This window comes from Lathyrus oleraceus, chromosome 6 (genome assembly GCF_024323335.1).
Source record: "Lathyrus oleraceus cultivar Zhongwan6 chromosome 6, CAAS_Psat_ZW6_1.0, whole genome shotgun sequence".
Taxonomy (NCBI): Eukaryota; Viridiplantae; Streptophyta; class Magnoliopsida; order Fabales; family Fabaceae; genus Lathyrus; species Lathyrus oleraceus.
In genome coordinates this window covers 275,618,100-275,690,188 of record NC_066584.1, presented here as the reverse complement: position 1 = coordinate 275,690,188, position 72,089 = coordinate 275,618,100, and the positions used below count along the sequence as shown (strand labels likewise).

Here is a 72,089-nt window from a genome sequence, read left to right as displayed (position 1 = left end):
CAAACCCTAGATACAGGCTTGATAGAGCATAGGTGAGCATGTACACTACCTACAAAAACAATAAACTATACATTGACATATTTTTGGTATTTTGGTTAGTAAAATAAAGAAAAATGAAGTATGATACAATCAAAAGTGCTTGGTGATCTCTCCCAATACTAACCCAATGAATGAGGGGTAAGGAGGGTGCCAAGTTGTGATCCCAATGCTAATGCATATGATGGGAATAGCATGAGGAATCTTAGGGTTAAAATTGGGGTCTTACAGCTGCCCCTATTTAAGGACGTTCTAGCTGAGGAGATGGAGGTTAAAATCTTCGTATCGACTCAGAAGAATGGGCTTAAATAACAACATATAGAAACAAATTTTGGTCCCTAAGAGACCTCATGATGCATATGATATGAATGCTAAAATAATCTCTGTGGGGAAAATGTTGCCACAAAGGAAAAGAGTCCAGAGAGACTGAAAGTCTGCAAGAGTACAATTTATTCCGTAAGGAAAACTCACCGGGGAGACAGAGACTCTGGGGAAAAACGTTGTGCACAGGCTCTTCCTATATTGAGAGAAATGTAAAGTGGAAGATCATGGTGTACCAGCTGTAAATGCACGAAATGGAAAATTGAAACCACCGTTGGCTTGCCTCAAGTGTGAGGACTTCGGAAAACCACACAAACAAGAGAAAACTACATTGAATTGCAAGTTCTAGATCCAAAAAGTTTGAAGGTATACCTCTGAATTGGAGCACTCCAGGCCATGATTTCTTCAGGATCTTGACTCCTCTTTGCTCTAGGGATGAAGTGGAGATGAAAGATTAAGGAATTAAGCTTTGAAGATCAACTAATGATGTTGAATTTCAAGCTCGAAAGTGAGAAAAAAATTCTAAAAAATTCCTTTGGTATGGCTATGGTTTCAATGCTGCAGCAATTCAGATCTCCAAAAGGTTGATGAATGAATGAGAAGGAGTGTTTATTTATAGCTGAAATTGGTTGTGCATCATGCTTCCCTCGTGTGCATGGCATTTGAAATTGGATATGCATGGGCCTGTACAGGCGTATGGAAGGCCCAATGATGGGTGCAAAACCATGTTGAGTTCATTTGGAAGGGATTTGGACGTGTACATGAAGTGGAATTAGCTTGCATACCAAGTTATAACATGAAATGCCAAAATGCACAAATAAATGAAGAGTTCTTCGAAACTCCCAAATGGTAAGTTCAAAAAAGTAATTTGAGTAATGGTTGTAAAGCCCTTGAAATAAGGAACAAAAGTCATGTTGGGAAAAAATTCATTTGGCAGTTGGAAATGAATGAAAACTGGCTGTGAAAATCCAAGTACAAAACATGTTTAAGTCACCTTTGAAAATTTGCACCAAAAGCAAGCCTATTTAAACCCCTCTATTTTCATGATGAAAGATTAAAATGGAAACACCTCCAACATCAAAGTTGTATATATTTTCACGATGATCAATTTAGACTCAAAGTTTGAATCATTTGGATTTTCTATGACAATGTTATGGGCATTTGAAGTTGGGTACTTTTTCAAATTCAATGAATTAGGTCCAAAATGACCTAAAATGTTTTGTATTATCACATGTATTTATTTTAGGATTATGAAATTTTTCCCAACATATAATTTTAAATAGACATCTCAAGATTTCCAATTCATTTGGTCTCACCTCAAAATCATAAAAATTAAGGAAGTTATGTCCTTGGTAAGTTGACCCAAAATTAGGGTTTTAGTCAAAATGACCTATAATTTTTTGAAATGAATAATGACCTTAAATGTTTCAAATGGATTTTTTATTAACATGAAAGTTGTTCATATGGTTCTTAAGGACATGTTTTCTCTTGGGGTCATCTTCATTTGACAAACAAATCAAAAGTTATATCTCAATGGTGCTCAGCTTAGTTAGATGACTTGACTGGTCAACTTTTCAAGGCCAAACTTCCAATCTTGATGAATAAATGATTGAGGATCTTAAAATAGACTCATATATGCATAAAATGATTAATGAAATAAATTCCCTTGATTAAATTTGATCATAGGTTGATATTGCTTCATGGGCAAGGCACAGTCAAAGCACAGTGGAATTAGGGTTTCCTTGGGAAACAATCCTCAAGCCCTTTGGGTTATCTTGATCAAATTGGAAAATTGAGATACTTGGGATACATATAGGATGATTAGGATATTTTTGGACCATTGTCATGCTTTTTCTCATCTTCATCTAGCCATTTCATTGGGTTTATGAGCCTCCTTGGAGCATTGGAGCACATGATCACTTGAGCTTCAAAACAAAAAGAGTTAGTGACATATTTTTGTGCTTTTGGTTAGTAATCAAAATAATAAAAGCAATAACATACAATACAAGCATGATTGGTGGTCTCAAACCACTCACATAAGTCCCAACCCTAGGGTTAAGGAGCCAAACACGCTATGATCCTTGAGGCAATGCACTTGTGCAATAACATGATGCCATGAGGGATCTTAGGGTCAAAATTAGGGTCTTACACATGACAATTGAGAAAGTTATGGTATTGGGAAGTTGACTTTCAAATTAGGGTTTAGACAAAATGACCTATAATCATTCACCATAAAAAATGACTTTCCAAGGAAAACTAGCTCTAGAATTCAACCTGAAAGTTGTTTGGAATGTCATTTAGAGTAACCTTTCACTTAGAATAAGTATCATCTGACAAAAATTGTAGGAGATAGGGTCTAGGGAACCCCGGTTTTGATAAGTTGATTTCCTCTGGTCAACCACCATGAACCAACTTGCTAGCTTGATATTCTCTTGACTTTTGGGACTCATGAAGGATCATATATGCATAATATGATGAAATTTGAAGTATCCATTGAAATATTTGATCAATTGTTAAAGAAACTTGTTGAAGAAGTTACACAAGATACCCAGATGAATTAGGGTTTCCAAGGCAATCCAACTCCAAACTCTTGATGCTTTCTTGATCAAAATGACATGTGAAGATCATGGGGATCCATATATGATACTTAGAGTCAATGTAGACCAAATATTGATTGAGCTCCTTGCAATGAGGGTCTCAAACCCTAGATACAGGCTTGATAGAGCATAGGTGAGCATGTACACTACCTACAAAAACAATAAACTATACATTGACATATTTTTGGTATTTTGGTTAGTAAAATAAAGAAAAATGAAGTATGATACAATCAAAAGTGCTTGGTGATCTCTCGCAATACTAACCCAATGAATGAGGGGTAAGGAGGATGCCAAGTTGTGATCCCAATGCTAATGCATATGATGGGAATAGCATGAGGAATCTTAGGGTTAAAATTGGGGTCTTACAACTGCCCCTATTTAAGGACGTTCTAGCTGAGGAGATGGAGGTTAAAATCTTCGTATCGACTCAGAAGAATGGGCTTAAATAACAACATATAGAAACAAATTTTGGTCCCTAAGAGACCTCATGATGCATATGATATGATTGCTAAAATAATCTCTGTGGGGAAAATGTTGCCACAAAGGAAAAGAGTCCAGAGAGACTGAAAGTCTGCAAGAGTACAATTTATTCCGTAAGGAAAACTCACCGGGGAAACAGAGACTCTGGGGAAAAACGTTGTGCACAGGCTCTTCCTATATTGAGAGAAATGTAAAGTGGAAGATCATGGTGTACCAGCTGTAAATGCACGAAATGGAAAATTGAAACCACTGTTGGCTTGCCTCAAGTGTGAGGACTTCGGAAAACCACACAAACAAGAGAAAACTACATTGAATTGCAAGTTCTAGATCCAAAAAGTTTGAAGGTATACCTCTGAATTGGAGCACTCCAGGCCATGATTTCTTCAGGATCTTGACTCCTCTTTGCTCTAGGGATGAAGTGGAGATGAAAGATTAAGGAATTAAGCTTTGAAGATCAACTAATGATGTTGAATTTCAAGCTCGAAAGTGAGAAAAAAATTCTAAAAAATTCCTTTGGTATGGCTATGGTTTCAATGCTGCAGCAATTCAGATCTCCAAAAGGTTGATGAATGAATGAGAAGGAGTGTTTATTTATAGCTGAAATTGGTTGTGCATCATGCTTCCCTCGTGTGCATGGCATTTGAAATTGGATATGCATGGGCCTGTACAGGCGTATGGAAGGCCCAATGATGGGTGCAAAACCATGTTGAGTTCATTTGAAAGGGATTTGGACGTGTACATGAAGTGGAATTAGCTTGCATACCAAGTTATAACATGAAATGCCAAAATGCACAAATAAATGAAGAGTTCTTCGAAACTCCCAAATGGTAAGTTCAAAAAAGTAATTTGAGTAATGGTTGTAAAGCCCTTGAAATAAGGAACAAAAGTCATGTTGGGAAAAAATTCATTTGGCAGTTGGAAATGAATGAAAACTGGCTGTGAAAATCCAAGTACAAAACATGTTTAAGTCACCTTTGAAAATTTGCACCAAAAGCAAGCCTATTTAAACCCCTCTATTTTCATGATGAAAGATTAAAATGGAAACACCTCCAACATCAAAGTTGTATATATTTTCACGATGATCAATTTAGACTCAAAGTTTGAATCATTTGGATTTTCTATGACAATGTTATGGGCATTTGAAGTTGGGTACTTTTTCAAATTCAATGAATTAGGTCCAAGATGACCTAAAATGTTTTGTATTATCACATGTATTTATTTTAGGATTATGAAATTTTTCCCAACATATAATTTTAAATAGACATCTCAAGATTTCCAATTCATTTGGTCTCACCTCAAAATCATAAAAATTAAGGAAGTTATGTCCTTGGTAAGTTGACCCAAAATTAGGGTTTTAGTCAAAATGACCTATAATTTTTTGAAATGAATAATGACCTTAAATGTTTCAAATGGATTTTTTATTAACATGAAAGTTGTTCATATGGTTCTTAAGGACATGTTTTCTCTTGGGGTCATCTTCATTTGACAAACAAATCAAAAGTTATATCTCAATGGTGCTCAGCTTAGTTAGTTGACTTGACTGGTCAACTTTTCAAGGCCAAACTTCCGATCTTGATGAATAAATGATTGAGGATCTTAAAATAGACTCATATATGCATAAAATGATTAATGAAAGAAATTCCCTTGATTAAATTTGATCATAGGTTGATATTGCTTCATGGGCAAGGCACAGTCAAAGCACAGTGGAATTAGGGTTTCCTTGGGAAACAATCCTCAAGCCCTTTGGGTTATCTTGATCAAATTGGAAAATTGAGATACTTGGGATACATATAGGATGATTAGGATATTTTTGGACCATTGTCATGCTTTTTCTCATCTTCATCTAGCCATTTCATTGGGCTTAGGAGCCTCCTAGGAGCATTGGAGCACATGATCACTTGAGCTTCAAAACAAAAAGAGTTAGTGACATATTTTTGTGCTTTTGGTTAGTAATCAAAATAATAAAAGCAATAACATACAATACAAGCATGATTGGTGGTCTCAAACCACTCACATAAGTCCCAACCCTAGGGTTAAGGAGCCAAACACGCTATGATCCTTGAGGCAATGCACTTGTGCAATAACATGATGCCATGAGGGATCTTAGGGTCAAAATTAGGGTCTTACACATGACAATTGAGAAATTTATGGTATTGGGAAGTTGACTTTCAAATTAGGGTTTAGACAAAATGACCTATAATCATTCACCATAAAAAATGACTTTCCAAGGAAAACTAGCTCTAGAATTCAACCTGAAAGTTGTTTGGAATGTCATTTAGAGTAACCTTTCACTTAGAATAAGTATCATCTGACAAAAATTGTAGGAGATAGGGTCTAGGGAACCCCGGTTTTGATAAGTTGATTTCCTCTGGTCAACCACCATGAACCAACTTGCTAGCTTGATATTCTCTTGACTTTTGGGACTCATGAAGGATCATATATGCATAATACGATGAAATTTGAAGTATCCATTGAAATATTTGATCAATTGTTAAAGAAACTTGTTGAAGAAGTTACACAAGATACCCAGATGAATTAGGGTTTCCAAGGCAATCCAACTCCAAACTCTTGATGCTTTCTTGATCAAAATGACATGTGAAGATCATGGGGATCCATATATGATACTTAGAGTCAATGTAGACCAAATCTTGATTGAGCTCCTTGCAATGAGGGTCTCAAACCCTAGATACAAGCTTGATAGAGCATAGGTGAGCATGTACACTACCTACAAAAACAATAAACTATACATTGACATATTTTTGGTATTTTGGTTAGTAAAATAAAGAAAAATGAAGTATGATACAATCAAAAGTGCTTGGTGATCTCTCCCAATACTAACCCAATGAATGAGGGGTAAGGAGGATGCCAAGTTGTGATCCCAATGCTAATGCATATGATGCGAATAGCATGAGAAATCTTAGGGTTAAAATTGGGGTCTTACAGCTGCCCCTATTTAAGGACGTTCTAGCTGAGGAGATGGAGGTTAAAATCTTCGTATCGACTCAGAAGAATGGGCTTAAATAACAACATATAGAAACAAATTTTGGTCCCTAAGAGACCTCATGATGCATATGATATGAATGCTAAAATAATCTCTGTGGGGAAAATGTTGCCACAAAGGAAAAGAGTCCAGAGAGACTGAAAGTCCGCAAGAGTACAATTTATTCCGTAAGGAAAACTCACCGGGGAGACAGAGACTCTGGGGAAAAACGTTGTGCACAGGCCAGGCTACGAATTTTTAAAACTGTTGGGGGACTCGAGGGACTCCATGAAAATAAATCGATGGAAAGACTCAATCGAGGAATAAAAGGAACATCTGCAGGGGAAACGGGTAGATCAGAACAAAGCTGAAGTACTCGACCCAAGCAGGAAACGGCGATTTCATCGAGGAAATACGCACTCAAACTCAACTGGGGAAGAAATGATCTTTAACACAGGAATAACAGAAATAGATTATTCGCTACCGGTGACTGGGTAAGGATATAACAAAATCTGACAGGGAGGACATCTATTACCGGTTAGGGTAAACATATCGAGGATGACTCGCTGAGGATAAATAGGAGTCGTATTTATTACCAGTTACTGGGTAAGAATAGCCTGCTGTGGAAAAGCCAAAAATAGGATTTACAACTACCGGTTACTGGGCAGAAGACCAAAGAAAGAGAATACTTGTCACTGGTTAAAGTGAACATATCAAGGATAGATTCAAAGGGAAGAATATCCTTCATTGGTTAAGATGAACATATCAAGGATAGACTTGTCGGGGGGAATTAGGGAGGATATCCATCACCGGTTAAGATGAACATATCAAGGATAAACATCCTGAAAAATTAGGGATTACATCTATCGAATACTAGATAGAATACCAAGAAGAGAATATCTATCACCGGTTATGATGTACATATCAAGGATAGACTCGGAGGGGAGAAATAGGAATTACATCTATCAGTTACTGGATAGAAGACCAAAAAGAGAATATCCGTCACGGGTTAGGGTGAACATATCAAGGATACACTCCGAGGGGGAGTAGGGTTTACAACTACCAGTTACTGGGCAGAAGACCGCGAAGAGAAGGAAACCCGTCACCGATTAAGATGAACATATTAAGGATTAAATCTTTGGGGAAAGAAAATAGGGATTACAACTACCTTTTGTAGCACCTCAAATTTGCACCCTCCATTCATTCATTCATTTCATTTTTAGGTCATTGACATTACATTAACATTGCATATTGCATTGCATCTTATCAGTCAAGGCTGGCATCAAGAGGATTCATCTGTGCAAGAGACCAAGTTTTTCCTTGAGATAAAGCCACATGATTATTCTAGAGAGCTTACAATGAACCAAGGATCATTTTGAAGCAACTTGACCAAGTGTTAGAGGCTCAAGGTCATCAGTACATGTCCAAGTCATCAGAGGCCCATAAAAGTCAACTACAAGTCAACTGAGGGCTAGGAGGTGGAGAAATGGTTTGAGACACTTCATTCATGTCCAAAAGAGGTTTATTCATCATGTCAAGTGTCTACACTGATGATTTTGAAGCCAGATCAAAAGTTTCCAAAAATGGAAAGTGACTTGTAATTTCAAGTTTCCAAAAATGGCAAGTTTTTGGACCAACTTCAACTCAACTTTCTAACATCAAAAAAGCTTCAAATGAAATTTTGTCCAACATAAAAGTTGAATATCTTTCTCTCCCATTTCCAAAAAGTCTAGGATCATGAATTTATGATGAATGGTTAAGGAGTTATGATCAAATCATTGTCAAGTGTGTATGAAACTTCAAATTGCCATATCTTTTGAACCAAAACTCCAAATGGAGTGCCTCTTTTTGCATTATTCTCCTTATGACTTATATTTTCCAAATACATCATGACATTGCATGAAATTATTTCACACAACCATTTGCTCATGCATGCTAATTTTGAAAGGAAAATGCAAAATTCAAAATTGGTTGATCACATGAATATAATTTCAATTCCAATGTGTGCATGGGCTGATTTTGAGTGAATTTGGGCCCTCTTTTGTTACTGTTCACGTAGGATTGCCATGCATGAGGTGAAATGGTAATTTGTGCATACACCTTATATCTTCCTAATCTCCATTAACCTTGGCCTAATGATAATTTTAGAATGATTAGGAGAGCATATAAAAGCTTAATGGTAACTGTATTGCTCATTACACAAAGTTTCAGATCTAGAAATCCCTCTTCACTCTCAATTTTCTCTTGATTGATTTTCCAAAATTTTGCACACAACACCCTAATTTTCTTGCATAATCATGAACATGGAGTGTTAATGAGCATGATTCAACGTGTACTTGGTGGAATTCCTCTCAAATTCGTGCATACCACAAGCTTGAGTGCATCAATGGAAACTCCAAATTGAGCTGGATTCAAGTCATTTCACGAGCCATTTCTTGCATCAAACTTCCTTGGAGCTCAAAGCAAGTGGAACTGGACATTGCCAAGCCTTGGATACACTGTTTTCGCCAACTGCTCTTCAAACAAGGTGAGTTTCGACTTTCATTTTTCTCCATTTTATGGCCATAGCATTGTAGATCTTGACTCCCTGATCACGTTGATATGAACATTATTAAATTTGGTGAGGTATTGAGAGAGTTATGTTGATTTAAAGTTTGACATGTCAAAATGTTTTGCATCGATTCTCTTAATCCATGGCTTGTTTTGATGAAATGGTGCTCGATCCGTAACCTACATAGCAAGAGCTTTCGATTGATACCATTTTTAGCGAGTTCTGGAAAATTTTCATGTTGAGCGTTGTTGTTGCTCCGTCGTCTTCGCGAGGAAGACGGTTGTTTCCTCCTTGCCGCCGCCGTCTGGTTCTGGATAAGGTGGTTAGGGTTCTTGCCATGTGTGCATGCTTCGTGGCGTTTTGATTGGCCTAGTTTCTTTTGACTAGCGCCACATCTGCTTGACTTGGTGACTGGATGCCAACGTAGGATAAGTGAAACTGTAGCGTTTTGATACGCTCACGGTTCGATTCCCAGCGGTATTTGTTTTGGACATTATTTGTTTCCAGCGCTTACTCACTTCGATTCCTTCCTATGCCATGTTTTTTCAAATTAATTTCTCCTTTTGCCTTTCCCTCCAAATATCATATGCCATGCCACATTAATTCAAATATTTTTTTCCAAACTTTGAAAAATCATATAAAATTGAAATTTGATCCAATTAAATCCATTCTTTTTGCTAAATGATCAGGTGGATGTCTAGTATTTTTGTGGAGTGATTTCATCTTTTTATCTCTTCTGGATATTTGATTGTGTGAAATTATTTGAACATGTACACAATTATGCCATGCCTCATTCAAATTGGTGTGAAATGCTCAATACTTGTCCAAATGCCATGAAATTTTACTTGATAATTCACAACATGATGCATGATTTGTGAGATTTTATTTGGCATTTTTTGCAACTTCCTTCCATGTTTTAGACACATAGACTTTAAGTGTGACAATGTGTGTCACACAATTTGATGTTGATCTTATCCATTTTCATTTCCTTGCCAATTAAGCTCTTTTGGTTCTAATTTTTTGCACCATGCTTGTCTTCAATATGTTAAGCTTGTGTATAAAATTTCATGATCATTGGATGTGTTTCTGATTTAATGTGCATTTTCTCACTTGTATGCCCAATTGATGATCATGTTGTGTGCCTTTGCCATATCTTATTCACCACATGACTTTGCTAGATGATTTTGGTTTGGTCCTTTTTAGGACTTGTTCTTACTTGATTAAATGTGATTCATGTTGAGTTTTAGCTTCTGTTTTGACTTTTTACCCCACCTTTGACCCTAGCCTTTGAGCTAGTGGTTTGTTCTCATCTTTTGGACTTTGTATTTCAGGTTTCAAGCAATTAGCCACATTGGTTGATATGATCTCATCACTTGAGATACAAGTTATTTTGGTTGACTAACCTTGCTGTTTTGTAGGTCTTGTGGATGATGAATCAATTTAGTTTGCTTGCATCTTATGCCTTGCATTGATGTTGTCTGATGATTGGTTGTCTCACTGTTGAACTTTCTGTTTGTTTTGTCTGAATACTATACTGATTATTTGGTTGTTTACACAGGTACATTAGATGCTTTAAGTTCATTATTTGAACTTTGCTTTGCTTGTGGTTGGCATACCACCCAGGTAATGACCTCTGACTTCATGTAGTCTGGAAGACCTGCTATTTTTGGCAGGCACCTGTCTGAAGCCCTCCTTAAGAGGCAATGTTTGTGCTTGTTTATCTTTGTGCCTTGCATTTCAAGTCCTCCTAAGTGAAGAGGCAATTGGCAGATAGAAGGGATGTGCACTCCATCCCCTACTATTCAGTTGAGTCATTCATCTTGCTCGCACTACGTGCTGATGCATTTTGAATAAACACCCAAGATCATTGTCCATAGTCAGTCATGTGGAGTAGGGTCCCTCATTCTGGATCCCCACACTTTCATTGAGTCAAGCTCACCCAGGCCCAGGTTAAGAGCCATGAGGTCTTATCCTCATTACCCTTTCCTCTGCTCACCCTGACGGTCAATGTCAGTGGTTAAGAGCCTCAGATACCTTTCCAGTTGGCTTGTTTGTTGAGGTTGATATGACCCCTTGACTAAAGCCCGACCTTGATGTTTGAGCCCCTTGTTGGTGTGTTTACTTCATGTTGTATGTGTTTGTATGGTGTGATTGTATCCCCTAGGTTTACTAGACTTCGCGTAGTCTCGTTTGCATGTCAATTAAGGTAGCACGGTTCCTTCGTCTAGGACTTCCTTTCTTGCGTGAGCTTTCCTAAAACACAAACCAACTTTATCCCCTCTTAAGAACACATTAATTCCTTCTACTACAGGTGAGTAAGTCTCCAAAGGTCGAGCATCCGGTAGATTGTGTAGTGACGTTGTTCACTTAAAAAACACAAAACAAACAAAATAATTTAGCCGAACTACGGCAACTCTGATTCTCATGTTCAGATGAGATACGTAGGCACGAGATGCGATGTCTTGTCGAGTTTGACTAACAACTAATTTTAATCCTTTTCTCTCGCCCTCGTTGCGATTGAGACCTTCCCTTTCTCTTGCCCTGGTTGCAATCGAGACCCTCCTTCTTCTTGTGTGTTTGTTTGTTCGGAGTCTGATGTATGTCCAGCGATTGGCAGTCGGTTTCCCGTGTGTGTTTGTTTGTTCGGAGTCTGATGTAAGTCCAGCGATTGGCATTCGGATTACTGTTTGCGTTTCCTTTGTGGAGTCGGATGTAAGCCCAGCGATTGGCATTCCGTTTCCAGTTTGTGTTCGGGTGTTTGCTCTGACGTCTCAGCGTCTCCGTTTAGCGTTTTGTTTGGCGTGCGTTAGCCGAGCTACGAGTGCTCTGATTCTTACTCTAGTTAGAGAAGATACGTATGCATAGGATGCGACATCCTAGCGAGCACGTTCCCCATTTCCCCGAACTACGTCGACTCTGATGTTTGTGTCTGACAAACTACGTAGGCCCAGGATGCGATATTCTGCCAAGTATGCCTTCTTCCGTTTTTCATTGGTGTTTCCTTCCAGTGTGTGCAGTGTATTGAGCAGTCTTTTTAGCAACCTTTCTTCTATTCTTTCTGAGCGTGGATCCCGTCGAGTCCGACGGATGCGTAGGGGTGCTAATACCTTCCCTTTGCATAACCGACTCCCGATCCTATCAATCTCTAGTCGTAAGACCATTTCCTTTCCAAGTTTACTTGGAGCATTTCCTTTCCCTCCTTTGGGATAAATAACGCACGGTGGCGGCTCAGTGTCTTTTCCCGCCGGTTTTTCGCGTAATGCGACACCTTTTTACTGGGTAGAATACCAAAAAGAGAATATATGTCACCGGTTAAGATGAACATATCAAGGATAAACTCAAAGAAAGGGAAGAAAATATCTGTCATCGGTTAGGATGAACATGTCAAGGATAAACTTCTTGGGGAAACGTAAAAACGAATCTGCTAGGGGAGAAAAGGGTTACTTTTACCGGGTATTGGGCAAAAAGTGAAATACTCACAAATTGAGAAGAATATTACCGGTTACTGGGTAATAGACTCTCAAGGGACCACAAACATCTATCTAGGTAAGATCTAGAAAGAGACAGTCAATCAAAGACTCAACCCAATGAGGACATAACTCAAGGGGAGTGGTTCCATCCAGATAATCAACTAGGGAGGAAGCTGAAATAATAATCATTCACGAGGAAATAGGACAGACATACCAAATTTGCATGGGGAAAGGGTACCACCATAATAGGAAGTACAATAATGTAATAATGAAATTTATGAATGTATATGTATATATATATATATATATATATATATATATATATATTATATATATATATATAATATATATATATATATATATATATATATATATATATATATATATATATATATATATATATATATATATATATATATATATATATATATATATATATATATATATGATTATGCTAACAAAAGATCACGAAGGATACAAATGTCACTGGTCTGGATCATCGATACAATTCTCGATTAATCCACAAAGGAGGGAAACAACTGCTGGAGAGAATCAGCCATCTCAAAGGCTCAACCCTGGATGGGGAAGAAAGGAGAGGATCTGCTGAGGAAACTGCGATATCAACTCAGCGGGGGATTTTAGGTCAACACCATATCAAATGGGAGACAACCTTGCAGGGAACAAACCACAAAACTGCTCAGAATCAGGGCTAACAGAGGTTAGGGACAATTCTGATGGTGACTTGTGGGAACGTAAAATACTGCTGGAATAACGCGCCAACAACTCGAGGGAGGCCAAACACAAAGTCGGTTGGGGAAACCAACAAAACTCAGTTGTTGAAAAGCTGTTGGAGATCAAATAGGGATCACGCCAACTGCTTGGGGAGAATAATCAATGTTTCGCATTTTAGGGCTTACCATTTTTCAAACCGCTGTTGATATTCCTCTAAATGAAATTAATTGCTTTTTGAAATAATTGCTTTTATATATTTAAGAAAACATGATTTTGATTTAAAGTTTAATTTCAAAGATGACCATCATAAAATTTGAATTTATTTAGCTGAATAAATAAGAGTAGAAACAATTGGATAAAAAGCTCAACTTTATTTAATAGAATGGTAGTCTGTAAATGACAAAACTCCATAGATCTTTACAAAAGTTGAAAATGGTAATTTACATGGAAAGGGATACATTGAATACAATGATCACTAATCCTTCTACCATCTTTAAGATCCACTGTGCTCTTGGTATCGGCTTGGAATGATGGATCAGAATTGACTGACTTGCTCAAGAATGTCTTCACAATTGAAGATCAGCAGAATGCAGTTACTTGCCATAATCCCTAATTTTTGCATAAATTGCCCCAAGGTGGTACATAATTTATCGGGATAACTTTTCTGTTTTATGTCTCTAATTTTTGCCTGGATCTCCCTTTCGGGTTTTCAATCCACCGAGACGCTCATTTTTGCCTAAGCCACCCTTTCGGGTTTTCAACTTAGCGAGTTGTTCTTTTCTCTTTTAAGCGAAGTATTTCTTGACTGCATCTGCGTTCACAGGACGGGTGAACTCTTCACCATGCATAGTTGTAAGAATCAAAGCACCGCCTCAAAAGGCTCTCTTAACAACATATGGGCATTCATAATTAGGAGTCCATTTGCCCCTAGAATCTGGTTTGAAAGATAGAATTTTCTTGAGCACAAGGGCACCTTCTTTAAATACACGAGGTCTGACCTTCTTATCAAATTATTTCTTCATTCTCTGTTGATATAACTGACCATGACACATGGCAGTTAACCTCTTCTCTTCAATCAAATTCAACTGATCATACCTGGTTTGACACCATTCAACCTCAGTCAACTTGGTTTCCATCGCAACACAAAATGATGGGATCTCAACTTCTACCGGGAGCACAACTTCCATGCCATAAACAAGTGAGAAAGGGGTTGCCCCTGTTGAAGTGTGGATGGATGTACGATACACGTGCAAAGCAAATGGGAGCATCTCGTGTCAATCCTTGTATGTCACAACCATATTCTGAATGATATTCTTAATATTCTTGTTTGCAGCTTCAACAGCCCCATTCATCTTAGGTCTGTAGGAAGAAGAATTATGGTGTGCAATCTTGAAATCTTTGCAAAGAGCTTCCACCATATTATTATTCAAGTTCGATCCATTATCAGTAATGATCTTACTCGGCACACCATACTGGCATATAATCTGATTCTTAATAAACTGCACAACGACTTGCTTGGTTGCATTTGCATACGATGCCGCTTTAACCCACTTTGTGAAGTAGTCAATAGCCACTAAAATGAAATGATATCCATTCGAAGCTTTTGGCTCAATCATATCAATTCCCCACATGGATAAGGGTCATGGGGAGGAAATGACATTCAACAGTGTCGGAGGAACATGAATCTTATCTGCATAAATTTGACACTTGTGGCATTTCTTCACAAACTTGCAACAGTCAGATTCCATTATCAGCCAATAGTAACCTACTCTCAGCATCTTCTTAGCCATATCATGTCCATTAGAATGAGTACCAAAGGAACCTTCATGGACTTCAGTCATCAACAAGTCTACTTCGTGTCTATCCACGCATCTAAGCAGAGCCATATCGAAGTTTCTTTTGTACAGCACATCACCATTCAGGTAGAAGTTGCCAGCTAATCTCCTCAAAGTCTTCTTATCTTTTAAAGATGCCTCAGACGGGTAAATCTGACTTTGAAGGAAACACTTGATATCAAAATACCACGGCTTCTCATCTTTGATCTCTTCCACAAAAAATACATGGGTTTTCCTATCAAGATGCATCATAGTCAAATTGGTAACTTCATTCCAAAACTTCACCACAATCATTGAATCCAAAGTTGCAAGAGTATCTGCCATCCGGTTTTCATTTCGAGGGATATGATGAAACTTAACTTTTGTAAAGAAAGTTGAAATCCTCCTCGCATAATCTCTGTATGGTATCAAACCGGGTTGATTCGTCTTCCATTCACCTTTGATCTGATTCACAACTAAAGTTGAATCACCATAGACGTCGAGATACTTGATTCTGAGATCAATGGCCTCTTTAAGCCCCGTAATGCAAGCTTCATACTCATCCATATTATTTGTACACTTGAAAGTCAATCTAGTTGTAAAAGGAAAATGAGTTCCTTGAGGAGTAATAATCATTTCCCCAATGCCATTATCATATTGATTAACAACTCCATCAAGTACCATGCCCCAACAGGAACTAGGTTCTGGACCTTCTTCAAGCAATGGTTCATCATAATCTTTCATCTTTAAGTACAAGATCTCTTCATCAGGAAAATCATACTGCATTGTCGGTAATCTTCAATCGGTTGGTGAGCCAAATGGTCAGCCAAGACACTACCTTTAATTGCTTTCTGAGATCGGTATTCAATATCATACTCTGATAACAACATCTGTCAACAGGAAGTCCTCCCAATTAAAACAGGCTTCTCAAAAATATACTTGATTGGATCCATTTTGGATATCAACCAAGTGGTATGATTCAACATATACTGACGCAGATGCTTAGCAACCCAAGTCAATGCGCAACAAGTCTTCTCAAGCATAGAATATCGAGTCTCACAATCGGTGAATTTCTTACTGATGTAGTAAATAGAATATTCTTTCTTTCCAGTTTCATCTTGCTGACCAAGGATACAACCCATACTCTCTTCGAGCACAGTCAAATACATGATCAATAGTCTTCCTTCAACAGGCGGAGATAGAATTGGACGCTCAAGCAAATACTCTTTGACACTGTCAAAAGCTTTCTGGAAATCCTTGGTCCAATCACAAGACTGATCTTTCTGAAGAAGCTTGAATATAGGTGCACATGTGGAAGTCATGTGTAAAATGAATCTTGAGATATAATTCAAGCAGCTGAAAAAACCTCTGACTTGCTTCTCAGTTCTGGACACATGCATTGCTTTAACCTTGGCATGATCAACTTCAATACCTTTCTCGCTGACAATAAAGCCCAACAACTTACCAGAACGAACACCAAATGTACACTTATTAGGATTCAAGCGGAATTTATACTTCCTCAAACGCTGGAATAGCTTCAACAGATGCTCAACATGTCCTTCTTCATCAGTAGATTTATCAACCATATCATCAACATAGACTTCGATCTCTTTATGCATCATATCATGAAAAAGAGTAGTCATTGCTCTCTGGTAAGTTGCACCAGCATTCTTTAAACCAAAAGGTATCACTCTATAACAGAATGTTCCCTAAGGTGTAATGAATATGGTCTTCTCCATATCTTCAGGTGCCATCTTGATCTGATTATATTCGGAAAATCCGTCCATAAAGGAAAAGACTTTAAATTTATTTGTATTGTCTCCCAACATATCAATGTGTGGCAAAGGGAAATCATCTTTCGGATTGGCTTTGTTCAAATCTCTATAATCAACGCACATACTGACTTTTCCATCCTTCTTCGGAACAGGCACAATATTGGCCACCCACTGTGGATACTCAGCAGTCACAAGGAAACCGGCATCAATCTGTTTTTGCAGTTCTTCTTTGATTTTCACTTCCATATCAGGATGAGTCCTCCTCAATTTCTGCTTGCCTGACGGGCATTCTGGCTTCAACGACAATCTATGCTCCACAATCTCAGAATCCAAACCAGGCATGTCTTGATAGGACCAAGCAAACACATTTGAATACTCTTGAAGAAGATCAATCAACCCTTTCTTAACTTTAAGACACAGTCGAGATCCGGTCTTGACTTCCTTCACATCATCCTCGGAACCCAAGTTGACTAGCTCAATCTGCTCTTCGAATGGCTGAGTGGCTTTTTCCTCGTGCTCAAGTAGACAGGACAATTCATCAGACACTTCTTCATTACTTTCTTCCTCAACCTCAAACACGGGGAATTCAAATTTTGGAAAAGGAGTAGGATCATTGTATTCAATGGGTTTAGAAACTAACCTGCATAATGATTTGATATTTTGATTTTAGAGAAGTGAATTGTGACCAAATATTATGCAGATGGACAATTATTATTTATGTATTTATGTTTCTTGTGATTACCATTTTCAAAAAAGCGAAAAATAAAAATAAAACATCATAGATGTGGATGAATAGAATTACATTTTATTAATGATCAAATTTGAAATATGCCAAACAATGTTCACTTCTCTCTTAGGCATAGGAGAAGGATTTTCAAAAAATAATAAAAGCAATTACTTAGAACGTTGAACAATAATAGGAACATCGACAGCGGTCCAATTGTTGCAAGCTTTTCCATGTGTCACAAAATTGGTGTAGTCTTCATCTTCATCCCCCTCGATCACTGTAGCTGAGTGTTGTTCATTACCATGAATGAACCCTCCGCTACGGAAATTGAGTTTCACATCTTCATCTCTAACCACATACGACCCTTGTTGGAATCCCAAACCGGCTCTGCTCTTGTTCTTGGAGACCTCTACCATCCGGCCCCACTGGTCAAAATTATCGTCTTCAACAATATTTTGCGCATCTTTAAAGGACGACATAGGTGCCCCGGCTCTCTTTTCCTCAGCAATAGATAGAGCTTGGAATAGTGCTCCAATCTCATCCTCAGCTTCAACATACGAGAAAGACGACAGGTGGCTCACCAACAGAGTCTTCTCTCCGCCGAGGATAACAAGCTTTCCAATCTTCACAAATTTCAACTTCTGATGCAGAGTTGAAGTAATAGCTCCCGCCTCGTCTATCCATGGCCTTCCTAACAAGCAGCTATAGGCCGGGTGGATATCCATTACTTGGAAAGTAATTTGGAAATCACTCGGACCTATCTTCACAGGAAGGTCCACCTCTCCTATAACAGTTTTGTGAGAACCATCAAAAGCTTTGACGATCACGCCACTGTATCTCATCGGAGTTCCTTGATACGACAATCTGGAAAGAGTTGATTTGGGAAGTACATTCAAAGAAGAGCCGGTATCAACCAACACATTTGAAAAAGAATCCTCCTTGAAGTTCATTGATATATGTAATGCTAAGTTGTGATTTCTGCCTTCCTCGGGAAGTTCTTCATCACAAAAGCTCAAATTGTTGCAGGAAGTAATGTTAGCCACAATGTGATCAAACTGATCCACCGTTACATCATGTTCCACATAAGCTTGCTCCAACACTTTTTGTAATGCTTCTCGATATGCTTCAGAATTCATAAGCAGAGACAACACTGAAATCTTGGAAGGGGTTTGGAATAACTGCTCCACCACATTAAATTCACTCTTCTTGATTAAATGGAGTACCTCATCATCATCATCATCATTAGGCTTCAAACTGCTGGATTCACCAGACTGACACTTTGGAGAACTAACCGGATTCACTATAGGCACTTCAACCTTCTTATTGACATCCTCTACATCCTTCGAGAAAACAGGCCCAAAAACACGACCACTACGGGTCACCTTCGTAACATCAGCAATATTCACAATAGAACTGGTTGTAGATAATGGAACCTCTTGACCATTCTCTAACATAGTCGCATTATACTGATACGGAACAACTCTATCGGATGTGTACGGGACTGGACCCGTTAACCGTATTACCAATGGCAATACCGATCTATTGACATTGTTACTACTGCTGCTATCAAACTGAATTACCACTCTCTCCGGAGTCTTGAATACAGGAACTATTACATTCACATCGTCACCTAAGTGACGGGACTGGAAATATGGAGCATACCTTCATCCATCAACCTTTGGATGTCTCTCTTCACAATCACACAACCTCGGGGGTTAACATTACAAATTGCACAACCATTATGGTCATACTCACAATCACTCACCATACAGATATCCTTGTGCATTGTCATCAAGGACCTTCTAATGAAATAGACGTCATATATCTTGAACTCCCCGGGACAATCGTCCACCATATTGACAGAAGGATTACCATGAGCAGGTAATGGGTTTCCTTTAACATTAGGCGCACGGTCCTCAAAGGACACCATCCCACTATTTACCAGCTTTTTGACTTCATATTTCAGCGGGTAACAGTTCTCAATATCATGACTGGGAGCTCCTTGGTGAAAGGCACATTGGAGTTCCAGCTTATACCACCATGGAAGTGGTTCTGGAATCTGCGGAGGATTTCTTGGTTGAAGCAAGTTCTTGAGAACCAAGGATGGGTACAATTAAGTATAAGTCATAGGAATCGAGTCGAAAGAGACTTTCTTCCTCTCAAAATTTTGTTGTTATTGATTATTATTGGTGTTGTTGGTGTTGTAGTTGTTTGTTCTATGTTGTGGCTATTGTTGACATTATTGTTGAATTGGTACTGATTGATTATTGGAAAATATTGTAATAACAGATGATATTTGATGATGGTATTGACAGGGTTGTGGACTTCTTCTGACATGAGGCCTCCTATGCCTCCCAACTGATACTGCATTAGTCTCGCCTTCTTTCTTCCTAGCGAATCCACTACCATATTTCTTGCTCGAAGACACCTCTTCTTTAGACAACCGTCCCTCTCGGACACCTTCTTCTAATCTCATCCCCATATTTACCATTTCGGTAAAGTAACTGGGGGCACTAGCAATCATCCAATCATAGTAAAATGAGCTCAGGGTCTTGAGAAAAATCTTGGTCATCTCCTTTTCTTCCAAAGGAGGGTTGATCTGAGCAGCTAACTCTCTCCATCTTTGGGCGTATTATTTAAATGTCTCCTTGTCCTTCTGAGACATCGACCTCAGTTGGTCCCTATCTAGCGCCATATCCACATTGTACTTGTACTGTTTCACAAAAGCCTCACCCAAATCGTTAAACGTACGGACACTCGCACTATCCAAGCCCACGTACCACCTCAGAGCGGCACCAGTCAGACTATCTTGAAAGTAATGAATTAGTAACTGATCGTTATCAGTTTACGTCGACATCTTTCTAGCATACATGACAAGATGGCTGAGCGGACAGGTGTTTTCCTTATACTTTTCAAAGTCAGGGACTTTAAATTTCATCGGGATTTTGACATTGGGAACCAAGCAAAGTTCCACAGCACTCTTACCGAACAAATATTTTCCCCTCAGGGTTTTCAACTCCTTTTGCAGCTCAAGGAATTGGTCTTTCATTTCGTCCATCTTCTCATAAACATCTGGACCCTCATACGGCTCGGAATGGTAGATGGTATCCTCAACACGAGGCAGCGTATAAACAACTGGCAGAGGAATAGACATGACCGGGCTAGATGCCGGCATGGAAGCAAAGGTAGGCGGAAAACCCTTGGGCACAAAGTTGGGTGGCATTCCCCACGGAAATCCGGAAGGCATGGCAGGAGCAAACTGAGTGGCAAGCAGCGTTGAAGTAGCAACCTATGAAATGACAGTCCTCTAAGGAGGAGGAGTTGCAGGTGTTGGAGAATATTAACTTAGAGCAACTAACACTGACTCCATCATGGCAGTCAGGCGGGAAATTTCGTCCTTCATTTCCAAGTGCTCCATGATTCTCGGATGATTGGCGCAGGTATTGTATCAATGAGTCAGCTTGGCTGAAGCACAGAAGAATAACCAATAAGACATCTGGCGGAAGAGAAAACCTGCTATGCAAATGATGCATGAAATGCAATTCTTTGATTGTTTTTATTATTTTCAAGGAACATACTATTTTATTTGCAAATATATAACAATAACAATTGCAAAATTTGATTGACCATAATATCTCTTTTATTTATGCAATTGGAAGGATTACACTGAGTACAACTTTAGAAACCAAAATACAAATACAAGAGAAAAGGAAACTAATCATCCTAAGGATCCCCTAACAACAGTGTCAGATGATCGGGCCGCAGGCGCGTACTTCCTTCGAATGCGTGGGATCTCGGATGCAAAAGAAGTCTTCATCTGAGCCTTCTCGAGGACAAGCTAATCAACAATCTTCTTCCAAGAACCGAAAGGCTGAGGCATACTAGAGGAAGATGAAACCTCTGGCTCTCTCTGTCTCTTCACTACTCGGTCTTCAAGAATCTCAATAAGTGCATCTTTGTCCTTAGACTCAAGCTGCAACTCCTCATGCTTTCTGTTCAAAGCATGGAACCGCTCTTCCCACATATCTTTCTCTTGCTTTATCTTGGCAAGTGTGTCTTCCAACTCCTCTATATCTTGGTTAGGGAGAGTTAATGGCTCAACCACAACCATAAACATAGGTCTCTCATAAGCATACCACATATTCAACTCCAAAGCTCTCTTCTTCACCCAAGTAGTGTAAGCCTCCAAATCTACATAGTTGCATGGACCAAGCTCGGATCTTCCTTTCCTATGAACATTATACCAAGCATGAATCATCTTCTGCTTCAAACATTGGGGATATTTACCCTCTTGATAGAAAATACATTCTAACTGAATGTTATTAGGTTTGTCTCTCAAGGGGAACCCAAGTTGACGATGAGCCAGGGTTGTAGTTAATTCCTCCTTGTGTACCAATGAGAGGCACATTAGAGAATTCACCATAACTATCAATAATCTCCAAGCTACCCAATGAATAATCATACCAAACTATATCATCATTAGTGAAAGACATAAGTCTCTGAGACCACCGTAGACATTGTTTGTTCTCCACAAAAGCAGGCGTCTGAGGCAAGTGTGAAATAAATCACTTGTACAAAAGAGGAACACAATGAACAATAGTTCCACCACCTTTAGAATTCCTCATATGCAAAGAGAGATACATATCACCCAACAAAGTAGGCACAGGATTTCCAATCAAGAAGATTCTAATGGCGTTAACATCAACAAAACCGTCAATGTTAGGGAACAAAGACAACCCATAGATAAGCAACACAAAGATAGCTTCAAAAGCATCCATACTACGGGCTTGAGAAAAGGCAGTAGATTCCTTGATGAGGAACTCAGAAGTCAACCCAAATATTCCTCCTTTCTTCACCCAATGAGCCTCAATCTCAGACTTCTTCAGATGAAGAGCTTCAGCTATAAGATGAGATCTAGGAATCTCTTCCAATCCACTAAAAGGCAACTTGTCAGAAATAGGTATTCCTAAAGGATGGGCATACTCCTCCAACGTATGCGCAAGCTGATAATCAGGAAAAGTGAAGCAACGGTAGAGAGGGTCATAGAAATGAACTAACACACTCAAGAGTCCTTCGACCACATCAGCAGACAAAATAGATAGAAGCTTACCATGACATTGCTTGAAATCCAAGGGATCTAATACAAAAGATGATAGCTTCCTTAGGTCTTTCAAATCAGGACATCTGAAACTGTACTTCTTAGTGTTCCTTCGTCCATAATCCATGGTCTGAAAATATTTGCAAATAAAACCTCAGTTCCTTGGAGTTATTTTTTGTGTGATGAATGTCATGATGCGCATGAATGCATAAATGCAACAGTCACAAATAAGGGATCACACACAAGGAAAAAAAACAAAGGTTAAGGGATGAATCAAGTTATTGTCAAGATCAATCATCCATTTTGGTGGATTAAGGTTTTCACCTTATCAACACCCAAGTTCCATTGATATTGACCATACTTGATTGGATCAACCAAGAATAAAGGGTTTATTGTAGTCACGAGCATGGAGTCATGTTAAGAACCATCCCAAAGGAGTGTACTAAGGATAAAACCTGTAGATCATGTTCTAAAAAGTTCCCAGAGTCTTAATTCCATCTATCGGATATTACAGGTTAGGATGACTGACTCATCAACCCATAATATTCTCAAGAGAAACTCGTCTGAGTGTAGTATTGCATAACAACTGTTATCAAGTCTACACTTGAACAGTCTCTTCACTACGTCCTAAATAGGCCAAGTTGGGTTAAATGTTCTACGGTCCTCAGCTGCTCGAACCCCAAATCAGGGAAAAGAAATGCCTAACCACAAATAACTTGTGTGACATTAATAACTCCAAAAGGGTCTCCACTGAGTAGATGGGTCTCAATCCAACTTGTTAAGGACTACTCCACACAAGTCGAACATGACTATACCATCCTCCTATCTTAATTGCACTCAAGTTTGGGTTAGAACTGATCTCACCACTCAGAGATCACCAAGCACAACAAGCAGATTATACCATACAAACACATATACATACATAAAATATACAATTATATACACACAAAAAGTAGGCTAAACCCACTAGAGACTACTCCCCAACAGAGTCGCCACTTAACTTCTGTAGTGGTAAATTCATGACCATTAAGCTATTGATGAACTTAATGTCAATAAAACCAGAGTCACCACCGCACTTTTATTGTTTCTAAAGGAAAAGGGAAAAGTACGAACAAAACCCAAAGATAAGAAGTTTTCAAAACAAAACTGATAAAATGTCAGAGATTACAGGTAAGGGGGTTGGTTACACAGAGGGAAGGTGTTAGCACCCAAAGTGTCTTAGGTACTCCAAGGGAGCCCTTTTTTGTGTGCACATGTTGTAGCACCTCAAATTTGCACCTCCCATTTTGTATATACATTTTCGTTTTAGGTCATTAACATTGCATTGTTCATTGCATAGTCCATCAAGTCATCAGGCAAGACTGGTCAGCAGATTCCACTGTGCAAGGTAACAAGTGCATTTTCTATGAGATCAAAGCCCTAGGGTTAGTACAATGTGTTCATGTGACCCAAGGATCATTTTGAAATGATTTGGCCAAGTATTGAAGGTTCAGAGATCATCAGTCCATGTGCAAATCATCTGAAACCCTAAAAAGTTAACAGAAGACAACTGTCAATTCAATTGTGGATTTGGAGGTGGGAGATGGTTAGAAATGCCTCAATCATGTGTGAACAAGTCTCATTTGACATCTCAAACATCAACATTGAAGGATTTGAGGTCAGATCAAGACTTTCCAAAAATAGCAAGTGACCTGTAATTTGAACTTTCCAAAAATGGAAAGGTTTTGGACCAACTTCAACTCAAGATTACATCATCAAGAAAGCTTCAAATGAAATTTTGTCCAACATGAAAGTTGAAGATATTTCTCTCCCATTTCCAAAAAGTCCAAGATCATGAATTTCTCATGTGTGGTTAAGGAGATATGATCAAAACATGGCAAAGTGTGGTTTAGACTTCAAATGTGCATAACTTTCAAACCAAAACTCCAAATTGGATGGCTTTTTTTGCATTGTTCTTATTTTGACCTCTAGTTTCCAAATCATGCATTGCATTACACCAATTATCATCACATAAGCATTTGGTAATTCACTTGATTTTTGGAGGGAAATTATGGAATTTGAATTTGGGGCATTATTTGAATATTGTATCATTGCCATTAGCTCCAAAACAGATTTTTAAGTGAAAATGAATCAAAATGCATGCACTATTCACCATGCATTTCATGCATAGGGTGAAAAATCACATTTGCACTCACACCTCATTTTGCTAATTACAATTACCATTGACCAAAGCATGATTAAAAGAGGGATTAGCATTGCATATATAAGCCAAAACCTAACTGATTCAGCATTAACAACAACCATTTTTTCAGATCTAGAAAATTTCTCAAAAATTCTCTCTCAAAATTTCTTGCATTTTCTTCACATTCAAGCCCTTGCCATTGTTGGATTCTTGTTCCTGAAGTGTTATCAAGGAGATTTGCACGTGGAATTAGTAGAAACAGAGCTGCATTGAGGCATACATCAAGCTTGAGCAACAATGGTGAATCAAGATTCTGGCAAATTCGTGTGCAATTAAGTCTCAATTTCTCTTCCAATCACTTGCACAAGTATTATAGAGGAGTATTGAAGCTATTACAAAGCCTGAATCCCTCCAATTCCAGATCTGGTCTTCAAGAGGTCATGAATCGCATCTCATAATTTTGATTTTTCTTGCTATAATGTTGTAGATCTAAGTACACTGATGATGATGAGCTTCGAATCATAAAAATCCATGCACTATTGAGTGAACTAGGTTGATTTAAAGTTTTGTGTGTGAATGTTCATGTGCTCGATTCTCTCTTAATATGTGGAATTAGGTTTAGTTGTTTATGGATTTGTGATGTATGTTGAAGGATCTTCACATTGATATATTCAATTTCAAATTCTGGAACAAAAGTTCTTGATATTCTTGAGATGCTACTGTTCATGCATGAATGCGATGAAGAAGATGATGATTTGGCTTTAGACAACGGTTTTGATTCTTTAGGCAACGCTTCTCTGTGTTTGCATGTGTTTTCTTAGGGCTAGCTTCTGATTGGTCAGTGCCTTGCCATGCTTGCGTTTTGATTGGACCAGATCGTTTGACCGCGCTTTGACTTGCCACATAGATTTAATAAAACGCTGAGTTTCATTCAGCGCACCAGTCACATTTGAATTTGCCTTGTGTTCGATTCCGACCGGTGCACAATATTTCAAATGCTTCTTTGATTTTTCCTTTTCCCTCCTATTCCATGCCATGGCTTCACATGCATTTTTTAATTTTTTTCTTCAACTTCAAAAATTCATATATAATTGAAAAATCATCCAAAAATTATGAGATTTTTTGCATTGTGTTGCATTTTCTGTCTATTATTTTTTGATCATTTTTCCATAAATTGTGCATGGCTGATTAATTTTTGGTGCTAGGATAGTTGAACATGTATGCATTCTTGACCTTGCTTTGCCATATCATTTGTGAAATGCTGGTCTTTGATCCAATGCTCATGAAATTTTGCATGCTATGACTAGACACATTGTTTGACATTTTGGTGTTGATTTGGTATTTTTACCATGTGCCATTGCTGTTTTATGAATGTGCTAAGTTAGGTGTGACAATTTGTGTCACACCTTGTGATGTTCAACTTGAATGATGTGTTTGACATGCCAAATGATATCCAATTGCCTTGATTTTTTGTATGATGCATGCTATAGATGTTGTGATTGCTCATGACTTTTGTTGGAATTTTTGGGATCATTTCTGATTTAATTGAGATTTTTCATTCTGGTTGGTCACATTTGAGCTTTAAAATTGCCTTGAATTTCATTTGATCATGAACTGCTTGTTCCTTATCCAATGAATGTGAAATTTTGCACACTATTTCTAGACATGTTAAGTGTTGTCTTGGCTTTGGTTTGAGGTTTTTACCATGATCCATTTCTGTTTTATGCCTATGCTAAGTTGGTGGGACAATTTGTGTCACACATGTGCTTGTTGTGTTGTCTTGACTTATGCTATGTAATTGCCATGCCAAAAGATGTTCAATGCCTCTAATTTTTTGTGTGATGATCATGTTGTATGTCCTGTTTACTCATGAATTTTGCCAAGATTATTTGAATCATTTTTGATTTAATGTGCATTTGTTCATTCTGATGTCACAATTTGCATACCTTGCCATGTTTGGTTCATGAAATGCTTTTGGTTAATGATATTGATATGGGACCTTTTGGAATGTGTTCTTGATTGAGTGAATTTGATTCATGTTAAATTTCAGGTTCTGTTTTGAATGTTTGACCCTCTTTTGACCCTAGGCTTTGACCTAGTGGTTTGGACTCACTATTTGGGTTGTGGATTTCAGGTTAAGAAGCACATTGCCATGATTGGAGTTGCTCACTCATTTGAGTTGATTAGTTGATTGATGTTGGATAATGTTGAGTTGTTTTGTAGGTTTTGAGAACAAGTTCTATTGAGCTTGTGCCTTGCACATTGTTGCCTAATGCCTTATCTGTCTGATTATGTGATTGACTGTTGTCTGTCTGTTTGTTGGAATTGTGTACTGATTGGGTTAGATTTTTTTCAGGTACCTAAGTTGCTTTGAGTTCTTTTGAACTTGCTTTGCTAGCTTGTGGGTTGCTTAACCTAGGTATAACTCTCTGACTTCATGTAGTCTGGAAGACCTGTCCTGTTATGTGGGCAGGCACCTGTCTGAAGCCCTCCTTAAGAGGCAATGCTTGTGTTTGTTTATTTTTGTGCCAAGCAGGAAAAGTCCTCTTATGAGGCAATTGGCAGATAAAAGAGATGTGCAATCCATCTCCTGTTATTCAGTGTGTCATTCCCTTTGCTCACACACCTTGTGTTGATGCATTGTGGATATTAACCCAAGATCTTTGTTGTGTCAGTCATATGTGGAGAAGAGTTCCTACTTTCTGAACTCCCACACTTTCATTTGTCTGAAGCTCTCCCAGGCCAGGGATAAGAGTTGTGAGGTCTCACCCTCACTTCCCATTTCATCTGCTTCACCCTAACTCTCAATGTTAGGGTTAAGAGCTAACTACACCCGATTCCAGTTGGCTTGTGTTTCACAGCCTAACCTTGTATGAGCCCAATTGTGTGCATATAGTGTGTGTGCTTGCTTTGTATGCTTGTATGTATTTGCTTGTGCTATTTAGGATAGCTTGCTCCCTGTGCAAGTTAGATAGAAACCTTAACCTAGGACCATGGTGAATTTACATGATAACTATTAGGCTCGAGTCAGTCTCCCTTCTAGTTTGTCATTTCCCAGTCTCTGGTTAGGTTAGAAGTTCTTTCCCTGCGTAGGGGAACTACGTCGTCCTGATCCTCATACCAGATGAGGTACGTAGGCAGGAGATGAGCTGATCTCTCCGGGCGCCCTTTTCTTTTTCAACCTCTTTGTGTGTGTTAGGAGTCTGACATAAGTCCAGCGATTGGCAGTTGGTTTCCTGTGTCTTGTCTGCTTGTTGGAGTCTGACGTAAGTCCAGCGATTGGCAGTTGGTTTCCTGTGTGTGTTTGTTGGTTCGGAGTCTGATGTAAGTCCAGCGATTGGCATTCGGTTTCCAGGTTTGCCTGTTTGTGTGGAGTCTGACATAAGTCCAGCGATTGGCAGTCGGTTTCCTGTGTGGTTTTGTTTGGTGTGCGTTAGCCGAGCTACGAGTGCTCTGATTCTTCTCCAGTCAGAGAAGATACGTATGCATAGGATGCGGTATCCTAGCGAGCACGTTACCCCCGGTCCCGAACTACGTCGACTCTGATGTCTGTGTCTGACAGACTACGTAGGCCCAGGATGCGATATCCTGCCGAGTTAGTTTCTTTTGTCTTTCTGTGTCTCCTTTCAGCCTGTGTGTGCAGTTTGTTTGAGTAGTGTTTAGCAACCTTATCCTTTCTTTTGTGCGTGGATCCCGTCGAGTACGACGGATGCGTAGGGGTGCTAATACCTTCCCTTTGCATAACCGACTCCCGATCCCATCTCTCTTTGGTCGCGAGACCATGTCTTTCCAGGTTTACTTCGAGCGTTTCCTTTCCCTCTTTTGGGATAAATAACGCACGGTGGCGGCTCTGTTGTTTCGTTTTCCCGCCGGTTTTTCGCGTAATGCGACACATGTGTTTTGGTATAAAATGATGTTTGCAATAAATAGAGTGTGGGGATGATAAAAGAACTCATTAATTATATTTTTGTGTTTGACAGGCCTTCGAACTTGTGCCTATGTACCAACATAAAATGAGGGATCAAAACCTCGTAGTTCGTGGTATCAATTTCAAAGTGAGTGAATTGCTTTTAACAAAAGTTTAAGTTTTAAAAAGAGGCACAAAAGGCCTAAAAATATTTGAATGAGTGTTAATTCTTTTTTTCTTTTGAAATTTTAAGTCAATATGGTTAAGCTCATTTACAAGTTTGATTTAGAAAAAGAGTTTAAAAATGCAATGGCATAAGGCCAAAGTTTCTAATTTGCAAAAGAGTCTAAGTTTAGAAATCACAAGCAAAGAAAATTTTAAAAGGAGGGAGAGATTTGAAATTAAAGAAGTGGGAGGAGATGAAGAGACTAATCCTAAGCAAAAATTTAAAAGTTGAGAGTTGAAAAAAATCTGACCAATGGGATGCAATCCAATAGACAAGAATGTCATATAGAAACCCAAATTTCCCTTGGACTTTAGAATCAAGCAATATCAACACACAAATAGCAAGATGAAGAGCAAGGCATCAAATAAAGATAGCCACATCCAAGCTAGCAACTTCATGATCTTCTTCGTAATCTCCCATGTATTAGATGACATAATCCTTGAATAGCTCAGAGATAGGCATTAGGTACAGGTTCAAAGTACCATTTCCATCAAGACCATGTAGTAGATGAACTCAAATGGGATCTCAATATTTGCATCAGATGAAAGTTCACTTCACAAGCACTTGGTTTCAGAAAAGTTGGCATTGGCCAAGTCCTTTTACATAGGGAGTGTTGCCTTATTCTAAGTACAATGTCTTAGATCAAATCCAACACTCCACACAAATCTTTTTTAGGGTTTTTGTTATTATTATGTGCATTAAGGTCAAAAGACCACAAACAAAATACACAAACAAGTATATACAACCATCATATAATCACAAAGTATGGTTCAAGTGAGCAAAGTGAAAATGGCATTAAAGTAAACAAGTTAAATGGTATGAATGATGGCAAATGAATAAAGACTTGAATGTAAAATGCATAAAAGTAAATGGCTTGAAATTAAATGTTAGTTAAATGTTAGTTGATTAGAAGTTAGTATTGCTTTTTATTTTTTGTTGTTTGAGTCATTCTTTGGAGAACACTCAACCCTCTATTCACACGCATGGATTCTTGAACCAAGACATCTTCCAAAGGAAGGAAAAATGGCCAAGTTTCCACACAATACCATGAAAAGGGGGAGACTTACAATCTCACTTACTAGAATGTTGTGTCTTTTTGTGTCAAAATTTTAGCGCTATATTAAGCAATCCTAATTGGACTTATGTAGAAGTCACAACTATTTGAGATCGGGCAATAAAAAATTTCTTGTTAATGCATGTTTGAGATATGGTATAATGAACCATACTCCTAAAGCATGCCACACCCAAAAAAGAAAAGGGCACAAGGGTTGACCTAATCTCATCCATACTTATGATGATTTTACAATCAAATAGCCTTAGGATATAGAGATATCATAGGTCAATGAAATGGGTGGGGATAGAATGTGATTGAGATGAAGAGGGAGGGGGGGAATGAATCAAACACAAATTGGTCAAAGGAAGACTTTTATCAAATTAAAAGCATTCATTCATTATGGGAGATGAAATGTACATTTCGTCAATCCCCTAAATCCAATGATTTTAATCTAACAAAGTCAAATTGACCTTGACCAAGCCCTAACAACAAAAGGTCAAACTCAACAAGTCAACAAAAATAGCGCAACACAATTTATTTTCAATTAAACAATTAAAAATACATTAAAAAATACATTAAATTAAATTATGGTTGGTCAAAAACCTAAAACCTCTTCAAAACACCAAATAAATGGCCAAGAGATTTATCATAGGTCAAACAAGGTCAAAGGACCTTGGAGAAAAAATTTCATAATTTTTGGAAACTTAAAAGTATTTTTAAACAATTAAAAATATGCACAAAAACAATTAAATCATGAAAAATATTAATATTGATCCAAAAAATAATTTTAATTCAGAAAATAAAATAGAAAATTATTTGGAAATTTTTGGTGAAAATCCCATATTTTTTGGATCAATATTGAAATTAATATGAATTAAAACTCAGAAAATGCTAAAAAAACGTGGACCACTTGATCTCCCTCATTAATTGAGGTGGTAGATCAAGTGGATCAGAGTGCGGATTCCATGGTGACGCTCAAGATTAAAACAAAATAGAAGGATCGTGTGGTTTGGAGACACGCCAACGCATTGCCGAAGCCAGAGCTCCGGTCTTCTTCTCCAGTGGACCTCACCGGACTGGTCCACCCTCAACCGTCACCAAAATGAAAAGAAGGACGTGAATTTAAAGTAAAAATGCTCAGGAGCTCGAATTTGGCCTCAATTTTGTCTAACTTCAAGTATATAGAAAGATACAGGGAGTTGAAATTTGAGGATCATGATCTGAGTTGCTTCGATTTGACCTCAAAGCAACTCAATCTTGTTGCCTGTATTGGTAGGACTTCAGACAACCAAAAATCAACAAGAATTATGGAGAATTTAGTGAAAATCAAAGAGATGAAAAATTCAGAAATTCGCCTTCACTGCAAGTTCAGATGGACACGATCTTGCTCTCAATTATGCGTGGCCTTGCTTCTGATGCTTGATATGGTAGATATGGATCAAATAAGAAGAAGTACTCTTGGAGTTTGAATCTCAAAACAGTGGGAGATTTCAAACTCGATTTTCAATGAAAATCCTCGAGGTTATCCTTTGAATGTGGAGGTTTAGGGTTGCTGATTCAAAGCTGGCGCGCAAGGGTCCTTAATTCTGAGTGAGGGGGTTTCTATTTATAGGCCAAGGCAATGATACTTGCACACATCTTTCAAATTTTCAAAAATAGCAAAATGCCTTTGCATGGATGCATTGGCATGTTATAGGCCCATGTAATGATGCATTCAGGTCCAAAATCATGTGTAAGCAATGTTGAATTCATGTGGAAAGGCCATGCAATCGTGTATGAGAAATGGAACTTCAAATCTTCCAAATGGTCATTCAACTTTAATCCATGCGCAAGTCATTCATATTTTGTCCAAATGGGATGAATTTGGACTTTTTGGAAAGGTTAGATCAATAGGAACAACTTTCATGTTGAACACTCTTTCATTTGAAGCTTGGATCATGATTAATTTTGAGGTGGAAGTTTGAAAAATCAAATATATCAAAAAAAAATCTAAGTACCAAGCCATATGTTCACTTCTTCCACCTTGAGTAACTTTTTCTATGGGCTTCAAATGATAAAATTTCCTTCATCAAAGTTGTATCTCTCTTAAAGTAATTCAAATTAGTCACAAATGTGACCTTATTTTGATTTATTATGGAGGAGTTATGCATTTTAGAAGTTGAGGAAAATCACTTGTTCAATGGTATTGGCCCAAAATGACCTATAATGTCTCCTCATATCACATGCATTTAAAATTTGAATTTTCACTTACTAAAAACATGAAAGTTGAAGTAAACATCTTGAATTTGATCATGCAACTTGAATGGATTTCATCTCATAACAATTTAGAGGTCTTGGGAAGTTGACTTTCAAATTAGGGTTTAGACAAAATGACCTATAATTGTTCACCATAAAAAATGACTTTCCAAGCAAAACTATCTCTAGACTTCAACCTGAAAGTTGTTTGGAATGTCATTTAGAGTAACTTTTCTCTTGGAATAATTTTCATATAACAAAAATTGTAGGAGATAGGGTCTAGGGAACCCCGGTTTTGATAAGTTGATTTCCTCTGGTCAACCACCATGAACCAACATGCTAGATTGATATTCTATTGACTTTTGGGACTCATGAAGGATCATATATGCATAAGATGATGAAATGTGAATTATCCCTTGAAATATTTGATCAATTGTTGAAGAAACTTGTTGAAGAAGTTACACAAGATACCTAGATGAATTAGGGTTTCCAAGGTAAACCAACTCCAAACTCTTGATGCTTTCTTGATCAAAATGACATGTGAAGATCATGGGGATCCATATATAATACTTAGAGCCAATGTAGACCAAATCTTGATTGAGCTCCTTTGCAATGAGGGTCTCAAACCCTAGATATGAGCTTGATAGAGCATAGGTGAGCATGTACACTACCTAAAAAAACAATAAACTATACATTGACATATTTTTGGTATTTTGGTTAGTAAAAGAAATAAAAATGAAGTATGATACACTCAAAAGTGCTTGGTGATCTCTCCCAATACAAACCCAATGAATGAGGGGTAAGGAGGATGTCAAGTTGTGATCCCAATGCTAATGCATATGATGGGAATAGCATGAGGGGTCTTAGGGTCAAAATTGGGGTCTTACACATGGTACCTTACCATATTTCGTATTCTACTTAAATGCACCATACCTTACGATGTTCTACAATTCACTTAAGTGCATTGTACCTTACAGTGTTCCTTATTTACTCTATCTCCATCAAGCTGTCCTTTTGTGAGTGTCCCTGTAGGTTTTTGCTGCATAGGCAATTATATTAAATCATGTATTTAACATAATAAATAGTGAGCGGTATCTAGAAACACATCGCTGCTACCCAAGACACGAAAATGTCATGTGATCTAACAAATCCTTTTGTGATAATACTTGTGTTTACAATCACCCTTTTTCCCTTATGTCTATATTGAACACAAGGCATAGACTGTATCATCCTTGTCCAGTTCAATATTGGGCCCTTAGACATTTATCCTGTTACGTAGGATGGGCAAATTCCATCTAGGTCACTCATGTCCCTCAGCATGCTTCGTGGAGTATCCATCAACTGTCTTTATGGTCATCCAGTTACGGGCAACGTTTGATCAACAATAAAGCACTCGACTCTACATCTAAGGCCCATAGTGGTTTCAGGTCGAAGGGTGGTATACACCACTCTCACCATGAGAATAACTTATGACACTTTGCATAACATTCTATATAGTATTCTCATAGCTGGTCAATCCAGTATAAATATTACTCCTAATATTCATACCTATGTTTAAGACTTGATAACTCCTTATCCATGATCCATGAGATGCGATCATCAGTCTATATACATAGTAGTCTTAATGCTTTAATGTTATCCCACTTCATAACAAAGCTCGACTACGGATACTTTAAGAATATTGTCCTTATGTTTAATGGGATCTCATGATTAAGTCATACTTGATACATTAAACGGACTAGTAATTCTAGGGACTTTATTAAACAAACATAATAAAGAAAAAAACCCTTTTATTATTAATAAATAATTCGATACAAGTACCAAAAGTATTGGCCTATAGGGCTTACACCAACACTTACCTCCATGATTGAACCTACGTTTTTTGATGAAGCCTTATCTGATGATGTTTGGATTATGGAAATATAAGAAGAGTCGATCTTGTTCAAAGGAATGATGTTTGGGATCTGGTACCCGAACCTCATCAGAAGAACATCATTGGAATAAAATGGGTATTCAGAAACAAGCTTAATGAGAAAGGATAAATGGTAAGAAATAAAGCTAAACTTGTAGCTCAAGGCTACAATCAGCAAGAAGGTATATATTTCTCTAAAACCTTTGCACTTGTTGCAAGGTTAGAGGCAACCAAATTACTCATTTCTTATGCTATTAATCATAGTATAATTTTATATCAAACGGATGTTAAGAGTGTATTTTTAAATGGTGTCATTTCAGGAGAAGTGTATGTCAAACAACCACCTAGGTTTGAGGATTCAGTCCACCCAGATCATGTGTTCAAACTTAAGAAATCACTTTATGCTCTCAAGCAAGATCCCAGAGCTTGGTATGAGAGAATAAGTAATCTTATTTTATAAAATAGTTTTCAAAAAGGGCAAGTTGACACTACACTATTAAAAAAGACTTTGAAAAATGATAGCTTAGTTGTTCAAGTGTATGTTGATGATATTATTTCTGTTTCTATTAATGCTGCTTTTTGCAAAGAGTTTTCTGAGTCAATGAAGGCTGAGTTTGAGACGAGTATGGTGGGAGAGTTGAAGTTTTTCGTTGTAATTCAAATTAACCAATACAAGGATGGAGTCCATGTTCATCAGTCAAAGTACACAAAGGAGCTTCTAAAGAAATTCAACCTAGAAGACTGCAAGATCATGACTACTCCAATGCATCCAACATGAAATTTGAGCAAGAAAGAAAGTAGCACCAAAGTGTGTCAGAAGTTATACAGAGGTATGATTGGCTCTTTACTTTACCTAACAGCTTCTAGGCCAGATATTTTATCTAGTGTGTATGTGTGTGCAGTATTCCAATCAGATCCTAGAGAAACTCACTTAATTGTTGTTAAGAGAATTTTTATCTAAAGGGAACTACTAATTTAGAACTACTTTGTACAAAATACCTAGATTACAAGCTAGTTGGATTCTGTGATGCTGACTATATTGGGGGTAGAGTTGAGAGAAAATACACTAGTGGAAACTGCCAATTCATAAGTGAAAACCTAAACTCCTAGGCTAGTAAAAGACAAGCAATTATTGCTCTATCTACAACATATTCAAAAATGATATTCTTGTTGTCCAAATTTATGTGGATGATATTATATTTGGTTCTGATAATGCTACCTTGTGCAAGGAGTTTGCTAAGTCAATGGAGGTAGAATTTCAGATGACTTTGATGGGAGAACTTAAGTTCCATCTAGGTATCCAGATTAACCAAATTTAATAAGGAACATATATCCATTATAGCAAATATACCAAAGAACTTATAAAGAAGTTTGACATGTTAGATTACAAGCCATCTATAACTCCGATGCATCCTACTTGTATTCTAGAAGGACGAGGTAAGCAATAAGGTAGAACAAAAGATATATAGAGGTATGATATGTTTTGTCTTATACTTAACTGCTTCTAGACCTGACATTTTATTCAATGTTTGTTTATGTGTTCACTTCCAATCATATCCTAGAGGGTCCCACTTAGCAGTTGTTAAGAGGATTTTCAGGTATTTGAAAGGTACTACTAACCTTGGCATGTGTTATATAAAATCAAAAGAGTATAAGTTAGTAGGTCATTGTGATGTTGATTATGTTGGAGATACACTAGAAAGAAAAAGCACTTCTAGAAGTTGTTAGGTTCTGGAATACAATTTGATCTCATGGTCCAACAAGAGACAACGCATAATTACGCTATCAACATTTGAAGCTGAGTATATTACAGCATCTAGATGCAACACTCAGATCCTTTGGATGAAAATCCAGCTAGAAGATTTTCAAATATATGAGAGTAACGTTCCTATTCTTTGTGATAATACCTTAGCTATATGTTTATCTAAGAATCCATTTTACATTCTATAGCTAAGCATATTGAGATTAAACATCATTTTATATGAGACTATGTTCAGAAGGAAATTTTAAATTTTAAATTTATTGATACAGACCATTAATGGATTGATATCTTCCCAAAAAACCCTGCTAAGGATAGATTTGTTTCCGTTCTAAATAATTTGAAAATTGACTTAGGTCTAGAATGAAAAAGATGAATATCTCAGAATGTTTGATTCTCAGAATGATACAGTGAGACTTGAATAGTGAGTCTTCTGAAGTGAGAAGGCTTAGTCATAACCTTTCTGAAAAGTTCTGCCTTCTAGATTCTGAAGAATTTGGTATATTAACCAGTTGTCAACCAAATGTAAGGTTGTGGTTCACATTAAAGGCAGGTCTCCTATACTGAAACACTCTAATGGTTGAGTGACACATTGGGAGAAGATATTTCTTAGAAATAGGTTAAATCTCTCTACTCATTCCCTTAGTCAGATCCTTTGCACTATTCAAGATTTTATCATCATTGCAATATCTATTTACCAACCCACTTCACTCACTATTCACACACTACGCTATAATTTCTATCCCATACTTTCTCTCCTTCAATCCAAATTTCTCTGCAACCCTAAACCCTTTTTAGCCATGGCTGACAAATATCAACAAGATCAAGAACAATAACCTCAACAACAACAAGAACAACAATCTTCTTAGCAACAAGAACAACAATCTCAGAAAAAAGGTATTCAAGACATCACTTTATCTACTCTGGTCAATGAGTTAGAAGTTTTGTGTGATATGATAGTTGATTTTGATAATCTCAAAGCTAACAGTTATGACCTCACTAGAGATGTTAAAACTCAGGGATCATAAGAGTTTTTCAACCGTCTAGAAGGGACAGTTTATCCTGAACTGGTTAAGCAATTTTTTATTCATGCTACTGCATTAAAACTTCAAATTTCTTAGATTGTTTTGGGGTAAAAGTTCTGCATTTATGAGAAATCAATTTCCAAGTTTCTCAATCATTATGGGACTAGAAAGAGATGCTTTGATATGCCTTCCAAAAAGTAAAAGTTTGAGGAAATTGCAGTTGTAATTTTTCAAGATGGGAAACATTCGTCTAATGCGAAGAATCTGCATAAAAGACTTAGAGTGTGGATGAGGATTCTTCTGGGTTGTGTACATCATAGACCTTCAAGCAATTATTCGGACTACATCAACACTGATCAAAAGTATGTGTTGTATTACATCTCTTCTGGGATCAGGACGAATCTGCCTTCCATCATTTTCAAGTATATGAGGGAATTAGTAAAGGAGACCAGAAATGGTGGTACTAAAGCTAGAAAGTGGATTCCCATGGGAAGACTAATTTCGGATGTGCTTGTTGAAACTCCACAAGAGCTGAATTTGGTTAGAGAGATAGTCACAGATGTTGGAAAGATCTTTAATGGAAGAAATATGAAGAATGTGTCCTTAATTTCTAATTTATTGATCCTTAAAAGTTTCTGGATAGGGATACACTAACTTCTAGAAGGATACCTATTGATGATTATCCCATTTTTACCAAAGTTGATCCTCCTGAAATTATGGAGGCTTACATTATTGACTGCTTAGCTTCAGGTATTACTCATATAGCTTAATCATATGATGAACTTTCATATTCTCCTCCTGAACTTCCTCTCATAAAGAAAAGGAAAGAATTTAAGAATGTTGGTGATGGACCTTCTGGAACTGTTAAGCCTCCAACAAAGGTGGCTAAGACTGCGACAACTGTGTTAAGGCCTCTAGGAACTGTACTGGAAGCTAAAATTGAAGGTTCTGAAAATGCTGAGAAAGTTGAAGAAACTCCTACTCATAATCAACCTTCTAGTAAGTCTTTTATAGCTGAGACTTATTTTCCTTTTGGTCAAGTTGTTAACACTTCATCATCATTCACTCCCATTCAACTTACTATGTTACAATATTCTCTTAATAAACCTTTTGGAACCATTTATAACCCTAAACAAAAAAAAAACTTATGTTTTTAAACAATCTGAACCGGAACCATCTATTCCACAACCATCTAAAACCATTCTCATTGAACATATACAACCAAAAATTCCTAAAAATACTCATTGCACAACTTCAACAACCACATCCTGTGAATTCCCCCTATGAACCTCTCCATCCCATTCATACTTCCTTTCACATTGATATCCCTGAAATTTGTGCCTTTCTGGATTTAACACCTTCACCACCAACTCAACCAAGTATCATAGATACACCTATCATTGACACATTCATGGAGCATATTCGTAACAATTCCTCTTCTACTATTGATTCCTCAGATAAGACTGTTTCATTCTCACCTGACTCTAAGGATGAAATTGCACTTAATCCAAACTTCCTCAAAACCCAACTGACCCTTAACACCTCACCTACACCAAGTATTGATGAACTAGTGTTACAATTTGAGGCTGAAGCAAATGATTGTCTATGCTCTCTTACGCAAGCTTGCATAAATCATGTCAACCATGCTGAGAGTGATACTATTTGGAATGAATTTAGAAGATGGGTTAAGTCTCGTTTCGGGTATCTTAGGGAAATTTGTTTTGGAACAGCTTAGAAAAGTTTCCATGAAAATCTTTATGGTTTCATAGAGCCTCTTCTGCGATTGTTCAAACCAAAATTTCTAATTGCACCAGAAGCTGATCTAACATTGGTTGTTTCTAAAAAGGATATTCATATTGAACAAGAGATTCAACTTGAAGTTACTCCTCCTTTTGAACAGCAAGTCATTTCTCAATTTGAGATTAGAACTACTTTTAGAATTGAGAAGCCTTCTGAATCTGACTCTATGCCTCTGGTTGTGCTAGAAACTCTGAAGAAACTCAACCATGAAAATTAAGTTGATAGATCTCGTCTGGACAAGAAAGATGAAGTGTTCAAGGAAGAAACTCAGACCAACACCAAGATTCAAGGATTACTTCAAGTGATTCTGCCAGACTTCCACCCCTAACCTAAATTTTTTTAGTGCTTTTATGTTTAAGTTTTTTTTAAGAAAATCTAGTTTTTTGTGATTTTGTATCTTTATCCTTTTTAATCAATGAAGTCTTGTTTTATTTTTTGTATTATTTTTTTTTATCGATGACAAAATGGGAGAAACATATATATGATTTTGATATACTTATATTCCTCTCTAATCTCAAACATTTGACTCTGACATTTTTGAAAGGGGGAGAAAATGTAGATATATGACTCTGACTTTTTAAATGATCAAGGAACTTTGAAAAAGTTCACTAAATATTATGAACCAGGCTATCCAGATTTTTTTTCCAGATATTTGTAAACCAGGAATCAGAAAGTCAGATCTTAAGATTGAATCAAGCTCTGATACAAGCCAGATTCTAATACAAGAATTTATGAAATATTAATTAGGATTTTGTGCTTCATCAAGCTCTGATACAAGGAACCAAGAAAGTTTAATCAGACTCTCATTCAGGGAAGTTCTTACTTTCATGCTGATTAAAATATTTTATGTAATAAAAAATTTCATAAGTCTTAACTCAGGGGGAGTTTACAAACTTCATTCTGAGAAAATTTTGATAGTATAAAACTCATGGGGAGCTTACTAACTTAGTCTGATAAGTTTTATGTGATTAAACCGAGTAAAAATTTTACATCAAAATACATGGTTTTATCATCATCAAAAAGGGGGAGATTGTAAGAACAAGATTTGGTTCTGCATCTGACCTTAAGTTTTGATGATAACAATATAGAATTTCTAAAAGAACAATTTTGTACCCTAATGGTTTTGTTAAGTGTGCAGCTACTATATACAAGTTATGACTTTCAGAAAGTTACATATGACGTCATCAAACTATGAACCTAGTGCACTCTGATTCTAAGAAATAACGATGTTTGTCCTAAAAAGATAATCAATCTCTGAATCACTCTACTCAATGCTTATATTCATCTCTCATCCAAAAAGCTTTACTTTATGACTATGATAAGAGAAGCCCCTGACGTTTTGAAGGCCGGAGAACTCAGATTTTCAAGGTGGATTCATATTTTCAAGAGCTCTTTGCGATTGAAGATCATCCGAAAAATTTGTAATGGCAACCATTTTTATCATGTTTTATTTTATTTCTATCAGTAGCTAAACCCCCCAATGCTAAGGGGTGTCCCTGACTCAGATTTGTAATGACCTTGGATTTCTCTTTGCAATGAAAATTTTATTTCATCATATTTTATTTATTCTCGTGAATGTTTTAATGCCTTCTCTGTCGAACAAACTGAGTTTGATTTATGAGTAACAATTAAACTGGATCGTCATTGTTTCTGATATGCTTGAGAGTATGTTATAGTAGATATTACCTAGGACTAGGAATATCTTATAAGAACCTAATTATTCTTGATAAATTAATTCTTAATTTCATTCATACTTTTCTATGGACATAAGAGTTAGGTTGAATGATTAAAGGTTTTCTCACTAAGGACTTAGGAGTAAACACGTGTAAGAACCGGTAATCAATTATTTAAAATTTATTGGTGCATTATGAGTTCAGAGTCATCACATAATTGAATCATACAGTATCCCTAGCATATTACTCATATATGTATAAACCGTGCAATTGCTTTATTTATTTGTAATTATTTTCATAATTTAACCAATCAATCCAAAAACCCCAAGGCTTTTGTTTAACTGAAATAAATCCAGAACTCTGTATCGTCAAGCAATCCTTGAGATCGATATTAGGGATATCCCCTCTTATTACTACATTGGTAGATTAATACACTTGCTAATTTACCATTCAGTCGTCATAAAAAGGGGGGGAGATTGTTGGAACAAAATTTGTTTGTACCATATTTCTAAAATTTTGATGATAACAAAGTATTTAAAGAGCAATAAGGTAAACTAACAAATTTTCAAGTGTGCAGAACCATGGACTAAAATTTCTAAATAGAACTTAGTATTGATACTGAGAATGGACATTTAAACAAAAGCTAAAGATCCAGATTCTGAAAGATCAAAAGCTGAAGATCAAACTATGAATGACGTTAGCCTCTAAAGACCAGACTATGAATGATGTCAGCCTCTGGAGATCTAGACTTTCAATGACATCATCTCACCATCTCCAAATCAAACTTCTAAAAGACTCTCTAGTGCAAACTCTTCAACGAATCTTTTTCTTCTCTATATAAGGAGATGAATACTTGAAGAAAGATAATGAACCATTGACAATTAAGAGTTGTCACTCTATCAAACAAAAAACATAAGTTTAACTTATAATTTCTTAACACTGGTATATACTTAGAAATTCTTAAGTCTTAAAGAGTATTTTTATGTTATATTTTGCCTACGCCTCTGATTGTATATCAAATGTATTTTTCATAATCTCTTAATTGTAAGTTAGAGCTTAAGATTTCTCTTGCTAAGTGCTTGAGCATTCAAAATCTCTTGCTTGTGTGATTGAGCATTACAAGTCTCTTACCTGTGTGTTTGAGCATTTGAAGTATTTTTCTTGTGTGCTTGCACATCTGAAGTCTTTTGCTTTTGTGCTTGAGCATAAAAGTCTCTTACTAGTGTGTTTGAGCATTGGAAGTCTTTTGTTGTGTGCTTGAGAAATTGTAATTAGTTTTGGTTATAGTGAAATCCCATGGAAGTACAAGGGGATTGGACTACTCTCGATTTATAGGAGGAACCAGGATAACTGTTTGTGTCTCTCTTGCTTTCCTTTCTACCTCGAAACTGCTTTAATCCGCTACTAAACACTTAACTCTAATTCAGATTCTAAACCTTGTATTTAGAATCTGATAGGATCTTTTCAGAAGAAAAAAACGAAAGCTAACATAATTCAACCCCCTTCTTGTGTTTTTCTCACCTTCATGATTGTTTGACAGTTGTTGAAGATCAAATCAAATTTAAATTAAGATTTGAATTTGAACTTGAATGTAAACTGTCATACCCCAATTTTGTTCGTGTGTTTTAAATTCATCTGATACATATTCATTTGTCAAGTTTTGTATTTTTATCCATATGCATTTTTATCATCAAATAAAGTCACCATAATTATACATATATGCATTATAGTAAAAAATATCAATATAAAGTCAATATTTTACATGTTGAAGAAATTGACTAAAATTGCATTTTTTTTCATTATTCATTTTGAAAAATAAATTCATGATCATTTGAGTTATTATCAACATATCCATTTGAATTTTATTAATCATTTTCATGCATCATAAAACAAAAATCAATGTTTCTAGAAAGTCCAAAATATCTCTCATTCATTACATCATTATTCCATGCATATATTACATTATTATTCACTATTTAATTAAATAAATTTCTAGAAGACACTCACACTCTTTGCATAATTCTTAAATTATCATTTTTATAGCCTATAAGTAAACCTCATTTCATCCACAAATGACACCACAATCCTTCACAAAAACTAAGTCAAAAATCTCTTCATTTTTCTTGAAGTCATTTTTTTCTTTCTTTACTAAATTTTATCTTAGGTAGACTCACATGTTTGTCATTTATTTAATTATATTGCATTTTTATGCTTGCTTCATTTGTCTAGTACCTTAATCATCATCATTTTACATGGAAACTCTATTGATTCAAAATTAATAGTTTAAAGTATTCTTGAACTTCCATGAGCAAAAGTGATTAAATATGAATTAATTTTTTGTTTATTTAATTTTCTTTGCATTATTATTCTTGAAGCACTTAATTAGTATCTTAATCATCACCATTTTTTTTCTGGAAACTCCATTGATACTAAATCAAGAGTTTAAAGTGTTCTTGAATCTTCATGAGCATAAGTGATTAAATGAGATTTAATTCTTTTTTTCTCATCATGTATTTCTTAATTTTGAGCTTTCCATGTTGTTCGTGAGATCGAGTTCATGAATTTTTATTATTAATTTGTTTAATTTCATGAAAGATTAAGCAAATTATGATTAAAATAGAGATAAATGTTGTTGTTATTCTTGAATAAGCCCAAATTTAACCTAGGTCAGATATCCTGCTTTTTCTCTTTCATCTTGTGCTGAAAGCGTGGATAAAATGGAGCTTTTCCCTTTTCTTTTCTCTTTATCATCTTTTTTATTTATTTTTTTGTGTTTAGTTAAATTGGGGATTTGGACATTACATTTTTCCTTACTTTCTCTCATCTCTCATTTATTTCTCGTACAATTTATTTATTTTTTTCTTTGTTTTTATTTTTTTTATATTTATTTTATTTTTATTAATATTCTAAATAATTAATTATTAAAAATTATTTTAATTAATTTAATAAGTTAATTAGCCTTAATCATTTTAATTAATAATTGGATCTTTTTCAATTGATTAATTAAAATACTTAATTCTAATTAACCTAAGTAATTAGTTCAAATCAAGTTTAGTTAATTAATTTAATTTCTTGTTTAATAGAACATTTGATCCATCATAGCTCTCATGCCTCATGCACTTCCACATATCATTTTTTATTCACTTAGAATTATACTTCTATTATTATTATTTTCTAATTGATTTAGTTAAATAATTAAATTAAATGAATGTGTATAATGATGATAAACATATTTTCTAATTTAAAAACCCTTGGTCCAACGCCAAGTAAATTTTTAAAACCCCTTGATTTTATTTATTTTATTATTATTGACTTTTATTTATTTATTTCGTTAATTGCTACAATTAATTAAATAAATAGATAATAATAATAATAATAATAATAATAATAATAATAATAATAATAATAAATATTGATAAATAGTTAAGGAAGTATTTTCAAATACATCAAAATCCTTGGTTCAATGTCAAGTAAACTTTCCAAACACTTTTCACTCGATTAATTTCATATTGACGCAAATTCAAACCCTTTTTCTGTTTAAGTAACGTTAAAATATTTTCTTAAACAAATATGAAAGAAATGGATCATTGGAGTCTCGCATCCCTTGAGTGGTTGCTTTTAAGGCACGCGTCTTGGGTTAACTTTTCATTCACACTTTTCGTTGTTAAACACTTAACATAATAACTTGGACGAAAAGATGGGTCATTGGAGTCTAGCATTCCGGTGGAACCTTTGAACAATTAACTCTGAGGCACACGCCACGTTCTTGTTTAAAGTTCATTGTCCATCAAAACAATTTCTTAAATACATTGAATGAAAAAGGTATCGTTGAAGTCTAGCATTTCGGTAATACTCTGAATAATTGGTCATGCGACTCACGTCTCGTTCTCATCAAGCATTATTCATTCACCTTTAAAAAACATTCAAACACATCAAACATATCCTTTCTCTCCCCCGTGCGATCGAAACCTCTTTCACGAGAGAACATTTGTCTAATTCCTTTTAATGCGTACAAACTTGCGCTTATGCCTTTGTCGCGAGTAAGCAAGCCATGTTTACCGTTAAAATGCAACTTAGACACATGTTCAATTTAACACACCTTTAATCAATCAAAAACCTTTTGCGAATATATTTGTCTAATCCGTTCTAACACGTATAAACTTGCGCTTAAGCCTCCGCCACGAGTAAGCAAGCCATGTTTTATTGTTAAAATGTGATCTAGACACGTGTTCACCATAACGAACCTCAACCAATCAAAACTCTTTTTCTCGCCCCGTGCGATTGAAAACCTATTCACAAACGAACATTGTTTATTCCTTTCTAACGGGTGTACAAAAAGTGCTTAAGCGTGCATATAACTAAATATTTAAAGTGCTAGAATGTGATCAAACAGGATCCTTTCTACTGCAAAACAAACAAACGCTAAGTCTCTCATCCGCGAGCAAACAAGACAATGTTTAACCATTAGAATGTGACATAAACATTCATCCTCTAAAAATCATCAAACAACAATCTTGGTTACCAAGAACTACATAGCTTTGAGTTCTCCATCGCACCTGGAGATACGTAGGAGCGAGATTCACGTCTCATCAAGAACTATAATAAAAAACACTAAAAATATCTTTTGTTTTGCCCAGAACTACGTAGTTTTAAATTTCTTATTGTACTTGAGGATATGTAGGAGCAAGACTCACAATCTTGTCAAGCACATTAATAAAAAAAACTTTTTGCAGCCCATTTTCTTTTCTTTTTTTACACTTTCAATAATTCTAATAAAATTATTAATATAAGTCAATATTCAATCGCAAGTTTTACTAAAAGGTTATCGTTGAGTACAACAGACGTGAGGGATGTTAATACCTTCCTCTTGCATAATCGACTCCAGAACCAGAATTTGGTTGCGACAAGCATCTTCATTTTAAAGGTTTTATCGATATTTTCCTTTTCCTTCCTTGGAATAAATAAAGTTTGGTGTCTACTCTGTTCAAATCATTTATCCGTGACTATGGCGAAGGATTGTATTTTTTGAGATGCAACAGTAACAAATCATATCTTTTGGAGAGTTTTATGGAGCATTCAATTCCAACAAGATTCTGGACAAATTTAAATTAGAGATCCATAAGGAAAAAACCCAGAAGATGTTGTTATATAAGGAGACTCAATTCTCATGTTTTAGTTAAGAATTTTTGTACACAAAATTAAGTTCTTTGTGTCTAGAGTTTGTGAGTATTTTCATGTATTCCATACTAATGCCATAATCGAATTGGTGTTGAATCCTTGTTGTACACCGCTGTGTTTTCGTAACTTGGCATAGTTGGTTTGTCTTAGTTGAGTTGTAAATTCAACAATCAATAAACTTGTTATTAAGGTTGATCACTAGGGTTTAGTGGTTGAAGAAAGTGTGTGGGTTCTCATATTTAGGGAGAGACCTAAATAGAAAGTCATTGGGATTAGGGAAAAATAGAAAGTCATTGGGATTAGGGAAAGGCATATAACTTCATAAGGGTTGAAGGTTCTTATAAGACTACTTATTCTAATTCGAAGTAGTGAATTTTCTTTCTTGGGTAGATTGTCCGCCTAGATGTAGGTGTGGTTTCACCAAATTGGATTAGAAATCTCTTGTGTTATTTTGCAGCTTTCTACATTGACTTACTTTTTCTGTCAAATTGTTGTTCAACTGGTTTAAGAAGTTGGACATGTTGTCCCAACATATGGTTCAATAGTTGTCCCATGTGGAACAGAACCACACCGAAGACGTAGTGTTAAAGTAAGATTCTTAGCTGGTAATATCCAAAATCAAATGGGTTTACCATGAGAAAAACCTGATTATTAAGCAATAATTGGATACCGTGAAGGGCACCATGGAAAAGTTCTACATGGTGGAGATATAACACATGCCTATGGAGCAGAACTTAAAGGAGAACCTCATTTTCAAACTCGCTATCTCCAAGGCAATATATTTTAACAAAACGGTGATACACAAAATCCTAACCTCCCCCAACATCATTAGCATGGTAAGCATACTCAGACAGGAGAATAAAGAATGTAGTCAACTACTATATGACCCTGATAGTCATATACATCATTTATGGAGATTTACCAAAAGAAAATAACTAAGCTTCCAAAATGTTGAGGCGAGCCTGTTCTTACTCATTGTTGGAAGGTTGCTTATATCGTCGAGGTTTCACTAAACCCATTATTAAAGTGTTCGACCACATGATAGAGGGAAACACATCCTAGGAGAGATACACAAAGGATCGATTAGTCAACACTTGGGGTGGGGGAGGTCCTTAGAAAAGAAAGCCTTGAGAGAAAGATGGTATTGGCTGGATATGAGCCAATATGTGTTGGTTAGCAATTAAAGAATCAATAAGACCAAGAATAGACCAATGCACAAACATCCTGTCGCCAAAAGAAAACATAGCTCCTCATTAGATCCATAATTATAGTCACCGCCCTCCATGTACTTGATCATATTACGACTCAACATATGTCATCATCCCTTAGAGATAGGGTTCACATGGTAGTAAGGGGGCGAAGGTTAAGGTAGACCATAAAATATTGTGACAATAATTAAGACAACATTGATTGTGGATATTTACCATACTCTAAAAGGGTTCTTTATGGGGAAAGTTCAAGTACAAATGTGTGGCTTATAGGGCACATATATCAAACTCATTGTGAATACTATTTTATTAGAGCTCTTCGAAGCCCATAATTATAGCTACCATCCACAAAGAGTATGGTTGATTTGAAAAAATCTCGAGACAAAACCATGCTCCAACTCCATCAGCCCAGACTAGGGGGTTAATATCCTGATCAAAGTCAAGACTCAAACCATAAGATTCTAATTACCTTAAGTTGCATGATAAAAAATAATATAGAAGACACACTCTCCTTATGGACACACTAGATGAGGGTCTCACAATTACCATGGGATGTTATATATAAAAGGGCATACGAGTCATTGACATTTATCTCTTGAGACAAGTGTCCCCCGAAAAAGGTTAGAGAGCCTTAAACTTTAGAAATACGCTATAAAGGTTAAAATACAATTCAATCTTAAGGATTCACTATTTTAAACATAAATCTCACATTTACAACTGTCACTCACTCGATCGTTGGAGTATTTGTCAATATAACCTAACAATCAAACTCATTGCATGGGTTGTCGTCAATGACTTAATTGTTAGCAATAATCCTTAAAAAGAAATGTCTTATCATATCAATTATATATATATATATATATATATATATATATATATATATATATATATATATATATATATATATATATATATATATATATATTATTTTTTTGTCTTTATACGTGATCCTATGTTGATCAAAATACAATGATTCAGAAAGTTAATATTAATTAAATTTATTGACAATTGATATTATTTTATATAAGATTATTCTTCAAGATAAAAAAAACTAATTTATATTATTATTATAATATTTATTGTAGATTGTAGAAAAGTTATAAATCATAACTTAAAATATATTGACTAAGAAATACTAATTAATATAGCTGAAAATATTAAGAAAAAAATCTTATAAAAAAACAAAGAAAAATTGCAGGAGATTTTATGTTTAAAAACAAAAATACTATTGTAACAAAAAAATGAAAATAGCATTTGGATCAAAACTAGATGTATGAGATTAGGCATAGCGACTAAGTAGCCCGGTATCCATTTAAATCAACTTTAAATTTGATTTAGAATTGTGTTTGAGTGTGAATTTGCATTTTTTCTAATTATAAAATATAAAAACGGATTGAATATTCAGTCAAATCTTTTTGATTTATTTTATTATTTAATTTTAATAATTTAAAATATTAAATATATTATTATTATTTTAATATTTTGATTTATATTTACTATTTTAATATTTTAAATATATATAAAGTATTTTGAAATTGTTTTATTTTATTATTTATAATAGTATTTAAGGTTTAAAAAAATAAATATTTTTATTTAAAAAATTAATTTTATTAGATGATGGTAGAACGAAGATACTCGAGCTCAACCCACGTTCGTTTGGAATGAGTTTAGATTTTAATTCTCTATTTTCATTGAATTTTATTTTATTATTTTATTATTTAATTTTGATAATTTAAAATATTAAATATATAATTAATACTTTGATTTGTATTTATTATTTAAAATATTTGAGATATATATATATATATATATAAATGTTTTTAGAAATATTTTATTATTTGCAATGGTATTTAATATTTGAAAAAAATAATTATTTATATTAAAAAATAATTTAATTAAATAGTGGCAAAACAAAAATACTCAAATTTAATGACCAATAGTTATAATCGTTGTCATATCTAGAATTCACAAAAATAACTAAAATAAGTGAGAAGTTATCTATGCCCATCAATTTCGAACGAACTTCTCAAGCAGAATTATAAATCAAGATAAGTTTGACCAAACAATTCCACTCACTTGTTAAAAAGTACTAAAAGATGTATCAAATCATAATGGTTATTCAACGGTTGCATAAACTTAGAGTCATTGTAATGCTTTCTGTGTCAACTTTCAACTCCACTTGTAAAAAAAATTGTTTTCCACCTGTGTAAAGTATAATGCAGAGCAAAGTATGTAAATAAAATTGTTAAAATGCAGAGTAAAATAAATAAATATAAGGTCATGTTAACAAAGGCATTCATTAAAATTTTCAAAAAAAAATTATTAAACACAATATTCTTTTTAAAAAATAATTATTTTTATTTTTAAATATATTAAATACATATATCTTTTTTTTTAAATTATCTTTTTAGTTTTTAAAAAATATATTTATTTTTTTTATCTTTTAAAGAGTGTCTCTAAGATACTATATTCAATCTATATATATTATGTGCTGTCACTGTATGAATTACAATGTTATTTTTAATAAAATTAAAATTAAAGTCAAATGATTTAAAAAAGTTATATATCTATTTACATTGTCGGATTATATCAATTAAATATTTTTAAATATACAAAACAAAAATATATGAGGAGTCAGTATAAAAGTATATTTTTAAGAATGATATTTTAAAATTGAGATTAATTAATATGTACGGTTAGTGTAAAAAAATTTACATTATGAATTCATCACCGTCACCCGTTTGCATTACTTTATAGATTTTAAAAATAAAAGTCAAATTTTTCTCAATATTTAACGGTTATAATTTACTGACCGTGTAATCTTTAAAATTTTATATGAAAATATTATTCATACAAATATATTTAATAAATTTGTTATAATTTTAAGAGATTTTTTAAATTTTTATTTAATTAAAAATGATATAAATAGTAAAAAATAATATACTCATGAAACTATAGATGTTTGAACTAGTAGTAAATTTTTATTTCAGAAAATAAATAATAATCAAAAATAGTTTTATAAATTTTTACTAAATTTGAGAATTTTATATTTCCAACCAACTTCCTCGAAAATTCATGATAATAATTTTTTTTTATAAAATTCGTGATGTGAAATATATATGGACTTTTATTCGTAACAGAATTTATTGTTTTTTTAAGAAAATAAATACAAATGCAAAAAACGTTATTACCATAACCTAATAAAAGTCGCAAAAAAAAAAAATCGAAACATCAGTTACCGTTTTATTTGACTACATTCTCTTATTTGATGCCAATAAAATAGGATAAAAGATTTTTCAAATTTTAATATTATATATTAGAGTTTTCGAAAGGTAGAGACTAACAGTTACATATTATTCAAAATATCTCCCTAACTTATAATTAAAGTCAATTAATTCATTCAATTCATAGCAGCTACTTTCACATCTTCATCTTCTCAAATTTTTCATTACAGAAAAATAAAATAAAATGGGAATGAGAGATTTTCGTATCAAAATCAAGGTTAGTCAAATTTTTCTTCTTATTATTTCATATATTGTTAAATCAATCGATGGTTGAAGTATTTTTTTTTTTGGATTTTCACAGGCTTTGAGAGTGAAACTTTCATGTTTAGGAAAAAGAAGCACGAGAAGAAATCATGAAGTTGCAGGCAAACCTTCGTGGATGACGCCGATATCGCACGGTCATCATGCGGTGAAGCATGATTTGTTTGAAGGTGATGATTCTGATGATTATGAATTTGATTCAGTTGTGGTACAGAGAGAGCAAATTGGAGATGCGGAATTGTGGTATTTCGGAATTTTTGATCCTGTGATTGGAGATTGTGTTACCAAGTATTTGAAGTTTAACTTTTTTGACAAGAAGCTCAAAGAGGTAATCAATTAATTTTTATGCTGTGTGATTGTTATATTTCTGAACCAAATCAATTATGATTTTGATTGTTGATTATATTCTATGGTTTAGCTTTTTCCATACACGAATGACATAATTTTTATTGATATATGATCAATTTCACTTGCCAATACCAAACACTTTTGTTTATATTTTAAAAAGTAACTTTTATGACTTCTTAAAAAAAAAAAATTTTTAAAATTGTTAAATAGTTAGTGGCTAAAATCCATCATTAAATATTTTAATATTAAAAAAATCATTGAATTTTTTATTTTTTTTAAATCTCAAATTATTTTTATGATGTTTCAATTATGTCAGACTCATTTGGCAAGAAAAGCCAAAGAAACACTCAAGAGAGCATACCTAGGTGCAAAAGCAAAGATCAGAGAAACACAAAAATCAGAGGAAAGTTGCTTGATAGGTTCAACATCAGTGATGATAATAAATGGAGAAAAACTTGTACTAGCCAACATAGGAGATTACAGAACTGTTTTGTGTAAAGATGGTGTAGCTCATCAGACACATGGAAGATACAATCATCCATCAGCCAAGAAACATTGGTATCACAGACTCTTTTCAGGTATCAAATCAGATACTCAAATCTTTTCATATGCATCTACATACACAAACTAAAGTAATAGCATGTGAATCAGGTGGTAATGCAACTGCTACAAAGTATTCTAAAGCTTCGGAACTAGTCGTTGGAGGTTACTACCGGATCGACTCGTCTACCGAGTTTGTGATCTTAGCAAGCAATGGAATATGGGAGGTAAGTCCCAAGATGATATGTTAATATTATGAATTTTCAGAATATTTAGACATTAGAAAAGATAAATTCAGTCGAAGATTATTTTGAAATTTTGCAGGTGATGAAGAACCAAGAGGCGGTGAATCTTATCAGGCACATCGAGGATCCACAAGAAGCAGCTGAGTGTCTGGCTAAGGAAGCATTGGTTAGGAGGAGCAAAGGAAACATTTCATGTTTAATCATTAGATTTGATTGATTCTTCACCATATATTGTATATGCTAATACTTAGCTGAATAGTTGAGTACCAGAACAGATAGCAAGAACTTTACTGATACATCTTTGAAAATTTTGTTCCGAGTTTTTATAGCAGTTGTAGTCAGAAAACATACTGATACAACTTCGAAAATTTTGTTCCAAGTCTAGTAGATTCAAGGGAATATATTTGTGGCATATTAATTTTATTGGAAATTTTTATATGTAATTTGATTATCTTTCTGTGAAGTATGCTTGTAACTTGAACTGGGAGGAACACATTGACCTCCACACAGTCATACAAGAGCTCGACATAACTCGACTTTCTATGCAAAATATAGGATATAAGCAATTGATTAAGTCGCTAATTTTCCTGTAAATCAACCCCGTTAGTCAAATTCATGTTGATTCATATGTATCTTTATGACACTTCACTCTAAATTACCTCATTGGGATCACAGTTCATCGGTTGAACTGAACCAGTCTGTTTGGTCTACATTTTCCAGCACTCCCTTTGTCAGTCTAATACTAGTGTTGACTGTTTCTACGAAGTTGAGTCAAATTGTCTCCGATTGTTCTTAGATTAAATTTCACTTTCCATTATTGAATAGTTTTTTTAAGGATATGGACTGAATGTAGGTACATTGCAGTATCTGATGTGGAGGACTTTAGGAATTTCATTAGGTCAATAGTTGACCTAATTAACCAATTAATCTAAATGAAAAAGAAGGAAAAAATTGAATTGGTTTTACTAATGATTAGTAGATTTCAATTCAAAGCTCCACTCAAACTTAGTATAATTGGTTTAGTTTGAATTCATGTTTTCTAACGTAAATCAACACAATTGCCTAAAATATTTTAAACTTTCTGAGCCAAACTCTTCTCTATTTTTTTTCTCTATCTTTAAAACTAGTGTTACCTACTGTATTTGGTCCTGTTCAACATTCAGTTTCATTGTCATATTTTCGCTAGAGATTAATGAATATATATTTATAACTATTGGCAAAGCTACTTTAAAAGGAACCTTAATGTTTCAGATTGATCTAATAAGATTTTGACTTATCTAATGTAAAGGAATGCACTATAAAGAATAAAATGCAACAATAATACTAATAAAGAAAGCACCATTTAAGTGTGTCTAGCTTTGCTCTTGGTAATTTCCAAGAATGTTTTCAAAATTGGCAAACGATTTCAACAAAAAGATATTTACTCTGATATTTTCAGCTACACAATTATAATTCAGGACTATTGAAGCTCATGAAAAGAGGGAAAAAACTGAAAAGAATCGAGTAAATGATCACGACATCAACCTCAAGTAACGTGTTCAATTCGATCAAGCCATCATTGTCTTTTTCTCTCTGATGTTGCTTCGAAACGATGATAACAAGGAGAAAGAGCGAGTAGCTGTAAAAGAACAAGATGTTTATTCAGATGTAAAGAGAAAGCAATAATTGATTCAAGTTTCTCTCAAATGAAATGTGCAAGTGCTTACACTTTTGAGGAGCTACGTTGGTCGAATGAGTTTCATCTCGAGAGAGCAAATTCTTCAAAGTGAAAACTAAGACAACGCGGCAAATTCAAATATAATGGTTAGGTTGAGTAATCCAAAAAATTTATATTATTTTTTAGTCACTTTTGTATAACCTATGGCTAAAGTTGAAAAGGTGAGTGTATGTCCATTTTCAGAAAGTGCTATAGAAATGTAATCATTAGAAAGAACCACACTACCTTCACTGGAGGAACCGTTTGCTCCAATTTCATTTGCTTCCGAACCATCAATGTTGGCGTGATTTGATTCCATGTTGCGCCCATTAGCTGAGTTGTGATTCTTTCTTCCAAACTTTAACAGCCGTCTTAACCCTTTTGGCGACTCCTTCAGCTGAGGATTCTCATTTAGCTCAGGAATCTTCGCAAGTGTAGAGTTTATGGTCTCAGACGCGTGTGCTCTAAAAGTTTCCATGCCAATCGATGTAGTCTCCAAGCTGGCAGGAGGTGCTTTATCATGCTCAGAATTTCGTGTAAAACGACTTTCTAACAAAGAACCTCGAGAGTATGGGGCACAATATGTTTCCTCAGCAACACGAGTGCTTGTACTAGATGATTTTGAAGATTCTTTCTCTGTATTACTCATTTTAACCTGAAATAGGAAGACAATTTATTCAAAATTAGCTGAAGTACTAAGAATTTTTTCCATACACAAAGAATTCACACAAATAACACAAGCGCGTAAAAGTATCACGTGATGTTAGGCAGACACAACATTCATAATCGCACTCACAATCATGTTCACAGAAGAAAAAAAATTGGAAAAAAATACACGGTACAAGGTATTGAAGATGCACCTTCAAGGATACAGGTTTTACTTGTGATTGGTTCTCCAAAGCTTCTATGTCTACCGCATTTGCTCTTAAGGATGAAGTTGGTGCACAAACAGCAACATAACTTGATACGGTCTCAGTTTTATCCATTACTTTATCATTGCCAAACTGTCTCTTTGCTATCGCTATTTTTTCTCTTGATTTCTCGTCATTAATATGAGGGACACAAGGTTTTTCACACTCAAGCATCACAACATTTTTATCAATTATTGGATTGTCATCTCCATGATCCATGAACAAAACTCCAAATCCACTTTTCTTCAGCAAGGCACCTTCTGAATTCATAGAAGGCTTGTCACCGTTAAGCTTTTGTGTCTTCCCTTTAGTTGGTGATCTGTCTTGGACAACATCACTTGCTTTAGATATTCTGATTTTCAGTTCTGGAAGGGTTGCGATCTTTCCTTTATCATAATTCACAATAGCCGAAATTTTTCTTCTCTCAGTCTCGTCAGTTGCTTTAGTCCTTGAAATTGTCCTGCCGCTCCGTGATTTGAATAAGGAAGTCGGACGAACAGTACTCATTTTAGGTTCTGAGAGTCTTCTGATGCGTGTTATTGATGCCTTAGTATCGGCCGCACCATCACCCGTCTCTTGCTTAGGTTCGGGCATAGGAGGCACTGACCGCCTTAATTTGCTTGTAACTGAGTGGCTACCAGTATTCAGTCCTCCGGTTTTTGAGGCTTTTGAAGAATCATTAGATCCACCAGAAGCGGCTCTGATAGGGAATCTTTGAAAGGGTAAGGATGACCTTGGCTCTGAATCACTAAATTTTGATCCTTTATGCACGCTAGGTAAAAATTTCGTCGAAAACTGTTTCTTTGTTTGCTGTGGTGGCATCGGTGACTTGGTGGTTGGTCTTGTGACTGAGCTACTCCTAGCAGCAATTCTCTTTTGCCTCTCCTTCTTTAAAGCCTCTATACGTTTTATATCTTCCTCTTCCTGGTTAACAGAAAAGAAATAAGTAGATCTGTTAATCTAAATGTGAGCATACTTGAAACAAAATTTAATTTCAATTTACTTCAACTTGAGTGAGTACCTTCTCTTTCTTCATTTTCTGGAGATCGGCTTTGTAGTTTCGTAGCCTTTCAGCACGTGCTCGTGCTTCATCCAATGGACTTGGTTTATTAGTTTTTCCTCTTCTTATTGGTCCAACGGTCTTTTTTCTATCAGAACTACTTGGAATAGGTTTTGATTTCTGCTCCTTATCCAACATCTTAGATCTCGGTTTGGTGTCATGAGCCAACTCCCCCTTGTTCTTCTTTTCTTGTGAAGAACCACTTACAGCTTTGGCCTGCATTTCATAATCAAGTGCACAGTCATAGCGTACTGACCCTTTATCAGCTCCTCGTTCAGGCATTAAGCTCAATTCGTCTGGTTGATAATTGGAAATTTTCTGTTTTACTTCCTTTGTATGCACTTTCGGGAACTCTGTGTCCATGTCAATAGCATTTCCCTCAACATTTGGATCATTGACCCTGTGTTCAACCATGAAGGAGTCATCATTCACATTACGAAACAACTTTCTTTCCAAATAAGCGTTCGAAGAACCTTGTTCATTGATAGCAGTCACGTCTGATGATGGATGTGAATTACCAGTAAATTCTAAAGGATCATTGGCTGCAACATGGTTTCTAATTCTCACATGATCAACTTTTTCCACTTCAAACTGGTCTCGGTTAAGGGCATGTCTACCTTCCTCTACACCACTCAATAAATAATTTTGAAATACGTTCCAATGTCCTCCATCCACTTCCTTTCCATAGTCTGTTTCTTCTTTATCAGTTGAATTCAACCTCTTCAAAGATGCCTTACCGGATCCTCTTCTTTTTAACGTCTTCCGAGATTCCTGAATATCTTCGTCAGTTTCAGTAGCAGAATCAGAGTATGATCCACTGCCAGAAGAGCGTTCTGTCTTTGTTATGTAATTGATATTGCGGATGATCACCGTGCCAGATTTACGCCTATCTGATCGACTAGCCTTTTTCCTTCGGTCTCCAGTATGTAAACCGTCTCTCTCCATATCCACTTCATCCTGAAAACTTGTATTCGAAGTTTCTCTGCCCCAATTTTCGGATTCAGTATTGTTGTGTCTATTATCCATGGAATGTCTTCTATGTTGCATACTTTGACCGGCATGTAGTCTGGGATCCTCTGTAGGCGGACAACCCATCTGCATCAATGGTCTGTTTACTGGATAAGTCGGATAGTAGGATACGCCTTCGACCGGATACGGATGAAACACTGGCAAAGCATCCGGGGGAGAATGACCAGGCCAAGGGGAGAATCCATGATGAGTGAATTGACTTTGAATATTATCGGTACCTGAATTTGTTTTTCCACCATTACTTTCTGAGCCTATATCAGTGTGGGATGCATTGACCGTATTGTCAGAAACTACAATGCCAGATGTTTTAATTGCAGAGAAGTCTACACGATTAGGATTCACTTCAGAAGCTTCGATTTCAAGCAATAGGCCATTTTCATGCTTTATTTTCCATAGAGATGTGAATTTTCTACATGCATCCCTGAAATACGACAAAATTAGAATCGGCGAGACTGTTCAGAAATCATACATGGCTTACTAACCAACAATTCAGAAAAAGATGGTTAAGAAAGAAGACTATTCTTACATCAAGCGTGACGCTTCAAAGCGTTCAGCAAATGACATCAAATCTGGTATGTAAACAATGTCAAAACCAGCAGCAACAGCACGTGCAAATGCCATTCCTTGTTCTTTATGTAGCAACGAGTTGCGTGTCTCCAAGACTCTCAAAATCTGAACTCTAAAACAGCAAGTAAATAAGTGAATACGACACAGATGTTAACATGTTTTACATTGTGTACCAGTATAGGGCACAATACAATTATACCGGTACACGATGGTAGTAGAAACAAAGGATTCAGTGATTTAAAATTTACTTTGATTTTGCTTGAGACGGGGTGCTTCCGTTTGCTTTAGGTGGCTGTACAACAGACTGACGCATATCCACACAAACAGATTAGAAAACGATAGATCAATATAAGTTTAAGCATTCAAGAACTCCAACCTTATAAGGAACACCTGCTTTCACCGCATTACCATTCTGCTTATTCTTCCTTCCTGAAAAAAGCAACAAGTTCTCTTAGGGCCTATTTGGTTTGACTTATTTGACCTTATCTACTGGCTTAAGTACTTGTGGAAACAGCTTACGACATATTCATATGTTGTTTCATCTTATTTCCATAAGTTCTCCACAATAGCTTACGCAAACAGCTTATAGCTTATATGAAAACAGTTTGACTTTGTTTTATCTTTTATCATAGAAATAACTTATAGGTAAGCACTTAAATGATAAGCACTTACGCAATAAGCTTCTAATTAAGTAGTTTATCCAATCCGATTATAAATATCAGCAAAGGTTTAAATAAACCTATATATTTGTTTAATACAAGTTGGTTAGTAGTTGTGCATAATAATAACTTGTTGGCATGATAATAACTTGCAAAAAACGCACTTGTCCTTTCAAAAGTCCCTTCGGTACTTTCTTGTTTTATTTGGTTTTCTTCCACCTGCAAACACCCAACATAATTAGAAGTTAAAACAGACAACTTAATAGCTATCATTGAATATAAAAATCTGTTAGATATTTACTTACAATGCTAATCCCAATGGAATTATTTCCTTGAATTGCAATCGCCTCTTCAATTTGTAAGATCTCGGATTCTATAGTATATACACGTTCCAGTATCTCAGGCGTGCTCACAAAACGAACAAACCTATAGAAGCCGAGAAAATCAGTTCAGCATGTCATCTGTATGAAATTTGTGCCACTATTTGAAAACACTTTGTACTAAGTAGGGTAACGCAAAACAATAGCGATGTGATCAAATTCCACTACGCTATAGTACTACAGTGTTGCTATAACCGCTACTTGACAACATTGATTCCAAGATAATCCAACAGAAGTTATCAACAAACAAAAAAAATCATGATAACAATCCATACCTTTCAATAGTTCCTCTGGTAAACCACGTCGCATCGCTTCCATGCTCAGGCACAAGGACAATTGAATAACCACCCTTCGCCATTTGATCCCGAGCAACCTTCAAGTGGCAATGAAAGGGGTTGAACAAACCCGAGGCTATTTTCTCCTTCTTTCCATTCACAGTAATGACCAAATCAAACCTAATTTAAACAGAAGCACAAAATATCAAAGCAACAACAAGTCAGGTAGAAAATTATCTACTAAACAATTGATTAACTAAATCACTTAATCAATTAACTCACCACCAGAGATCAATCAATCAGTAACATAAAAATCATATCATATGTATAAACAAAAAATAGTCCCCTCATTAACATTCCCCTTATAAATATCAACAACTTGTTTACATTAATACATTCTAAGAAATTGAACCCTGGACGAACAACATACATCCATCTAACTCAATTCGCACATACATACCAGTTGAACTACTTCATCGACGACTCAACTCAACCGAATCACTAGACATTTAAAGAAAAGAAACAAAGAGAGTACCAAACTTAGCACAAACTAGTCACTCCCCAAAATGGCCACCATCCCCAATTATACCAAATGCTAAAAAAGATACATCTCATTCTAGCAACAAAAGAATTGTCTCCTTAATATTAATTTCTCTTTTTATTATTATATCTCTAATTATCTGCTACTCTCTCCTTTTCAAATTCTATCATCTCTCTCATTCATAGTACTATTAATAAAGTAGATCATAAATTTTACAAAACGAATAAAAATAAGTGCATTTCCAACAAGTTGAAATCCAGTGATGAATGTTACCTTGTTCTAGTTGGTGTAAGCTGAAACACAACTGAATCCAACCTTGCTGAAGAGTCCATTACAAATAGAGATACTAAACAACCATCAGGGTTTTTTCTCAAGGATCACACATGAATAATCTCCAAGATACCCAAAAAAATAAAAATAAAACATAATCCAAAAATGGGTTGAGAAGAAGGGTTTGGGGGAAGTTTGAAAGAAGAAGGTGAATGGTTGGAAAAGACAGAGTGGAAAATGGATCAAAAAGCTGTTCATAAATATGCGTAGTAGTAATAACTCAGAAGGGGCCATCAATCTTGTGTTTTAATGAGAGGGGCCATTAATCTTTTGCTTCTTCTGTCAAACAAATGCATAGGTTGTTTTTGTTCAACAAATGTAAGTTTGAATCGATAAAAACTATGTATGTGGAGAAGAGTGTGCTTAGATATTGTGTTTTGTCTTAAATACATTTAAATAGTACTAGTACTAGTACTAGTACTATATACTAGGGAAATCTTAAGAGTTAGAAAGATACTGTGACCATACCAGTAACTAGATTTTCACGTCCAAAAATGAAATTTAAGGTTTATGTTTGCTACTATTTGCAATGAGGGTATTATACGTATTTTTGGTTAAAATTCGACGAATGTGGACCGATTGATGCAATCATTGTCAAATAAATACGTGTCTTTAGAACGTCATTTTGTTACTATAGAATAAATTTTGCCTGTTTATTGTTTTGTTCAGGATTGTTATATTATATGTGTCGTTAATCATAACAATCACTATCATTTAAAAGTTCAAAATCTTCTCCATGTTTTACTTCCCTTAATTAATCGCTGATGTAGAATTTAGAGAATGGTCACTAGTGTTGCACGAACAACAACACATTTACTCAATTCACTGGAACAATGTGTCTTCAATCTCAAGTGTTAGTTGATCTGACTAAAAAATTTGTGAGAGAGAGAATGGGATTACGGTTTCACAAATCGAATTTGGTATATATTCAAATGCTTCAATGCAAGTTGAACAAACTCACTTAAACACATTTTACCTTACGGTGTACTATATTTCACTCGTGAATTGTATATTATAGTGTTTTATATTCCACTTAACTATATTGTACCTTATAGTGTTTCGTGTTCTTCTTAAGTATATTGTACCTTACGAGGTGTTCTTTATTTCACTTAAGTATATTTTACCTTACGATGTTTCGTATTGCACTTAAGTACATTGTATCTTATGATGTGTCATGTTTCTTTAATGAATGATAGTGTGTTGCAAGACCATACAATCGATTAATCTTCACTTATTTTATCTCTCATCAATTTGTCTTTATATGTGTGACTTTGTAGGTTCTCATGACGTTGACAATTATACTAAATCACACATTTAACATAATAAATAGTGAGTGGTATCTAACAACACATCGATGTTATCGAAGCCACGAAAATGTCACGTGATCTTACAAAACTTTTATGTGTTAATGGTTATGTGTACAATTACCATTTTGTCCTTATGTTTATATTGAACACAAGACATGTGTCATGTCATCCTTGTCCAGTTCATTATTGGATCCTTAGATATTTATCATATTACATATGATGGGCAAATTCCTTCTGGTGACTCATGTCCCTCAACGTGACTTGTGAAGTATCCATTAACCATCTTTATAGTCATCTTGTTACTGATAATGTTTGAACGATAATAAAATATTCAACTTCATATCTATGATCAACAGTGGTTTCAGATCGAAAGGTAGTATACATTACTATCCTCGTGAAAATAACTTATGATATTTTCGTAATATTTTATGTAGTACTCTCATGACAGCTCAATCCAATATTACTATTACTCCTAATATTTATATCTATGTAAAAAGTTGGTAACTCTTTATCCATGATATTTGAGACGTGATCATCAATTTATCCATATAATAATCTTAATGTTTTATTTTATCTGACATCATAATAAAATTTGACTACAGATACTTTAAGAATGATGCACTTATGTGTAATGGAGTTTCACGATTAAGTAATACTTAATATTTTATCAAACAAACTAAAAATCTCAACTCTGGAACCAGGTCAGTGAAGATCGACACCAAATTGCAAATACAAACAAGAAGCTCACATTAACATATCAATCACAATATGTTGAAGGAAGATCAATGAGTAAAGATAAGAATCAAGAAAAAAGTTGTGGTTTTAGAAAAATCAACCAAAGACCAACTTTCAATCAAAGAAGCTTGATCCTAGAAAGACAAGAGAAGAAGAAGATCAGAGATTCTGAAAGCAAAAGAGAGATATAGAAAAAAAAAAGGAAGAATAAAAAGAATATATATATATATATATATATATATATTTACAATTCTAGATATCATAAAAATTCACAAACCAAGTAACTCCCATCTCCGATTTGAAATTCATTGGTAGTGAGTTAGAATGAAATAGTTAGGTTCTTTTACATGGAGAGGCAATATAGGTGGCCAAAGATGCATGGGATTTAGGGAAAGAGTTTGGTTTGATTCACAGAGGTGAGGAATGAGAGATTATGCAAGAACTAGTTTGTAAGAGTGAAAGAAGGAGAAATAGCCCTCTAAGATAATAGGATTTGGTTTAAGATTGGGTATCAAAACATGTGTTAATGACGTTAATCAGTTACAATATTAGGAGTTTAGGAAGTGTGGCTAAGACAGAAATACAAAATCTAGTTCAAACATTTAAACCAACATTTATGTGTATCCAAAATCTAATGACTTTGAGTATGCCGGTAAAACTTGAGAAGAGAGATCAGGAGGAATATTTACTTTATGGGACAAAAGAGACTTTTCAGTGCAGAAGATTCAAATATATGATCATGTTTTATAAGTGGAAGGGAAATTAGAAGTTGATAAGAAAAAGTGATTATTGTAAACACTTATGCACCATGCGGCGATAGAAGAAAACATGAATTATGGGATGAGTTATCTTCAAGAATTAATGAGAATAATGGAGAAAGTATGTGTGTGTTGGGAGATTTCAACGTAGTCAAGGTTGGAGAAGAAAGAAGAGGATCAACTAACAACATTGAAAGAGAGGAGATGAAAGAATTTAATGATTTCATTAAGAATTAGACGTGATCAACTTACCTATTCATGGTAGGATGTTCACATGGTCTAGGGTAGGGGAAACGTTATGAATCATTTAAATATATTCTTATTTCAGAAGAGTAGTTCATATTGTGGCTCACGTGCACTCAATGGGGGTTAGACAAGTATCTATCAGATAATTGTCTCATTATGTTGTGTGATTCAGTGCAAAAGTGTGGTCTAAAACATTTTTACATGTTCAATTGTTGGAAGAATATTGAGGTTTATCACAACTTTGTTAAATATTTGATAACCTAATTTGAAATTGGAAGGTTGAGGGATGTATGTTGTGAAGGAAAAGTTAAATATGATTAAGGTCGTGTAAAATAGTGTGTAAGACCCCAATTTTGGCCCTAAGATCCCTCATGGCCCATATCATATCATATCATAACCTCAAGGATCACTGCAAGCCCTGGCTTCCCTCCTAGTGGGTAGTTGCCTTGTGAGTTTGGTTCTTGATCACCAAGCATGTTTTGCATTTGTATATCTTTGATTTTCATATGTTTATCACCAAAAAAGTACAAAAATATTGTCAGTCTAACCTTGTTGCTTGCAGTTGAAGCAATCATCAGCAATTAGGTCAAAGACAGTCAACAGTCAGTCAAAGCAGTGGATGGTGGCCATTCTTGCAGAATTTGGGCACCATGATCAATAATCAAAAGTTCATACAACTTGGGACATCCTTTGGAATCAAGTTCTCAAGTAATTAGGGTTTGGAATTCATCAGAAGTGGTTCAATCATGCAAAACCCTAGAAAAGTCAACAGAAAGTCAAACTTGGTCAACTGTGGATTTAATCAATGATTTGATGGATAGAATTGATTTGAAGGAGTTCATTCATGTTCATACAAGCCTCATATACCATGCCAAACCTCAACATGGAAGAATTTGAAGTCAAACAGAAAATTTCCCAGAATAGAAACTGGACCTGTAATTTCAACTGCCAAAAATGGAAACTTCTTGATCCTCAACTTGCATCATGATACAAGCTTCAAATGAATTTTTGCCCAACATGAAAGTTGAAGATCTTGTTCTCCCATTTCCAAAAAGTCCAAGAACTCTCAAATCCCATGAATGGTTTGCAAGATATGATCAATTCATTTTCACAATTTCATGAACTTCAAATGGCCATATCTCATGAACCCTTTGGCCAAATTTAGTGGGGTTTTTTCCTACAAGCTCCATTTATTCCCCTCTTTCCAAAAATGCATTCATCTTTTACCAAAACCTCACCATGCAAAATGCCATTTTTGGACTTGACTTTATTAATTTCAAGTGTGGACCAAAGTTGACTTTTTGAATTTAACACTTTTACTCACTTTGGCCATTTGGGATCTGTTTTATATGGTATTTGCAACTTGCCAAGGCCCAGAATCGTGCAGGACCACACCTCCATGTGCAACTTGTGTCAAACTTAGCAATTTTGGCATTTGGCTTCATTTGTGTTAATTATGCTTAAGCACTTCATTAACAATGCTAAACAGACATATATAAGGGAATTTTCTGTCAAAACAAAACCTAGCAGCAGCCATAACAACCAGAAAACTCTCTCTTCTCTCACACTTCCATTTTCATATCCTTGCAAATTCTGCTCAAAATTTCAAAAGACCACGAGCTACTCTTGCTTCCTTCATCACCTAGCCATCATTTGGGGTTCTTTTGAAGCATCAAACCACCACTGCACAGCCATTTTCGAGCTCTGTTTCTTCATGGATCTTCAATGGTGAATCGAGATTTGGAAGTTTCCAGGCATCATTAAGCTAACCTACCTCAAGTATCCATCATTCCACAGCATAAGGAACATCTGTTTGCACTTGTATCATCAAAAGAACCACTGATTCTCCATTTGCTTCAAATTCAAGTAAGTGCTCGACCTTCTTCATTTACCAAATTATGAGCTGCTTTAGATAGATCTTTTAATGCTGAATCCATTGCAACTTGTCTCATTTGAATTGGTTAATTGTGCTGTAAGAAATCTGGATTTACATTTTTGTGACCAAACATGATTGTGCTCGATTTGCTTCGCTTGAAATGATTTGGTGAAAATGGATATTACATTCTTGTTTTATGTTGCTTGCTGACCATGAGTGTATATTCAATTTGTGTTTCTGAAAAATCTGGAATCGAGTCTGTTGTTAGAGATGATGAAGCTATGCTGTTGAAACCCTAGAGCCAGTTTCCAGAAATTTGCATGAATATGTTTGTTTGCTGTTGTTTTTGTTGCATGATATCACCATTTCCACTGCCTTGCTGCTGATGCATTTTGTATGAATTTCGTTTTGTGTGTTGGTTGCATGAAGTTGGGTTGCTGTTGCATAAACCCTAAGGGTTTTGAACCCAGAAAACATGAACATCGATTGGCCCATGTTACTGTTCTATTGGTGATAACCAATCAGAACATTTCCTTGCCTTTGCCTGTACGCAGCGTTTAGATAAGTGAGGGTTATATTTACTGAATTGCCATTCGGTCAACCACCTTTGACTTGCCATACCATGCTATGTATTCATGTTATTCCAATTGTTACCTCAACTTCCAAAATTCACAATTCACTCATTTCACATCCAAAAATCATGAAATTTTCTGCATCATGTTCATGAGAATGTCCACTATTTTATCATGATTTTTAATTATTTTTTTGTGTGGCTGGATTTTTTATGGCTTTAGGTTTCTTGACATGTATGCATATTTGACACCTTTTTCCAAAACCATTGTGAAATGATGAGGATGTATCCAATGATTCTGAAATTTTTTGTGGTTATTCTACAATCATTCATGTTCATTTTGATGTAAAGTCTGTGCATTTATCATATGTGGGTTGTGAGATATGAATTTTGGAAGTAGGGTGTGACAATTTGTGTCACACCAATGTTATGCAATTTCATGATTTTTGTTGACATGCTTCCTGACCTTCAATTAATGTGAAATTTTGCATGAGCCATCTCTTATATGTCTAGTTGATGTGTGAATTTTCCTGGAATTAATTATGCCATTTCCTATTTGTTTGAGATTTTTCTTCTCTGCCTAGTCAAATGTTGACTTTGTGTGATACCTCTTGCCATTTCATTTGTGAAATTCTCATACCTTATTGGATGATCATGAAATTTTACATGTGCATACTAGACATCTTGAGCTTTTCATTGGTGTTGATCCCATTCATTTCTCATCTGTTTTCATTTAGTTATGATTTTTTGAAGTTGACCCATGTATGTTTGACTTCTTTGTGCATACTTGAAATTGTCTTGACTTCCTGATTTTAATTGACCATCTTCCCATGATCCAATTGAGCTGAAATTTTATATGCATGTCATGTTATGGATTGTGATTGATCATGATTTATTTGCTGATTTTTGGAAATGATTATGATTGCTTTTGAGCTAAGTCTTGCTGTTGACTTCTATGTGCACCAATTTGCCATGCTTTGACTTCTTTTGTCTATGAAATGATAATGATGCATGATATGAACTTGAGACCAATTGAGTTTGCTTCTTGAATGTTTAAACTTGGTTTTGGTTGACTTTCATTTGCTGTTTTGACTTTCTCATTTATTTTTGACCCTAGGCTTGTCCTAGTGGTCCTTTGGGCTTATGATTGAGTTCATGTTTCAGGTTAAGCTACAAGTGCTTCAAAGAAACCATTGCCAATTTGATTGAGTTTATCTGTTTATTATGAGCTAACCTTTTGTTTTGTAGGTGGCTTGACTCATATGATTTGAGTCTTGTGCTTTTCACATTTGCTTATCTGTTTTGACTACTTCATGTTGCTTTGACTGTTGAACTGTGTACTGATTTGTTTGACTATTTCAGGTACCATTAGTTGCTTAAGTTCTTTGAACTTGCTTTGCTTTGCTATTTAGCAATTTGCTTTGAGGTAATCCCTCTTTCTTCATGTAGTCTGGAGACCCGGCCCGTTATTTGGCCGGGCAAACTGTCTGAAGTCCTCCTTAAGAGGCAATGCTTGTGTGTGTTTATATTTGTCCCAAGCAGGAAAAGTCCTTCAAGTAAGGCAATTGGTAGATCAAAGGGATAAGTAACCTATCCCCTACTATTCAGTGAGTCTTCTCCTTGCTCCCATTACATGGTTGTAGCATTGAGATCAAAACCCAAGATCAATCGAGTCAATAATATGTGGAGAGAGTTCCTACTTTCTGAACTCCCACACTTTCTGATATGCTCTCCCTGATTAGGGATAAGAGCAATGAGGCACACCCCTCATCTCCTTTCATCTGCTTCACCTTAGCCCCTCAATGGCAAGGTTAAGAGCAACTCTTTGACCCTATTCCAGTTGGCCTCAGTGCCTAACCCTCTTGTGTGAGCCTCCTTGTTTGGCTATAGAGTGTGTTGTTTGTTATTCATTGATTGATTGATTACTTCATATGCACATGTTTGCTTGTATGCTCCATGCATTTATCATCATCATTAATTGCTCATTAATGCATAATCATCTCATTTGTCTTTATGACTTATCATTGTTGTTTACCCATTGAGGACAATTGTAAGACCATCCATTGGCCATTGCTCCTATGATATGGAAGTGAGTATAAGACCATCACCTTGGCCACTCATCTTATCTTTGCTTGATGCATTTGATTATATGTAAGGTTGCAATTGTAAGTCCCTGTAAGTTGGCATTTGCATTCCTGTGATCATGTTGTTTTGTTTGTTTGTATGCGAGGATACAATTATAAGTCTCTGTAAGTTGGCATTTGTATTCCTAGGACCATACTGTGGAGGTTAGAGTAAGCCCAGATAGATTGGCATCTGACGTCCATGTTTTGCTTTTCTTTGTTTATGTGAGGATGCAATTGTAAGTCCCTGTAAGTTGGCATTTGCTCTCCTGTGATCATAAGTTGGTTTGTTTGTTTATGTGAGGTTGCAACTGTAAGTCCCTGCAAGTTGGCATTTGCTTTCCTATGATCATATGTTGGATATTGGTGTAAGCCCAGACAGATTGGCATCCGGTATCCAAGTTTCATTTTGCTTTAGGAGATTAGTATAAGTCCATTAAGTGGCCTCTGATATCCATTTCTGTTTTAGGAGACTGGTGTAAATCCATCTATTGGTATCCGGTATCCACCTTTTATTTCTTTGCTTGAGGAGATTAGTGTAAGACCATTGAGTGGCATCTGATATCCAGTTTTATTTTAGGAGATTGGTATAAGCCCAGTGATTGGCATCCGATATCCGCTTTTGCTTTCTTCTTTGTTTGTTTGTTATTATCCATTGTCCATTCCAAAGGACACACTTGAATCATCCTCCATATGATCTCAAGAAGTGAACTTTCTAAGAAGTTTTGCTTTCCATCTTCATCCATTCATCCCCATTATGTCCTAAACCTTTTCACACTTTGATTTCAAACTTAACATAGATATTGTGCAAACATCTTCATGTTTTCAAACTAAAAAACCTGGACCCCAAGTCCTTGACTTTTTTTCAAACTCCATTTCATAATACTTCTCTGAATTAATCTTAATCATACTTTGACTTCACTTTCATAATCACAATCAATTAACTTCACTCATTCACTTGTTTTGGCTTTGTCCATTGTTAATCTTTTCATGCATTAGCCATAGGTTTCAATTATCTTTGTGGTTGATGTAAATCTTGCCTATCCTTAGTGAGTCGACAGTAAGACTTCCGTACTGAAAACAGGGCTAACCCCTCTAGTACGTCGAAGCTATCCTCGCATGGTGGATGTTGGTCTTGGTCGAGTTTTCTCCCATTGATAATGAAGAGCCTCAGTGCTATTGTTTAAAATTGAATCCACCAACTTTTGGAAATCTTTTAGCCGAACTACGGCGTTTTGATCCTTACCTTTGATGGAAGGTACGTAGGCAGCGGGTTCATCCGTTCGAACACAAAAACAATAAAAATTGTATATTCTTTTCTCATCATCCCAATCATGTTTGCACAATACTTATGTCATAACAAATAACAATTTTATACAACAAGTGTGAAAAGGGCTCCCTAGGAGTACCTAGGACGTGATGGGTGCCTAACACCTTCCCATTGCGTAATTTACCCCTTACCCAGGCTCTGATCTTTTTATTAGTTTTCTACGTGTAAAACTTCTTAGGCTTTTGTTCGCTTTTTAGCCAGTCCTTTGGATAAATAAAAGTGCGGTGGCGACTCGAAATTTCATTGTATGCCTTGCTTATGGTTTAATCGATAGATCATATAGCGACGAATACACCGCTACAGAAAAGTGGCGACTCCACTGGGGATGAACCGATCCTTGGTGGTATTGCCTACTTTTCACCCTTGTTGTGCTATATTGTTATTTGTTATATGACATATTTTTGTACAATTTGGGATCACTGTATTGATTGTAATGTGTGAATTGCTTGATATACATTTGCTGTTTGCTTTGGTGATCTGTGAGATGAGTTCTGTACCCGAACTCGAGTGCACTCTAGGATAGGAGAATGGCATAGTCTTGTTGACTGGTGTGGAGTATTCCTTAGCCAGTTGACTTGCGAGTCCATTCACTTGGTGGAGGTCATGTTGAACTAATAATGTCACACAAGTTATTTGTGGTTAGGCATTATTCTTTCAATCATGTGCCGCAGAAGCCAAGGACCTTAGTTTACCAAACCCATCTTGGCCTATTTTTTTAGGACAGTAGTGCGGAGGTCGTTCAGATGTAAGTTCTGATACGATTGTTACGCGATACTACACTCATAAGAGTTTCTCTTGAGAATATTCTTGGAATACGAGTATTCGTTCCTCCGATAATATTCGAAAGATGGAACGATGATTATGGGAACCTCTGATAGAACATGTCTGGCAGGTTTAAACCCTAGTACACTCCCTTTGGGTGGTTCTTAACCGAGACTCCATGCTCGTGACTCTCAACAAACCCGTGATTCGTGGTTGAGTCGTTCAAACATTGTTAATATCAATGGATCCCGGATCAGGTGTAAAACCTAAAATCCACCAAAGCGGTTGGTTGATATTAAGAATGTTAGAACCGGTTCATGTACCGTTAATATCAATGGAACTTGGGTGTTGATAAGGTGAAAACCTAAATCCACCAAAATGGATGATTGATATTAGGGATACATAGAGCTTTCCCACGACCTTTGTTTGGTGTGTTTTGCTTGATCCTTGAGTGTGTTTGTTGCATTCATGCATTCACGCATTCATCCGCATTCATGTCATCAAAAGAGAAAATTTTCAAGGAACTTAAAGGGTTATTTGCAAAATTTTCAGACATGGAAAGACCGAAAAGGCATACAAAGAAGTACAGCTTTAAGCAGCCTGATGTAAAAGAGTTAAGGAATCTGACATCATATGTATTAGATCCCTTGGGTTTCAAAGCTCGCTATGGGAAGCTTCTACCTCTGCTCACCACTCAGGTTGACGAAGGATTGATGAGTACCTTGGCTCAGTTCTACAATCCCTTGCATCATTGCTTCTTATTTCCGGATTTCCAGTTGTTGCCGACTTTGGAAGAATACTCTCATCTCATTGGGATTCCAATTCTGGATCAAGTGCCGTTCAGTGGCCTAGAGAGTATTCCATCTGCTCGAGAGATTGCTAGTCTGTTGCACATAGATGAAGATTTGATTAGAGCTAATCTGACTACCAAAGGCGGAATTCAGGGTTTTCCTTCCGAGTTCCTCATTGCCCAAGCTACCTTTTATGGGAAGGCCATGAGTGAGGATGCCTTTGAGGCTCTATTTGTGCTGCTCATCTATGGATTGGTGCTATTTCCCAACTTCGACAAGTTCGTGGACATGAACGCCATTAGGATCTTCTCAGTTCTTAATCCAGTTCCGACTTTGTTGGGCGATGCCTATGTCTCCTTGCACTTGAGGAATATGAAGAATGGAGGAGTTATTGTCTGCTGTTTACCCCTGCTGTACAAGTGGTTTATTTCGCACTTGCCGCAGACAGTTGCTTTCAAGGAGAACAAGGGATGTCTACGGTGGTCTCAGAGACTCATGTCTCTCACCAATGATGATATCACCTGGTATGATCGCGTGTATGATACCGTTCAGATCATCGACTATTGTGGGGAATTCCCTAATGTGCCTCTTCTTGGTACATGTGGTGGGATTACCTACAATCCTATTCTTGCACGACGTCAGCTTGGGTTCCCCCTGAAGGATAAACCTAATAACATTCTGTTAGAAGATGTGTTCTTCCAGGAGGGTAAAGATCCCCAAGGCCTGAAAGCCAGATTTGTCCGTGCCTGGCGCAGTATTCACAAGAAAAGTAGGAATGAGTTGGGTCCGAAGAACTGCATTGCTTTGGAGCCCTACACCTCTTGGGTCAGACAGAGAGCTGCCACCTACCTGATGCCGTACGATCATCCGAGACCTTCACTGTTGGATGTGGCTGGGCCTTCAACCCTCCCTACCCAACGTGTAGAGGAGTTGAGAGAAGAAGACCTTTCGCGTGCTTGGATCCGCGAAAGAGAGGAATTGCTGCAGCAGCTCAAGGAGAAGGATGCTATGATTGAATTTCTCGAGCACCGAGTGATCGACGATCCGAACGACACTTGGACTTCTCTGCTTCCACAGTCTTCCAAATTCTGGAAGAGGAGGTATGATCGACTTGCTAAAGAGAAAGCTGATATGGAGGCTGCCTATGAGAGAGAGATCAAGAAGTTGTGCACTTCTCGTACTCCAGCATCCCGAGCTGTTAGGGATCCATAGGATGTTGTTTACCTTTTCTCTTTGTAATGAATCAAAAATGCTGTATTTCTTTGTTTTGATATATTGAATGAAATATTTTCCATGAGCAATTAAAATGTTTAAATATTCAAAATATTGCAAACAATACCCTAAGGGTTCCTTGAAAACAAAGCATCTGCACAAGCATTCCATGCATCATTCTTGCATAAACAGGTACCCTTTGTTTCTGGTCTTCTGGTTCTAACCTTTGCTCTTCATTTATTTTGAAGACAAGCTGACTCACCGGTATTATACAAGAGTCAACTCTGCCAGAATCATGGAACAGTTGGAGCAAGAGAACCGAGATCTAAGGGAAGAGGTCGCCAGACTTGGCGCTTTGATGGAGCAACTCCTTGCTGCTCAGAACCAGCCTGCTCAACAGCCAGCAACTCTCGTTCAGCGGACGGTTATTTCTGAAGTGGCTACTTCAACGGTGCCAGTCAATGCCCATGTGCCCAATGCCATGCCTCCCGGTTTTCCTTGGGGGATGCCTCCAAGCTTCATGCCTGATCTGCCAGCTCCGACCTTTGTTCAAATGCCGGCATCTAGCCCGGTCCCCGTTCCCGCTCCTCCTGTTGTGCATACCATGCCTAGGGTAGACGACACCATCTATCACTCTGAGGCCTCTGAAGGCTCAGATGTTCATGAAAAGATGGACGCAATGAACGATCAATTCCTTGAGCTGAGAAAGGAATTGAGGACTCTCCGTGGCAAAGATCTCTTCGGCAAGTCTGCAGCCGAACTCTGCCTAGTTCCCGGTGTCAAAATACCAATCAAATTCAAGGTCCCAGACTTTGAAAAGTACAAGGGGAACACCTGTCCACTCGCTCACCTGGTCATGTACGCCAGGAAGATGTCAACACAGACTGATAATGATCAACTCTTGATCCATTATTTCCAAGACAGTCTGTCTGGTGCTGCGCTCAGATGGTACATGAGCCTGGACAGTGTCAACATCCGATCTTTCAATGACCTTGGCGAAGCTTTCGTCAAGCAATATAAGTACAATGTCGATATGGCGCCTGACCGAGATCAACTCAGGTCCATGTCACAAAAAGACAAGGAATCGTTCAAGGAGTACGCCCAGAGATGGCGTGAGCTGGCAGCTCAGATCACCCCACCGTTGGAAGAGAAAGAGATGACCAAGATATTTCTGAAAACTCTTGGTTCATTTTACTATGAACGAATGGTGGCAAGCGCTCCCTCTGATTTCACCGAGATGGTGAACATGGGGATGCGCCTTGAAGAAGGTGTCCGTGAAGGACGGTTGGCTAAAGATGATGGTTCTTCCTCTAAACGATATGGGGCGTTTAAGAGGAAAGAAGGTGAAGCACATGCCGTGCAGTCTCAGCCGAAACAAAGAAGACCCTCTGTTCAGAGGAAGCCTGCACGACGTGCCGGACATCAGCACCAGGTGGCTCATGTAGCACCTGTATTCAAAGACAGTGCGCCACAATATCAACCTCAACAGTATCAGCATCAACAGCAATATCA

The 72,089-nt window shown here is 36.0% G+C and overlaps 2 protein-coding genes across 2 annotated transcripts; one reads left to right on the top strand and one right to left on the bottom strand.

Annotated features, from left to right (window-relative positions):
* Positions 1-50,073: 50,073 nt before the first annotated feature.
* On the top strand, positions 50,074-51,881 carry LOC127091387 (putative protein phosphatase 2C-like protein 44). The gene is made up of 5 exons (XM_051030011.1): positions 50,074-50,241; positions 50,326-50,613; positions 50,950-51,211; positions 51,285-51,400; positions 51,498-51,881. Exons 1-5 carry the CDS (start codon positions 50,209-50,211, stop codon positions 51,633-51,635), a joined length of 837 nt encoding a protein of 278 aa, XP_050885968.1. The 5' UTR covers positions 50,074-50,208; the 3' UTR covers positions 51,636-51,881.
* Positions 51,882-52,739: 858 nt separating this feature from the next.
* LOC127091386 (COP1-interacting protein 7) lies at positions 52,740-59,259 on the bottom strand. The gene is made up of 12 exons (XM_051030010.1): positions 58,810-59,259; positions 57,996-58,175; positions 57,646-57,766; positions 57,505-57,559; positions 57,058-57,110; positions 56,930-56,985; positions 56,641-56,793; positions 55,047-56,535; positions 53,975-54,949; positions 53,361-53,769; positions 53,125-53,190; positions 52,740-53,036 (listed from the first exon to the last, which is right to left on the bottom strand). Exons 1-12 carry the CDS (start codon positions 58,866-58,868, stop codon positions 52,966-52,968), a joined length of 3,687 nt encoding a protein of 1,228 aa, XP_050885967.1. The 5' UTR covers positions 58,869-59,259; the 3' UTR covers positions 52,740-52,965.
* Between the last annotated feature and the right edge of the window lie 12,830 nt (positions 59,260-72,089).

What these genes read in the sequence shown, in the direction of transcription:
- LOC127091387 (XM_051030011.1), top strand. Translation starts at nt 50,209, where the DNA reads ATGGGAATGAGAGATTTTCGTATCAAAATCAAG. An exon ending in TTGACAAGAAGCTCAAAGAG is followed by an intron (nt 50,614 to 50,949) that starts GTAATCAATTAA and finishes CAATTATGTCAG; the next exon opens with ACTCATTTGGCAAGAAAAGC. An exon ending in CAAGCAATGGAATATGGGAG is followed by an intron (nt 51,401 to 51,497) that starts GTAAGTCCCAAG and finishes GAAATTTTGCAG; the next exon opens with GTGATGAAGAACCAAGAGGC.
- LOC127091386 (XM_051030010.1), bottom strand. Translation starts at nt 58,868, where the DNA reads ATGGACTCTTCAGCAAGGTTGGATTCAGTTGTGTTTCAGCTTACACCA. An exon ending in AGAAAATGAAGAAAGAGAAG is followed by an intron (nt 54,950 to 55,046) that starts GTACTCACTCAA and finishes TCTGTTAACCAG; the next exon opens with GAAGAGGAAGATATAAAACG. An exon ending in TAAAACCTGTATCCTTGAAG is followed by an intron (nt 53,770 to 53,974) that starts GTGCATCTTCAA and finishes TTCCTATTTCAG; the next exon opens with GTTAAAATGAGTAATACAGA.